Raw genomic sequence first — 72,089 nt, 5'->3', positions numbered from 1 at the left:
AAAAAGCAAACATGGTTAATTTATACTAGATTACATGTAAAACATATTCCTTTTTTTTAACTTTTTTTTTTTTTTTTTGAGACAGAGTCTCACTCTGTCGCCCAGCCTGGAGTGCACTGGTGCAATCTCAGCTCACTGCAACCTCTGCCTCCCAGGTTCAAGCTATTCTCCTACCTCAGCCTCCCCAGTAGCTGGGACTACAGGCACCCACCACCACGCCCGGCTAATTTTTGTATTTTTAGTAGAGACGGAGTTTCACTATATTGGCCAGGTTGGTCTTGAACTCCTGACCTTGAGATCTGCCAGCCTCAGCCTCCCAAATCTTCAGCTTTTAAGTTCTGGGTTACAGGTGCAGGATGTACAGCTTTGTTACATAGTACCATGTGCCATGGTGGTTTACTGCACAGATAAACCCATCACCCAGGTATCAAGCCCAGCATCCATTAGGTATTCTTCCTGATGCTCTCCCTCCTCCCACCCACCTCAACAGGCCCCAATGTGTGTTGTTCCCCCACATATGTCCATGTGTTCTCATGGTTCAGCTCCCACCTATAAGAGAACATGCAGTGTTTGGTTTTCTGTTCCTGCATTAGTTTGCTGAGGATAATGGCTTCCAGCTCCGTCCATGTCCCTGCAAAGGAGATAATCTCATTCTTTTTTATGGCTGCATAGTATTCATGGTGTATATGTACCACATTTTCTTTATCCAATCTATCATTGATAGGCATTTGGGTTGATTCCATGTCTTTGCTATTGTGATTAGTGCTGTAATGAACATACGCATGCATGTGTCTTTATAATAGAATGATTTCTATTCCTTTGGGTATATACCCAGTAATGGGATTGCTGGGTCAAATGGTATTTCTGCCTCTATGTCTCTGAGAAATTGCCACACTGTCTTTCACAATGGTTGAACTAATTTACACTCCCACCAACCATGTAAAAACTCCACAACCTTGCTAGCATCTGTTGTTTCTTGACTTTTTAATAATCACCATTCTGACTGGCATGAGATGATATCTCACTGTGGTTTTGATTTGCATTTCAGTGATGCTGTGCTTTTTTCTATATGTTTGGTGTCCACGTGAATGTCTTCTTTTGAGACATTCATGTCTTCCGCGCCCTTTTTAATGGATTTGTTAGCTTTTTTATTGTAAATTTAAGTTTCTTGTAGCCTGTGGATATTAGCCCTTTGTCACATGGATAGGTTGCAAACATTTTCTCCCATTCTGTAGGTTGTCTGTTCACTCAGATGATAGTTTCTTTTGCTGTGCAAAAGCTCTTTAGTTTAACTAGATCCCACTTGTTAATTTTTACTTTTGTTGCATTGCTTTGGGCATTTTCATTATGAATTCTTTGCCCATGCCTATGTCCTGAATGGTTTTGCCTAGATTTGCTTCTATGGTTTTTATAGTTTTGAGTTTTACATTTAAGCCTTTAATCTATCTTGAGTTAATTTTTGTATAAGGTGTAAGGAAGGGGTCCAGTTTCAGTTTTCTGCATATAGCTAGCCAGTTCTCCCAGCACCATTTATAAAATAGGGAATCCCTTCCCCATTGCTTGTTTTTGTCAGGTTTGTTGAACATCAGATGGTTGTAGGTGTGCAGGCGTATTTCTGAGTTCTCTATTCTAAAACATATTGATTAATATGACACATTACCTTCAAGGTTATGCAAGTTTCTGCTTTGGTCTAGCAGAAAGTGCAGTTCTGTACACACACACAAATTCATAATTTATTCAATATAAGTAAAATATGCATGTCTTTTGGTCTTTCAAAGAGAAGTGTTATAACAATTGTAATGATAATAACTACTGTTTCTTGAGCACATTATTGGACCTCTGTCTGATACTACCTCTCATCCTCAAAACAACCCTGAAAGTAGGTGTTACTTCCATTTCACAGAAGACTTGTCACAACTATATGTGGTTCCATATTAATAGCTGCAACCCACTCAAGGAGACAGGGTAACAGTGATCATTTAGTGAATATCTACTATGTCCTTGCACTGTGTCAGGCCCTTTATACTTATTTTTTCGTGTAATGCTCACAGCAACTTGCCAGGATAGGCAATAATGTCCCTATATTAAAGATGCAGAAACTGAGGTTCAGAGAGGCCAAGTAATGTACCCCAAATCATAGAGCCAGTGAATGGCCACATAGCTGGGTTAAAAACCTGGAACTGCCTGACGCTCACTTACCTCTTCTCTAAAATATTTCCTGTAAACCAATGGCATCCATTTCTCCAGTCTTTGTTCAAGCTGTACTCTCTTCCTAGGATGACCTGCCATGCCTAACCTCCACTCAGTCTTCACGGCCGAGCACAAATATTACTTCTTCAGTCCCAACCAGCCTAGGCAAAATTCGTAATCTCAGCACAGGTTTTTGCCACTAGTCTAACACTTATCACATAGTATTGTAATTATTTGTATGTATTTCTCTGCCATGAAAGGTTAAGAAGACCTTGAGAGCAAAAATTGTTTCTTATTCACTCTTTTTTTTTTTGAGACAGAGTCTCACTATGCTACCCAGGCTACAGTGCAGTGGTGCAATCTCAGCTCATTGCAACCTCCACCTCACGGGTTCTAGCGATTCTTCTGCTTCAGCCTCCCGAATAGCTGGGATTACAGGTGTGTGCCATCACACCTGGCTAATTTTTGTATTTTTAATAGAGATAGAGTTTTGCCATGCTGGCCAGGCTGGTCTTGAACCCCTGACCTCAAGTGATCTGCCCACCTCGGCCTCCTAAAGTGCTGGGATTACAGGCGTGAGCCACCGCGCCCAGCCTCTTACTCACTTTTCAGTTCCCAACACATAGTACATAGCTTGGCATATATGTTGGCACTTCATATGATGATTGGTGGCTGATGTAATAACCCACATCAGCATGTTATAAACTAAAAGGACCTCTAAAAAGTAACAAAACCAATTCCTCCTTCGTCTATTGGGGAATTACATTTTTTGCTTATTTTTATTTATTTTTACTTTTCTGTTTTAAAGACCCTCAGAAGACTGATTGCTACAACCTCTTCACCTTCTTTATTTCTGATTCTAGCCTCCATCCATGCATGTTTTTTCTCTCTGAGAAAATGCTCTTACATTTTCAAAAACATGAAACGTAATTTTCACAAAATCTATCTTTATTTTGGCTGTTTCCTGGTTATCTGAGCTCTACGTGGCACAAAAATTTATTTCTATCTCTGAAGTCTCACCACAGATAGAGGGCTTTTCCTTGCCATAAGAAATGTGATGACCACAAGGGTGCACATTGGTCTCATAAGGAAGGAACAGATGAAGATGATGCTTGGCTTAGTATTTCAAACAGAACAAATGCACGTGCACTGATTTGTACCTTCTAATGGATTACCAATGCTTTATTTCCCTACAAGAAGAAATGTACATAAATGCTTTGATTCTCATTTAACAGATTGGAAAACTAAGAAACAGAAAGAGTAAATGATTTGGCTCAAACTTTATTGTCCTAGAGTTTAAAATTCAATCCAAAATTTTCACCTTCTAGACTGCACTCAAATCCAAGGCCAATTTTTCAGAAAATGGGTTGCAGCTCTAATATTTTCTTTATCAAGATAATCAGGTCATCCCTTTAAATAACTCCTTTCTTCTTTAGAAGTGACATTAATATACAACTATCCTGAAAGCGTATATGCAAAACAAGCTAATAAAAAGATCTGGCTTTTTTTCTTTTTTACTTAAGAAGGATATTCACAGATAATTGGCAATACTGTCTGGACAAAGAGTTACAGCTTCGTCGTCAAAAAACATAGCCTGCTTGTGCAAAGTAGCTTAAGAAATTTCCCATTTCTAAGAGGATAGGCCAGCTGCCAGCTCTTTAAGAAAGAAAAACACACCCTCTTAGAACACAAGTCATTAAATATTACATAAAGGTACGTACACACACACAGGCATTTTAAAAAATTGCTCAAGACTTTCCAAAACATCTCTTCACCACACATACGGTACACATTTTATCATGATTAAGTTTCACATTTTGTCAAGATCAAGTTGTTTTTTTCCTTCTGCATACCACTTACCAATAGTATTGCTACATGAGAAGGCTAAAGATGTACTGTAAACAAGAGTGCCAAACAGACAGAACAGATGACTCAGAACTGATTTTAAAGTAGAGTTTACACTTGTAAGTTGAACTTAGTGCCTGCACCTGCTTACTTGTCGGCCCTGTTTTGAAAACAGATTGGCTGACCTTTACGCCTATAGTTATTTTCTAAATCTCATACCTGAAATGCAACCTTCTTAGAGAAAGAAGACCTAACCAATGTTTTTAGCACAGGTGGACTAAAATGGCCATTCTCTGGAAATGTGGATTGAAAGTGTGAAAAAGGACAGAAGTGTGCCCACCAAACCAAAACACAAGACCAGAGGCAATGTGACTTGCCAGAACTCAGTGTGGACATTTGAGTGGCTCCTGTCCAGTCCATGTCATAAATGAGTGCAGTGGGTGCCTTTATTCTTTTTATTGTGAACACTCAAAAGTATTGAGACATTACACACAGAGAGATAGTTAACAATTGAAATAAGACCAAAATAGTTCCAAAATCTAAAGGCAAAGGAATTCAGATGTCTCAACATGCTTCCCTAAAAAGCGAGTTCAAAGTACACAATAAAAAATAAGAAGATAACTGCTTTGATTTACAAGAATAGTTCATTGATTTGCTTCTTAACTGCCTTGGGACAACAGATTCCTCAGAACAGTGTCATATTTATTTTTCTATGTTAGCTAGAAAGTGAAAAAGAACTACTGAGTTGGAACAAGAATTTTTTCCCTTTACAAAATTAATGATTTCATCATAAATATTATGGTAACACTTTCCAAGAGTCTCAAAGTTTAATCCATCATATTTTTAGTAGTTAATTTAACAAAGTGGAACCTCAACTTTCAAATTCCTTTTCTTTTATATTGGAAGAATATTTGCCTATTTCATACTACTTTTTTTAAGCTTTTTTTTTTTAAAATAAAGCACTTTTGGAAGGAAAATTTGCATATGTTTTTCAGGCTAAATCTGCTTCTTTTTAAAAACAAAAACTGATCTTAAAAAAGTAAATGCAGACAAGCAATTAAAAGACTTTCCTTATTTGAAAAGCAACTTTTTCTCTCGTGGTTTATCAGTGAGCTCAAATGGACTTATATTGATAATTAAAATGATCTGTAGGCATCTTGCCCTCGTTGTTAAAAAGCCATGTTAAAATGTGAGTGTTTGATATTAACAGTTACTCTTCTGGCCGGGCGCGGTGGCTCACGCCTGTAATCCCAGCACTTCGGGAGGCCGAGGCGGGTGGATCACGAGGTCAGGAGATCGAGACCATCCTGGCAAACACGGTGAAACCCCATCTCTACTAAAAATACAAAAAATTAGCCGGGCGTGGTGTCGGGGGCCTGTAGTCCCAGCTACTCGGGAGCCTGAGGCAGGAGAATGGCTTGAACCCGGGAGGCGGAGCCGAGATCGCGCCACTGCTCTCCAGCCTGGTCGACAGAGCAAGACTCCATCTCAAAAAATAAATAAATAAATAAATAAATATAAAAACTAAAAGTTACACTTCCACCTAAGTATAATGCAGCAGCTGTGAAATGGTAGGTGATGTCCAGGACATTGTTTCCTTACATTAATTGTTTTTTTTGGGGGGGGTCGGAGTTTCCCTCTTGTTGCCCAGGCTGGAGTGCAGTGTCCCGATCTCGGCTCACGGCAACCTCCGCCTCCCGGGTTCAAGCGATTCTCCTGCCTCAGCCTCCCGAGTAGCTGGGACTACAGGCGCCCGCCACCATACCCGGCTAATTTTGTATTTTTAGTAGAGACGGGGTTTCTCCATGTTGGTCAGGCTAGTCTTGAACTCCCGACCTCAGGTGATCCGCCCGCCTCGGCCTCCCAAAGTGCTGGGATTACAGGCATGAGCCACCGCCCCTGGCTCCTTACATTAATTCTTATGAGGGACGTCATACTGAGTTTTTGTAGAAGTGTAGAGATTTCTGTTGGTTTGTTTAGTTTTGGGGAGATGACACGGGGTGGGAGTGGTTTATGAAAGCTGTTGAACATTATGTTATTTATTAATAAAAATGCCTTTAAAATGCAATGAAGTCAGGAAAGGCAACAATAAAAACTCTTCTATCACAGTTCTAAATAATTGTACAATAAGTAAGATTTTGCTACTAAAACAAAAAGATTCTTCAGTCTCTTTGGATGCTTCTCAAAGTTCTCACAAGTGATCTGAAAGTTACACAGAGAAAAGAGAGAATTTTTTACATTGAATATATAAAATTGTTTCAATAAATATTTAGGGCACTACAAAACAACTCACTAAAAAATTAAAATTCCTCAAACTAACTCAGTCAACAAATTTGTTTGTTTCTAATCTGGTTGTTCAGTCACATAGATGTTTTAAAAATATTAAAATGTTAATATAACATGATAGTTTTTCTTGATTATAAAATTAATAAGTATACATTATTTTAAGAAGGAAATTACATAACGGAGAACAACGCTTTTACAGTTGGTTTGGGTTCTTATTTCATAATATGTGTATCAATTTGGAAATTTTCTTATTAACTTCCTGTAACCACAGTGGAGAAGTTAGCTTATTACACTGGTCTACATCTCTCAATTTTTAGCAGTTACAGCACTATTTTAGTTTCTCCATTGGTTACCTTTGTTATTTAAATAACTTTCTTAAACCATTAGTTCTTTTTATTTAAATCCTCTTTTCAGCTTGTGAAATAGATCATACGCCAAAAAAATACATAAAGCATGGATGTATTCCAAAGCAAACCTCCCTGAAATGACTACTCAGGTCGAATAAAGGAGTGTCAGTCCCCAGAAGGTTCCTGCATGCCTCTCCAAGATATAACTCACTCCCTTTTCCTAAAACATGAAACTCCTGACTTCTCTAGTAATAACTTCCTTGCTTTTCTTTATATTTTTCCTATCCAAGGATGCATCACTCAACACTATAGTTTCACCTGTTTTTGAATTTTATGTAAATAGAATCATACATTATATATTCTTTTGCATCAGGCTTTTCTCAGCTCAATATTATGTTCATGAGATTCACTAATATTGTAGCATTCAGCTGCAGTCCATTAATATTCACTGCTATATAGAATTCCATGAGAGAGAGCCTTACAACTATTTATCCATACTCCCATGGATGAATATTTTGGTTGTTCCCGGGTTTAGGTTATTGCAAATAAAGCTGTTATGAATTTTCTCATACATGTCTCCTGGTACACATGGACATATATTTCTTTTGGATATATACCTAAGAGAGAAATTGCTAGGTCATGAGGTATGATATCTTTAACTTTAATCGATAAAGCCAAATTGCTTTCCAAATTGGTTAAACTAGTTTCTCTTTTCACCAGCAGTGGAGGAGAGTTCCAGGAGCAATCCTTGCTTTTTTTCAGTCTTTTTAAATTTTAGCTATTTTAACAGGTGTGTAGTGGTACCTCTTTACTGTTTTAATTTGCATTTTTCTGGTGGCTGAGATTGAATATCTTATCATATGCTTATTGATCGACTAGTTATATCCTGTTTTGAAGTAGCTGTTGAGTCTATTTGCTCATTTTTCTATTAAGTTGTATTTTCTTATGGGGGTGTATAAGCTCTTCAGATATTCTAGATATGGGTCCTTTGTTGGCTATAACAAATATCGATTAAATATGTATTCCAGATATTTTCAAGTCCGTGGCTTGCCTTTTCACGATTTTTTAAATTTTTCTTTAATTCTTGGACACATGTGCAGAACGCGCAGGTTTGTTACGCAGGTATACGTGTGCCATGGTAGTTTGCTGCACATATTGGTCTATCCTCTAAGGTCCCTCCCATCACCCCCCACCCACTATTTTATTTTTAATGTTCTTATTTCACTGTAATCAAATTCATCAATCCTTATCTTAAAGGTTGGGGCTTCTTAATGTTCAATATGTTTTAAAATCACTCTCCCATATAGAGATTATGAATCTATTTTTTCTGTATTATCTTTTAAAGCCTTACTGTTTTGCCTTTGAAAGGGTCTATAATTTACCCGGAATTAATATTTTTGTTTACAGTGTGAAGTGAATTCAGCATTTTCTGTTTTTTTCCAGATAGAACATCCTCTTCCACACTGCTCTCAGGATCATTTTTGTCATTACTATTTAATTTTTCCATCAATTTTCAACAGATTCTCTTCATGCCTCACTTTATAAAATGAGAGCATTTACATCCTTACCACGCCTTCCCTCTTCCCTATTTACTTTTCATTTTCCAAAATCTGTCAGCTAGAGCTTTACTTTAACATCATCAAAGCTGAGAGTGTTTACATTCTGTTCTTAATCAGGATTAACTCCCCCATGCTTTGTGCATTGGTTTATTTTAAAAGCTGATAATCAATAAACAAATTTTACATTATTATGACTATTCATCACATTATTCATCACAGAGCCAGAGAGTGCTAATAATTACATTCCCTTGACTACATTTCTGATCCTGTAATCATTGTGTCACTCAAAAGAAAATACACTAGCACCAAGGTTAAATAGATTATCCTATCTAATATTTTACCAATGGCTGAAGAAGATCATGTTTTAAATTATTTCATATTTGGAACATGACATTCTGGTAAATGTTTTGATTTAGCTAGAGTTTCTAGCTATTCATTTTTGCTTTATTAAGACTCATAGGTTTTTTTCCACCATATCCTAATATTTTGCAACTTTTCATTAGCAGCAGCTATTATCTGAAATATATTCCATTCATTTCCTTGAAAATAGACTTCTGTAAGTCTGCTGATTACTCTCCTAAATTAGACTAATTTTCTTCTTGGTCGCACAACTGTTATACTTGGATGCTGTTTTAATATTCCTCTAAGCTAGTACTACCATTCGTATAGCCCTGGGAAGACTTAAGACAACTGCAAAGTTAGAGGGAACACAGCCCACACAAGACCACCCTCAGGGCAAGTGCAGTGGCTCATACCTGTAATCCCAGCACTTGAGAGGCCAAGGTGGGAGGATCACTTGAGCCCAAGAGTTCAAGACCAGCTTGAGCAACATACCGAGACTCCATCTCTATGAAAGATAAAAAATTAGCTGGGCCTGGAGGCATGTGCCTGTAGTCCCAGCTACTCCAGCCTGACTGACAGAGTGAGGCTCTGTCTCAAAAGAAAAAAGACCATCCTCATTAAATTGCAAGTTTGAGGAGTTCTCCAAACCATCTCCAGTTTTGATAATTTGCTAGAAAGACTCACAGAACTTTCTGAGTTACACTCACAGTTAAGATTTACCACAGAGAAAGGATATAGATTAAAATCAGTCAAAGGATAAAGTGCATAGTGCAGAGTCTAGGGAAGAACCAAATGCAGAGCTTCCATTGTCCTCTCCCCATGGATCAGAACATAGTACTTTTCCAACATTGATGTATGACAATAAGCACAGGCTGTCATTAACCAGGGAAGCTCAGCAGAGCCTCTGTGTTCAGAGCTTTTATCGAGGCTCCATTACAAAGACATGATTGACTATTCACATGGCTAATTTTAGTTTCCAGTCTCCAGTCACTCAAGGTGTGACCCAAAGCTCTCATCTTAAATCACATTTTTGGCATGGATCAAAGCTCCACTCTAAATCACATCTGTTACTGTCTGGCTAGCCAAAGCCCTCCAGGCAAACAAAGACACACCTATCAGACACAAGGATCCAAGGGCTTAGAGATGACTCCCAAAAGCTCAAGACAAAGACCATTTCTTTTGGGACAAGGTTAAATTCATTACCACCCAATCATACGTCTTCTTCTTTCTTGGTTTTCACCCTCATTTTACAGGTTTACATCCTCAAGTAAGGGTGCATAGATGTAAATTTTCATTTAGAATCGTTGGTGTTCTGAGATTTCATCATGAGGTCTCTAAAGGTGGGCCTTCTTCCTTTTTTTTTTTTTTTTTAAGACAGGGTCTCACTCTGTCACCAGGCTAGAATACAGTGGCACGATCTCAGCTCACTGCAACCTCTGCCTCCTGGGTTCAAGCGATTCTCCTGCCTCAGCCACTCCAGTAGCTGAGATTACAGGTGTACACCACCACGCCCAGCTGATTGTTTTTTCATTTTTATTTTTTTGGAGACATAGTCTGGCTCTATTGATCAGGTTGGAGCGCAGTGGCACAATCTCGGCTCACTGCAACCTCTGCCTCCCGATTCAAGTGATTCTCCTACCTCAGCCTCTGGAGTAGCTGGGATTACCAAACCCAGCTAATTTTTATACTTTTAGTAGAGATGGGGCTTCACCATGTTGGTCAGGCTGATCTTGAATCCTGACCTCAGGTGATCTGCCCACCTCAGCCTCCCAAGTGCTGGGATTACAGGCATGAGCCACCACACCTGGCCATGGTCCTTTGATTTTGAAGATCTCCCTGTAGCTATGGAATATTCTTTCTTTGACAATTCCTTCATCTCTATCATGAGTGTTTTGTCTTTTTAGAACTCCTGCTATTTAGCTATTGGACATCTTCGACTGAGGCTCCAGCTCTGAGTCCAAAGTTTCTCCAGCATTCTTCAGGACAACTTCGTGACTTCTATCCCTGTTGTTGCCCTCCCTCATATTCTAGAGTGCAGGTGCCTTCTCTGCTTTCTTTTATTTTTATTTTTATTTTTATTTATTTATTTATTTATTTTTTGAGGCGGAGTCTCCCTCTGTCGCCCAGGCTGGAGTGCAGTGGCACGATCTCCACTCACTGCAAGCTCCACCTCCTGGGTTCACGCCATTCTCCTGCCTCAGCCTCCCGAGTAGCTGGGACTACCGGCGCCCGCCACCATGCCTGGCTAATTTTTTGTATTTTTAGTAGAGACAGGATTTCACCGTGTTAGCCAGGATGGTCTCGATCTCCTGACCTCGTGATCCATCCACCTCAGCCTCCCAAAGTGCTGGGATTACAGGCGTGAGCCACCGTGCCCAGCCTCCTCTCTGCTTTCTTATAAACCTCTTAAAGCCTCTGTTTTCCCTCTTCTCATCTGCTCATTACTACCTGCAATTCTCTTCATTTCTGTGGGCTATGTCTTTTTTATTGTCCTGATAGTATTTTAAATTAGTCATGGGAGAGAGGAATAAATGACTGTGCTCACACTGCCATCTTGAACTAGGAGTCACCCCTAGTTTGGGAGGCCAAAGTGGGTGGATCACGAGGTCAGGAGTTCAAGACCAGCCTGGCCAATGTGGGGAAACCCCGTCTCTACTAAAAATACAAAAATTCACCAGACGTGGTGGTGGGCGCCTGTAAACCCAGCTACTTGGGAGGCTGAGGCAGAGAATTGCTTGAAACAGGGAGGCAGAGGTTGCAGTGAGCCGAGATTGCACCACTGCACTCCAGCCTGGGTGACAGAGTGAGACTCCATCTCAAAAAAAAAAAAAAAGGTATTTTAAAGACAGATGGCTTTTTCTATCAGAATAGGTTTCCTGTGACTACATCAAGTGGCACAGCAATGAATACATTCCCTGAGACTCAACAACACAATGCAGGGCAAGAGCATCTTAGGAGAAATATACACATAGAGCCTTATATGAGACTTCTTTCATCACATCATCTATACACAGTATCCAATTATGACATATTGAAAAGAAAAAATAACCTAAGTGACTTAATTTTTTAAGTATATTTTCAGAGCTGTTCCTGCCTAAAGAGAAACAAAAGAAATAAGGTAAGTTTTTGCCAATTGCCAGATGGCAGCTGTGGTATAGAAGAAAGAACACTGGCTTTGGCATCCAGAGACCTGGGTTTGAGGCCTGGCTCTGCCTTTGTGGTCTCCAAAGCTTTGGTTGAGTCACTAAACTTTTTTGAGTCAGAAGTTTCTCATTTACAAACAGAATAATAATACATGTGTCTCGCCACTGCTGTGAGGTTGAAAAGAAATAACAGACAAAAACAGACTTTATAGATTGAAAAGTAAATAGAAAATAAAATACATTCTCCAAATGACTCCATTCTCCAGGGAGATTTCATGCAGAATTTAACAGAATCCTTTAGGGGAAAAAAGTTTTTATCTCTATAACCATCTTTCCCAGACAAGAAAAAAAAATTCACACAAAACCATTTGAATGTCCAATGGGTTCCACCAAATAGATTTACATGCCCATTGAAGATGACCATAAACATAGTTATAGTATCCAGTTATAGCATCTAAAAAAAAGGTATCGCTATGGTTTGAATATTTGTCCCCTCCAAAACTAAAGTTGAAATTTAATCCCCAATGTGGTAGTATTAAGATGTAGAGGCCTTTAAGAGGTGACTGGGTCATGAGGGCAGAGCCCTCCAGAATGGATTAATCTACTCAGGATTAATAAATTAATGGATTAATAGGCTAACCAATTAATGGGTTATCATGGGAGTGGGAGTGGTGGCTTTATAAGAAGAGAAAGAGAGGCCTGAGCTAGCATACCCAGCTCCCTACCATATGACTCCCTGTGTTACTTGGGGACTCAGCTTATGGAGAGTCCCCATAAGCAAAAAGGTCCTCACCAGATGCACCCTGCCTCGACCTTGGACTTTTCAGCCACTGTAACTATAAGAAATATAAATATATCTGTATATATATACAGAGTCTCACTCTGTCACCCAGGCTGGAGAGCAATGGCACAATCTCGGCTCACTGCAACCTCCGCCTCCCAAGTTCAGGTGATTGTCGTGCCTCAGCCTCCCAAGTAGCTGGGATTACAGGTGTGAGCCACCACGTCCAGCTAATTTTTTGTTTTTTTAGTAGAAACAGGGTTTTACCATGTTGGCTAGGTTGGTCTCAAACTCCTAACCTCCAATGATCCACCCCCTTTGGCCTCCCGAAGTGCTGGGATTACAGGTGTGAGCTACCACACCCAGCCTAAATTTCTTTTCTTTATAAATGACCCAGATTCAGGTATTCTCTTATAGGCAACAGAAAAAAGATTAAGACAGGCATATAAAACAAGTTTCTAATTCTGAGTTTATTCATTTATTCTATCCTTTAGCAAATATACATTGAATGCCAAGTCTATTCAAAGCACCTTAAACAATCAAAAGACATAGGCTAGGCGCGGTGGCTCACACTTGTAATCCCAGCACTTTGGGAGGCTGAGGCAGGCGGATCACCTGAGGTCAGGAGTTTGAGACCAGCCTGGCCAGCATGGTGAAACCTCGTGTCTACTAAAAATACAAAAGTCAGCTTGGCATGGTGGTGCACACCTGTAATCCCAGCTACTCGGGAGGCTGAGGCAGGAGAATGGCTTGAGCCCAGGAGGCAGAGGCTGCAGCAAGCCGAGATTGCACCACTGTGCCACTGCACTGCAGCCTGGGTAACAGAGCGAGACTTTGTCTCAAAAAAAAAAAAATCAAAAAATATCAATTAGGCACAATATTTTCACTTACTTAGAAAGTTTCCTGTTTATAGAAAGATCATGCATACACACTTTTTTTTTTTTTTTGAGACAGAGTCTCGCTCTCGTTCTGTCTCGCTGTGTCTCCCAGGCTGGAGTGCAGCGATGCGATCTCGGCTCACTGCAAACTCCGCCTCCCGGGTTTTACGCCATTCTCCTGCCTCAGCCTCCCGAGTAGCTGGGACTACAGGCATGCACCACCTACGCCCGGCTAATTTTTTTTGTATTTTTAGTAGAGATGGGGTTTCACCGTGTTAGCCAGGATGGTCTCGAACTCCTGACCTTGTGATCCGCCCACCTCAGCCTCCCAAAGTGCTGGGATTACAGGCATGAGCCACCGCGCCCGGCTCCACATTTCCACAATACAGTAATGGGTATAACGAGTGACACATGCCTGAGACAAACTAATAAGAAATGGTACTTGAATTAAACCTTTAAAAATGAGTGGAGTTTCAATTTGGAAACCTAAATGGAAGGACATTCTAAGAAGTGGGAATTGTGTTCACATAGGTTATAGATATGTAAAACTAATCCTTTCTTTAGGGAATTGTGAAAGCTTGGACTGTCTGAAGAATAGGTTTCATATAGAAGGTATGAGGGATAGGCCCTGTTGCAGAGGACTTCTAACAGGCCATTGCATGTGGACTTGACTCTGTAGATAATATTTACTGTTGAGAGGGGTGCATAATGAAATACAGCTTAATACATTTTATTTTGTATAATCTTTACTGTTTACAAATTATTTTTACATACATGATCTCACTTGGTCCCCAACACAATTCTGTGGTGGTTGTGTTATTACTACAGATGCTCCCTGACTAACAATGGTTCTACTTAGGGTTTTGGGGCTTTATGATGGTGCAAAAGCAATACGCATTCAATAGAAAGCAGTATGCTAAGTTATGCAATGCCAGGCAGTGCCAGAGAGCCACAACTCCCAGTCTGCCACATAATCACAAGAGTAAACAATCAACTCTACAGTGTACTGTGTTGCCAGATTATTCTGTCCAACCGTAGACTAATTTAAGAGTTCTGAACACACTTAAGATAGGCTAGGTTAAGCAATGGTGTTTAGTAACCATAGCTAGATAGGTCTAGTAAATGTATTTTTCTTATTTCTTTTATGTCGTTATGATTGACTTAGACAATATCAAATGCATTTTTGCTATACACTATTTTCAACTTATGATGAGTTTATCAGGACATAACCCCACTGTAAGTCCAGGAACATCTGTATTTGTTGATAGACTAAGTCTTAAGTCAGACCTAGAGTCCAGGTCTTCTTTTTTGAGTTGGAGTCTTGCTCTGTCGCGCAGGCTGGAGCACAGTGGTGTAGTCTCGGCTCACTGCAACCTCTGCCTCCCAGGTTCAAGTGATTCTCCTACCTCAGCCTCCCAAGTAGCTGGGACTACAGGCACAGGCCACCACACCCGGCTAATTTTTGTTTTTTTAGTAGAAACAGGGTTTCACCATGTTGGCCAGGCTGGTCTTGAACTCCTGACCTCGAGTGATCCACCTGCCTCGGCCTCCCAAAGTGCTGGAATTACAGGCGTGAGCCACCGCGCCCAGCCAGAGTCCAGGTCTTCTGACTCCAAATCCAATTTTCTTCAAATTTACTTCTAGTGATTTGTTGAAGGTTTGTACAGAATACACAAAAATGAGTAGATCCTGAAAACAACAGGACGGCTCCTGAAGAACATAAATACTATTGAGGCAGAGTTGGAGTTGAGGAGCCAGTGTTTAGCAAAGTAATGCAAAAAATAAACAAACTTCTCTTATAGCAAGTTTGACTGTACAAAGAAGGCAACAGGAACACATCTCATATTTCGTTAAAATCACCCCTCTCCCCAACGATGGTACTTAGCACTTAGTATGTTGAGGGATTTCAGGTAGTAGATGTCGAGGACAAGGAGTACCTCAATTCCTACAGTGCTCTGAGCTCTACTAAATGCTTCCAATTGCCTAGTTCAAACCCAGGCTCACATTATCCCAACGGAATTAAATTAGATGCCTCTCCAAACATGACAAAGATATGTTTGTTTAAATGACAACTGTAGGATTCCCCCAAGGACATGTAGGCCATGTGAAAACCGTGAGCACAGAGCTCACAGCTGTTCACTTCAACAGTCAACAGTGGACAACTGGTAAGAAGCCAAACAATGTTTTATTGTTTAAATCTTGGGTACCGTTGTTTTTCTAATAGCTTCCCTGCTAACGATGCCAATTTGATCTCTAAAAGTATTTTTCAGGAAAGATTTTTCGTATGTTAACAAGACTTGCATTTGATTCAACTCCTCTAATATTGAAATATAAAGTGATTAGAATGAAAATTTCCTAACACAGTATTACCTTTAAAGGCTATTTTCTGAAATAGTTAAAACATGAACTCCTCCTTTCTCTTATGGTCCTCCTCAGGTTCTATATTAGAGAAAGCTGAGTGTCTATGAGTTCAGGGCTGACTCACTCACTTAGTTCAGACAGGTTACTGAAATAATCATAGAAGTAAGAAAGCGAAGAATTAACTTCCTATTCCCTGACTCTACCCCAAATACTGCTTTTCTTTTTTCTGTTTTCTGGTATTTGGTTATTGTTGTTTAGCTTAAGGGACTATAGCTTTACAAGAAATCTTTTGTAGAAGCCCACTATATAAAACTGCTGCTGGGCGCACAGGCTCATGCCTGTAATCCCAGCACTTTGGGAGATAGAGGTGAACAGATCACATGAGCCTGGGAGTTCAAGACCAGCCTGGGACAACATGATGAAACCCTGTCTCTAAAAAATACAAAAAAATAGCGAGGTGCAGTGTCACATGACTGTAGTCCCAGCTACTCAGGAGACTGAGATGGGAGGATCCCTTGAGTCCAGGAGTCTGAGGCTGCAATGAGCAGTGATGGTGCCACTGTGCTCTGGCCTGGGAAACAGAGTAAGACCCTGTCAAAAAAACAAAAAACAAAAAAAAACCTGCTAAAAGCAGTTTGTAGTTGAAGGAGACAAGAGGAAGAGAAGTGGGAGGGAAATGAAAACCTGATGATCATTTGCCATCACTCATGCTATGGCCATTTGCTGGATGTAGAATAAAGTTTAACCTTGAGGTTTCTGAGGGCACTTAGAATTTGATTCGTGATCTTCAGGACTTAGGAACATGAAAATACTGAGTCAGACCAACCTTCGGTGAATAGTACAGCGCCTATTTAGCCACTTCATTTCATGCATTCTTTCTACAGTTATTCACTGAATATCTATGATATGCCAGGTACTGTTCTATTCAGCAGGGATATAGTAATAAACAATACATTTTCTGTTTTCATAGAGCTTACACGATAGCAGGGAAACACATTAAATGAAAAAAAATATTCATCTGATAAGATTAAAAAAATGGATGTGGGCGGGGGGGGCAGTGGCTCATGCCTGTAATCCCAGCACTTTGGGAGGCCAAGGCGGGTGGATCACCTGAGGTCAGGAGTTCAAGACCAGCCTGAGCAACATGGTGAAACCCCGTCTCTACAAAAATACAAAAATTAGCTGGGCATGATGGTGGGTGCCTGTAGTCCCAGCTACTCGGGAGGCTGAGGCAGGAGAATTGCTTGAACCCTGGAGGCGGAGGTTGCAGTGAGCCGAGATCACGCCATTGCACTCCAGCCTGGGCAACAGAGCAAGACTCTGTCTCACAAAAAAAAAAAAAAAAAGGAAATGAAGAAAAGTAAAATAGTATGAAAGAATAATGAAAAAGTATATATGTGTGGGTGTATGTATATATGTGTTTGTGCTCTTTTACATGGTGGGTAAAAGAAGGTTTTCCTTGTGAGGGTGACCTTTAAGCAGGGAATAAATTAAGTGAGATATCTGGGACAAGAGCTATTCTGCAGGAAGAAACACTAAGTGAAAAAGTGCTGGCCAGGCGCAGTAGCTCACGCCTGTAATCCCAGCACTTTGGGAGGCAGAGGCAGGCAGATCACAAGGTCAGGAGTTCGAGACCAGCCTGGCCAATATGGTGAAACCCCATCTGTACCAAAAATACAAAAATTAGCCAGGTGTGGTGGCGAGTGCCTGTAGTCCCAGCTACTCAGGAGGCTGAGGCAGGAGAATCGCTTGAACCCAGGAAGTGGAGGTTGCAGGAAGCTGAGTTCGCACCATTGCACTCCAGCCTGGGCAACAGAGCGAGACTCTGACTCAAAAAAAAAAAAAAAGAAAAGAAAAGAAAAAGAAAAAGAAAAAGTGCTGAAGCAAGAGAGGGCTTGGCATGTTTGAGGATGAGCAAAGAAGCCCAAATGGCAGGAATAAAGTGAGCAAGGGTGAGAGCAGTAGGGGATGAATTCAGGAAGACATAAGCTCCTCTGGAGAAGAGTCCAGATCATCTTTAACCTTGGTCTCCAGGGTGCCAGCAGCTAGTCCTGTCGTAGGTGTTCAATATGTACTGAAGAGAATCAGAAAGGCCATTGTTTTGGCAAACAGAAAGGCATCAAAGAGTACAACTAATTCCTTAGTTCTTCCATCAAAAAGTCTGAGGTGGTGAATTTTGTAATTTATTTGTCTGATTATAGTTCAGAACATCCCCATCTCTTATGGAGAATGCTGTCTCACTCCCCTATGACCCTCGCCTTGGAGACAATGTGTTTCCAGTGTTTTCAGGGCCACATCTCCCACCACATTCCCAGTCAGTTTCTGATGTTCTTATTGCTCAGATTACATAGTATGACACGTTCCAAGAAAAATGATGACTGTTAAAAGATGAACGTCATAATAGATTAGATCTCCTGGTGCATAAAAATCACTTTTTTGTTTTAAATCAGAAAAGAAACAAATTGTTGCAAAATCAATGACCTTGCACTGCAGTAGCCCTGAGCTTTGTAGGACTTCTGTCCATGTAGTTTTGGTCAATGATGTCACTTGCTCTGTCACTTTGTGCTGTGTTAAGTGTAATTTCAGAGCTAAACCGGTACTACAATGTGAACATTGGTTTACTCTTCTATTTGTATTTCAGGGAGCAAGCCATTTTTAGCATCTCTTCTTAGGTAGAGCAATTTTCAAATGAGATTTATGGCAGGCTTTATAAAATCTTACCAAATAAACCTACGTCTCGTGTTTCCTTTTGTTAAGGATGACCATGGTTCCATCCTTCCCTCTCGTGGCACCCACCATCTGCTAAGAAACGTGACTGATTCCTGGTTTTCTGATCCGTTTGCAATTTTAACTTGAGTTTTTTTTTTTAATTGTCCTATTTGCAACTCTAAATACGTCAAGATTACTCAGACAAAAATGCAATCCTTCCTTTTTAAAATGTTATCTTAAAGGGATATTTCATCTTTGGTAAAATGAGGTTAATTTCAGATCACTCACACAAAAACACACAGGCACATACCACTTTAGATCTGTGCCACATCAATAATGCAGTAGCCCAGATTATTGACCAGCTGAAACAAGGAAAGTCAGACTATTCTGTAGGTCTATAGATGTGGGACATTGCATTTAAATTGCCTGACATTAAAAGCCAAAAAAGGAAAGGTAGGAACTTTTGCCATCAGAAAATTTGTGAGATTAAAATAAACAAATAAATAAAACAAAGAGAAAAAAAAAAGAAAAAAAAACACAAAAAAGATCCAAAACAAAAGATAACCAAAAAAAAAAAAAAAGAAAATTTGTGAGATTACGTCTCTCTTCACACTTAGCACCCCTTAGCATAACAGCACCTCTGATATGTTAGATTGCAAACTAGGTGTAGGTTTCCTCTCCTTTTAATCTTTTCCTGTCTCACAGGGAGTAAGTATTCTAGTGACCCTGTGAAGGGAAGTCTGCAGTCTTGGCTTACTATTTATATGGCTAGATTTATAAAAAGATATTCACTTAATTTTTTTTTTTTTTTTTTTTTTTTGCCCAGGCTGGAGTGCAGTAGCACCATCTCAGCTCGCTGCAGACTCCGCCTCCCGGGTTCAAGCGATTCTCCTGTCTCAGCCTCCCTTTCCCTGTAGCTGGAACTACAGGCATGTGCCACCACACAGCTAATTTTATATTTCTAGTAGAGACGGGATTTCATCATGTTAGCCAGGCTGGTCTCGGACTCCTGACCTCAGGTGATCTGCCTGCCTCAGCCTCCCAAAATGCAGTGAGCCACTGCGCCTGGCCAAAAAGATATTCACTTTAGTGAATGAAGGTCCTGTCAACTGTCTTTAATGACTATTAAATAGGGATACCACCCACCTGCTCCAGATACATTCCAACCCACCTTCCCTCAAAACAAACACTACTTGGACTGGGATGACCAACCATCTTGGTTTGCCTGGGACTGAGAGGCTGACTGTGACATAGAACTTTCACTGCTAAAACTGGGAAAGTCCCAGGCAAAACAGAGGAGCTGATCACCCTAATATAGACCCTCATTAAGAATGGAACAGTTCTTGATTGAGATACGTTGACACTGTGCCTTGATAGAGCTGCCCTGTTCCTTTTTACCACACGATGAGTAAGGCCTCAAGGTCCAGGCCTTTGAGGTACACCATGTGGAGGTTCTCTCACTTTTCCACTGACAATTTCCAAATTAGCAAAATGGTGATAATAGTTGTGACTACATCCTAATTATCTTATGACAATTGAGTTTATATTAATATATATAACGGTGACAACAAAGACTGTCATATAATCAGTGCTTAGCAAATGTTACCTATTCTTATTTTATTTATCTATTTATTTATTTTTGAGATGAAGTCTTGCTCTGTTACCCAGGCAGGAGTGCAGTGATGCGATCTCGGCTCACTGCAACCTCCACCTCCTGGGTTCAAGTGATTCTCATGCCTCAGCCTCCTGAGTAGCAGGGACTACAGGTGCCTCTCACTATGCCCAGCTAATTTTTTTGTATTTTTAGTAGAGACAGGGTTTCACCATGTTGGCCAGGCTGGTATTGAACTCCTCACCTCAAGTGATCCACCCACCTCAGCCTCCCAAAGTGCTGGGATTATAGGCATGAGCCACCATGCCTGGCCACCTATTGTTACTAAAATAACTAGCTTTGGATAGGGGAGAAATGACACAGGATTTCTCTCCTCTGCTGCTGATTCTTTTCTAGTGAATCTTAAATGTCCTGTATGTATTGTATTTTCAAAGGTTAAAAAAGAGAAAGAGGGAAAAAGAAAGGAGAGGGAGAATAAGGGAAAGAGAGAAAGAAAGGAAAGACAGAGAGAGAAAGAAGAAAGAAAGAAAGAGAGAGAGAAGGAAGGAAAGAAGGAAGGAAGGGGAAAGGAAGGGAGAGAAAGAGAGAAAGAGAAAGAAGGAAAGAAAGAAAGAAAGAGAAAAGAAAGAGAGAGAAATAAAGGAAAGACAGAGAAAAAGAAGAAAGAAAGAGAGAGAGAGGGAAGGAAGGAAGGAAAGAAGGAAGGAAGGAAGGGGAAAGGAAGGGAGAGAAAGAGAGAAAGACAAAAAGAAAGAAAGAAGAAAGAAAGAAAAAGAAAGAAAGAGAAAGAAAGAAAGAAAAGAAAGAAAGAAAAAGAGAAAGGAAGGAAGGAAAAAGGGGAGAGAGAGGGAGAAGGAAGGAAGGAAGAAGAGAGAGGGAGGGAGAGAAAGAAAACACCAAAAACTTATAGTCAGTTAAGTCAGTAAGATTTATTTTCCATCTTAAAAATTATTTCTACCCACAAGGACTAACATTTGAGCACAAGCAAAGCCCATGCAAAAAATGTATATTTTTGAGTCTGGGCATGGTGGCTTATGCCTATAATTCCAGCACTTTGGGAAGCCGAGGCGGGCAGATCACCTGAGGTCATGACTTCGAGACCAGCCTGGCCAACATGGCAAAACCCCATTTCTACTAAAAACACAAAAATTAGCTGGTGAGGCAGGAGAATCGCTTGAACCAGGAGGCAGAGGTTGCAGTGAGCCAAGATGGTGCCACTGTACTCCAGCCTCAGCAACAGAGCAAGACTCTATCTCAAAAAAAACAAAAAACAAAAAAGTGCTGGGATTACAGATGTGAGCCACCAGCACCCTGCCCCAATGGTATCTTTAAAATGAAAATAATTAACATTAATGCATTCTGCATTTTGAAAACAAGTAACTGCTCTTATCAACATTGTTTATCATAGCTAAGAAATGCAAACAACCTGAATATCCATCAGTAGGATAGTGATTAAAATAATTACATTCCACCCATACTCTGCAATTTGTTAAAATGAATAAGGTAAATAATTTACATGGAAAGATCCCCAAGGCACATGTTGCAAAACAACACATATAGCAAAACCTTATGTATTTAAACAAATCACAAGGATGACTCTCCGTCTCAAAAAAAAATTATTTGTTGCTTAAAATTTTTACAAAGAGTTTGTTCATAAATTATTAATACTTTGTAATTAAAAAAACACACACAAAAAAACAGCTGGAGGAAAGAATTCTACTCAATTCTTCTGTCGTTATTTTGTTCCTCTTCCTTCTCCCTCACACCTAACATCCTTCTAAAAAAGGGAGGAAAAACAATTTGCTGTAAGTGCCAAAGTATCCGGATTGCTGTAGATGAGGTATAGGGCAAATAATTCACTAACTGATAACAAGGATTGACCACGGTAAAGTGTCCACAAAATTATACCCAAGTACAAACTGAAAGAAACTGCCACACTGGGCCAGGTTTGGTGGCTCATGCCTGTAATCCCAGCACTTTGGGAGGTCGAGGCGGGCAGATCACAAGGTCAGGAGATGGAGACCAGCCTGGCCAACATGGTGAAACCCTCGCCCCTACTAAAAATACAAAAATTAGCTGGATGTGGTGGCATGTGCCTGTAATTCCAGCTTCTCGGGAGGCTGAGGCATGAGAATTGCTCGAACCTGGGAGGCAGAGGTTGCAGTGAGCCGAAGTCGTGTCACTGCATTCCAGCCTGGTGACAGAGTGAGACTCCATCTCAAAAAAAAAAGAAGGAAAAGAAATAGCCACACTGTTGAGCACGATCTCTCAGTAAGTCTTTTTATAATAAAATTTGTTGGCTGTTTTTTGGCAATGTTTTTTTTTGTTTTTTTGGTTTTTTTTAAGACGGAGTCTCACTTTGTCTCCCAGGCTGGAATGCAGTGTCACGATCTTGGCTCACTGCAACCTCCCCGTCCCAGGTTCAAGAGATTCTCGTGCCTCAGCCTCCTGAGTAGCTGGGAGTTCAGGCACCTGCCACCATGCCAGGCTAATTTTTGTATTTTTAGTAGAGATGGGGTTTCACCATGTTGGCCAGGCTAGTCTCAAACTCCTGACTTCAGGTGATCTGCCCACCTCGGCCTCCCAAAGTGCTGGGATTACAGGTGAGAGCCACCATGACTGGCCCCAATAGTATCTTAACAGTGGTGGAATATATTTAAATGGAACACTAAAGTTCCATTTTTTTTTTTTTTTTTTTTGAGAGAGAGTCTCGCTCTGTCCCCCAGGCTGGAGTGCAGTGGCGAGATCTCTGCTCACTGCAAGCTCCACCTCCCGGGTTCATGCCATTCTCCTGCCTCAGCCTCCCAAGTAGCTGGGACTACAGGCACCCGCCACCACACCTGGCTAATTTTTTGTATTTTTAGTAGAGACGGGGTTTCGCCATGTTAGCCAGGATGGTGTCGATCTCCTGACCTCGTGATCCGCCCGCCTCGGCCTCCCAAAGTGCTGGGATTACAGGCGTAAGCCACCGCGCCTGGCCTGATTAAATCTTATCTCAGGATTCTGGGGAAGTTGGAATAGATTGCCTTGTGAGCAAATCCTTTCACAGTATTAGCAGTACCAGCGCAGAACCTGAATGCTGGAGATGTTTTGTTGTTGTTGTTGTTGTTTTTAGATGGAGTTTCGCTCTTTTGTTCAGGCTGGAGTGCAATGGCATGATCTTGGCTCACCTCCCAGGTTCAAGCAATTCTTCTGCCTTAGCCTTTCGAGTAGCTGGGATTACAGGCATGTGCCACCACGCCTGGCTGGCTAATTTTGTATTTTTAGTAGAGACAGGGTTTCTCCATGTTGGTCAGGCTGGTCTTGAACTTCCTACCTCAGGCGATCTGCCCGCCTCGGTCTCCCAAAGCTTTGGGATTACAGGCGTGAGCCACCACACCCGGTCTGGAGATGTTGTTTAGAAGACTTCTGTGCTGGGTGGGGTACTGGAGGGGACCCTCTAGTCTTCACTGCAAGTCGAAAATTCTGCAACTGTCAATAGTTTAGGAAAGGCACTTGCTATATTGGAAAGAATTCAACTTTGGAAGTCAGACTGACCTGGGTTTGACTTCATTCTCAGATAGCAACGATACGATTTTAAACATGTTACTTATCTCCTTGCGCCTCAGCTCTGCCTCTGCAGAAGATGATGATCATCACTACTTCAAAGAATTATTGTAAGAATTAGAGATAAGGCATATAAAAGCACAAAGTAAGCACAAAATAAATACTAAACATTATTTGCTCGTAACACATATAGTTCCTTTAATCTTTACGTAGTCATGTTGCTGTATTGGTTTTTATTTTCAAAATTGATTTACTGAATGGGGACAGTGGCTTACGCCTGTAATCTCAGCACTTTAGGAGGCCGAGGCGGGCGGATCACAATGTCAGGAGATTGAGAATCGATTGAACCTGGGAGGCAGAGGTTGCAGTGAGCTAAGATCAAGCCACTGCACTCCAGCCTGGCTACAGAGCGAGACTCCGTCTCAAAAAAAAAAAAAAAAATTAATTTACGTAAAACTCTGTCTTTTTAACATCTTTAAATATTCTATCTTAACCATAAGGTCAAGTGACTACAAATGAATGAAACTTTTTAAAAAACATTAAATTAACTATAAATTTACCTATTTAAATAAGCACTCAAAGAAATCAGTCTTTTTTTTTTTGAGATGGCGTCTCGCCCTGTCGCCCAGTCTGGAATGCAATGGTGCAATCTCGGCTCACTCCGCCTCCGAGATTCAAGCGATTTTTCTGCCTCAGCCTCCCAAGTAGCTGGGATTACAGGCGCATGCCACCACGCTCAGCTAATTTTTTGTATCATTAATAGAGACGTGGTTTCACCATGTTGGCCAGGCTGGTCTTGAACTCCTGACCTCGTGATCCGCCTGCCTCAGCCTCCCAAAGTACTGGAATAACAGGCGTGAGCCACCGTGCCTGGCCAGAAATCACAGTCTTATAATTGCCAGGGACTTTAGAAGCCATCTGGTTGCATCTAACTCCTATTGCAGGAATCCTTTATGTATTTATGTATTTATTTATTTATTTATTTTTATTTATTTTTTTGAGGAGTTTTGCTCTTGTTGCCCAGGCTGGAGTGCAATGGTGCAATCTTGGCTCACCACAACCTCTGCCTCCCGGGTTCAAGTGATTCTCCTGCCTCAGTCTCCCGAGTAGCTGGGATTACAGGCATGAGCCACCATGCCCAGCTAATTTTGTATTTTTAATAGAGATGGGGTTTGTGACCAGCCTGACCAACATGGAGGAATCCTTTATTTCATTCTTTCATCCTGAAGGCTGCTCGATCTCTTAGCTTCTAAACTTCTTAGCCAGAAAAGGATGGAGAAAGAGAAGTCTTTCTGAAAGGAAGGAACTGGACTAGAAGAGAAGCTGCAAGTGCACCTGGGGTGTCAGTGCCTCCTTCTATCAGACCCACTGCACAGGGTGGTCTTCAGGTCTCCACAGGAAGCAACAAAGAAATCTTCTCTGCTTCTCAGATCTTGGGGAAAGCTGGAGGAGACTGATATGGACCATCCTTCTATATCAAATGAAAAGTACAAGAGAGCATTGGATTTCAGGGAATTTGTTTCCCCAAAAAGATCAGTTTTCTTCAAAGACTATGATAATGACGGATACTGAAGTTATTCTGAAGTTCCTCTGGGCCACTGTCAAGTACCTCAATAGTCTACAGCTGCAATCTAGCCCATAACCTAAGACTAATATTCTCGAATCTGAAATCTTCTGTGATGCCCATTGAGCTCTACTCTTTAGTTCGCTGGACTCCCTCAATTGCCTTCGTGAAGGCTTCAAAGACATCACCTTCTGCTATATAATTAGGAAGTTCAAGGAAGCATTCTCTCCAGCATCGAAAGCTTCAGGAAATCCCAACAATTTAGGCTTAGCCTTAGACACAGTTCAGCGATAGTATTACTGAGACCTAACAGACCAGGCATGATGGCTCACGCCTGTAATCCCAGCACTTTGTGAGGCCGAGGCGGGCGGATCACGAGGTCAGGAGCTCGAGATCAGCCTGGCCAACATAGTGAAACCCTGTCTCTACTAAACATACAAAAATTAGCTGGGCATGGTGGTGCACACCTGTAATCCCAGCTACTTGGGAGGCTGAGGCAGGAGACTCGCTTGAACCCGGGAGGCGGAGGTTGTGGTGAGCCGAGATCTCACCACTGCATTCCAGCCTGGGTGACAAAGTGAGACTCTGTCTGGGGAAAAAAAAAAAAAATCTTGCCACTGCATTCCAGCCTGGGTGACAAAGTGAGACTCTGTCTGGAAAAAAAACAAAAACAAAAACAAAAAAAAACACAAAAACCTAATAATCTCTTATTCTTTTTCAATTTTATATTATCCAAGCACTTAACAGACCTAATTGTTTTTTAATTTTTGGGGTAACAATCAAAGCTTGTCTGAATTTGAGGGATCCCACTTATTTCTTTATTTTTAATAATAGACTTTATTTTTAAGAGCCATTTTAGGTTCACAGCAAAATTGAGAGAAAGGTACAGAGATTTCCCATATACACCTGCCTCCACACATGCATGGCCTTCCTCATTATCAACATCCCAGAGAGTGGTATGTTTGTTACAACTGATGAACCTACATTGACCCATTATTATCATTCAAAGTCCTTAGTTTAAAGTAGGGTTCACTCTTGGTGTTGTACGTTCTGTGGGTTTGGATAAATTGATCATGACATGTAGCCACCATTATAGTCTCACACAGAGTAGTTTCTCTACTATAAAAATCCTCTGTGCTCTGCATATTCCTCCCTCTTTCCCCTCTATCCCCTGGCAACCACTTGATCCTTTTACTGTTCCCATAGTTTTGCCTTTTTCAGGATGTCATATAGTTGAAATTAATAGTACTTACTTTTCAGACTGGCTTCTTTTTTGTTTTTTTGAGACAGAGTCTCACTCTGTTGCCAGGCTGGAGTACGGTGGTGTGATCTCGGCTCACTGCAACCTCTGCCTTCCTGGTTCAAGCGATTCTACTGCCTCAACCTCCTGAGTAGCTGGGACTACAGGCGTGCGCCAACCACGTCCAGCTAATTTTTGTATTTTTAGTAGAGATGAGGTTTCACCATGTTGGCCAGGATGGTCTCAATCTCTTGACCTCATGATCCGCCCACCTGGGCCTCCCAAAGTGCTGGGATTACAGGCGTGAGCCACCACGCCTGGACCTCAGACTGGCTTCTTTCACTTAGTAATATCCATTCAAGTTTTCCATGTCTTTTCATGGCTTAATAATGCGTTTATTTTAGCACTGAATAATATTCTATTATCTGGATGTACCACAGTTTATTTCTCCATTCACCTACTGAAGGGTATCTTGGTTGCTTTCAAGTTTTGGCAATTACGAATAAAGCTGCTATGAATATCTGTGTGCAGGTTTTTTTGTGGACACGTCTTCAACTCCTTTGAGTAAATACCAAGGAGTATGACTGCTGGATCATATGGTAAGAGTATGTTTAACTTCATAAAAAAATCATCAAACTGCCTTCCGAAGTGACTGTACCATTTTGCAGTCCCAACGACAACGAATAAGAGTTTCTGTTGCTTCGCATCCTCACCACCATTTGGTGTTGTTTGTTTTCTGGATTTTGGCCATTCTAATAGGTACATAGTGGTATCTCATTGTTGCTTTAATTTGCATTTCCCTGACGACATATAATGTGAAGCATTTTTTTTTTTTTTTTTTTGAGTCTTGCTCTGTCACCCAGGCTGGAGTGCAGTGGTGCAATCTCGGCTCACTGCAAGCTCCACCTCCTGGGTTCATGCCATTCTCCTGCCTCAGCCTCCGAAGTAGCTGGGACTACAGGCGCCCGCCACCATGCCCGGCTAATTTTTTTGTGTTTTTTAGTGGAGACGGGGTTTCACTGTGTCAGCCAGGATGGTCTCGATCTTCTGACCTCGTGATCTTCCCGCCTCGGCCTCCCAAAGTGCTGGGATTACAGGCGTTAGCCACCGTGCCCGGCCTATGTGAAGCATCTTTTTATATGCTTATTTGTCATCTGTATATCTTCTTTGGTGAAGCTAATGTTTTTATTTATTTGTCCTGCTTCAGTTTCTCACTTTTAATTTTTCAATAAAAAGAATTTTCCCTTACATATTTATATGCTTCACATTTAGAGTTGGTCATGATGTTGTAAGTTATAATACAAAAACAACTTAAATCAGTCATATACCAGTATCTGAAGTAATGGCTCTGAAATTCCCAGGTTCAAACTTTATCTTGTTCATTCTAGAGCCATTGATCCACATGGAATAAATATAAATTCATATCTATTTCTAGATATTTATTCACTCCTCCCACTTATTCACTACCTAACAATAGTAGTGGTTAGCTATAAATTTCTCTTCCAGTGACAGAGCATAACTTCAGTATGCAAAGACAAACAAAAAAAAAAAGAAGAGTTTTCTGGATTAAGCTGAAAAATGTTTGTAACTAAAATTTTAAAAATAGATACATCTTTGTCAGCTGGATGTGGTGGCTCATGTCTGTAATCCCAGCACTTTGGGAGACTCAGGCACGTGGACAACTTGAGGCCAGAGAGTTTGAGACTAGCCTGGCCAACATAGTGAAACCTGTCTTTATTAAAAATACAAAAGTTAGCCAAGCATGGTGGTGCATGCCTATAATCCCAGCTACTGGGGAGGCTGCGGCGTGAGAATCTCTTGAGTCCAGAATGAGGAGGCTGGTTGCAGTGAGCCGAGATCATGCCACTGCACTCCAGCCTGAGTGACAGAGTGAGACTCTGTCTCAAAATAAATAAATAAATAAATACAAATAGCTATATCTTTGTAAGTGAAAAATTCATAAATAAACCATTTATAAGCCAAGGGATGAGTACAGATACTCATTCCTTTGAGTACTTCATTTGAATCTATGAAGGTGGGTAAAGTCGCTCTGAGAGAGTACGAGCAGTGAAAAAACAAAGAGTGCCCGGGACCTAAAAAATGCCAACATTTAGGAGATGGACAGATAAGCTGGAGCTAGCAAAAGAGACAGAAGTTGCCTGTTAGAGACTGCTAGGTGAGGTGAGCGATACACAGGATAAGAATGGTATGGCCTGAGCGATACACAGGATAAGAATGGTATACACAGGCTAAGAATGGTATGGCCGGGCGTGGTGGCTCATGCCTGTAATCCCAGCACTTTGGGAGGCCAAGGCGGGCAGATCACGAGGTCAGGAGATCGAGACCATCCTGGCTAACATGGTGAAATCCCGTTTCTACTAAAAATACAAAAAAATTAGCCGGGCATGGTGGCATGCGCCTGTAGTCCCAGCTACTCGGGAAGCTGAGGCAGGAGAATCTCTTGAACCCAGGAGGCAGAGGTTGCAGTGAGCTAAGATCATGCCACTGCACTCCAGCCTGGGCAACAGAGTGAGACTCTGTCTCAGAAAAAAAAAAAAAAAAGAATGGTTAACTTTCTAGGCTTCGCGCCATGGTTCACACCTGTAATCCCTCTGCCAAAGCAGGCAGATTGCTTGAGCTCAGGAGTTTGAGACCAGCCTGGGCAACGTGGTGAAACCCATCTCTACCAAAAATACAAATAATTAGCTGGGTACGTGTCTGTGGTCCCAGCTACTCCGGAGGATAAGGTGGAGGACTGCTTGAGCCTGGGAGGCAGAAGTTGCAGGGAGCCGAGATCGCGCCACTGCACTCCAGCTTGGGTGACAAAGTGACTCTCCTTGTCAGAAAAAAAAAAAAAAGATTAACATTCTAATGGTAAATATAATTATGAAATAAATTTAAAGGGGGAAGTGATCCTGAAGAGGCAACAAACACTATGCCAAAGAACAGAAGGTTGTACTCTCACTAGATATATGACAATGGACAGGATATATAACTTTGCCCTGAGCCTCAGTCAACTCCTCCAGCAAAAGGAGAGATAAGAGTTATCTCAATAGGCTGTTGTGAGAATTTATCAAATTAATACATTTGAATATACATTGTAGGTGGAAAAACATTACACAAACTTAAGATACTTGCCTTGGCTCTCTGCCTAGAACTTAGATTGCTCCAGGACAGAGGCCCACCCTACCCACTTTTCTCATGCTAGTCTTCTCTCTGAATCCTGACCTCCCTCATGGTTTCTACCTTTTTTTCTGCTGGCTAATAGGGCCTTAGGAACAATTGCCTCCTGCCTAAGCTTTATAATAGCACAGTTGCTGGGCTCTAACTGAACCACTGACATCATTCCTGTCTTTCTGGCCAACCCCACCACCCGTGAACCCAGGTTATGATATGCTCCAAAGTATTGTTTCTTTTTCTTTTTTCTTTTTCTTTTTTTTTTTTTTTTTTTTTTTTGAGAGGGAGTCTTGCTCTGTCACCCAGACTGGAGTGCAGTGGCACAATCTCAGCTCATTGCAACCTCCGCCTCCTGGGTTCAAATGATTCTCATGCCTCAGCCTCCGGAGTAGCTGGGATTATAGCCACACACCACCACACCCACCTAATTTTTCTTTCTTTCTTTTTTTTTTTTTCTGAGAGGGAGTTTCACTCTGTCGCCCAGGCTGGAGTGCAGTGGCACGATCTCGGTTCACTGCAACCTCCATCTCCCAGGTGATTCTCCTGCCTCAGCCTCCCAAGTAGCTGGTATTACAGGCACCCGCCACCACGCCTGGCTAATTTTTGTATTTTTAGTAGAGACGGGGTTTCACCATGTTGGCCAGGCTAGTCTTGAACTCCTAACCTCAGGTGATCCACCCACCTCGGCCTCCCAAAATGTGGTGATTACAGGTGTGAGCCACCACGCCCAGCCTTAATTTTTGTATTTTTAGTAGAGATGAGGTTTCACCATGTTGGCCAGGCTGGTCTCGAACTCCTGACCTCAGGTTATCACCTGCCTCAGGTGATCCGCCATGTTGGCCAGGTTGGTCTCAAACTCCTGATCTCAGATGATCCTCCTGCCTCCCAAAGTGTGGGGATTACAGGCGTGAATCACCTCACCCAGCCCCAAAGTATTGTTTCTGAGACAATCCCAGATCTAACTACTGAGATTAACACCCCACACTTAGCTTGTTCAATAACAAAAATTTCTTAAGAGTTGAGACCAAAATATTTTGTTTCTTAAAAGGTGATGTTTACAACAAAATATATATACATAGTAAATCATTAGTTTCCTTCAACCTAAGTTCTTGATTTACATAAATGATTAGGCAGGCCCAGCTCAATGGCTCATGCCTTTAATCCCAGAACTTTGGGAGGCCGAGGTGGGCGGATTACCTGAAGTCAGGAGTTCAAGACCAGACTGCCCAACATGGTGAAACCCCATCTCTACTAAAAACACAAAAACTAGCTGGGGGTGGTGGCGGGCACCTATAATCTCAGCTACTAGGGAGGCTGAGGCAGGAGAATCGCTTGAACCTGGGAGGTGGAGGTTCTAGGCTGGGCGACGAGATAGAAACTCCATCTCAAAAAATAATAATAACAAAATTAAAAACAATAAAGGCTTTTTGTTTTTCAAATAGTCTCAAAAAGTGTTTAATGCTACGTTGATAGTATCTAGATTGTGTCAGAAAGTCTTCTCTAATCTGGTAAGATATTTATGTCTTTTATTTGAAGATTCTTTGATCAAGTTATTTTCAGAGAAAATAAGTAAGAATTTTAATTTACCAAAAGGTCTATATAATAATGAAATTGCTACTTGCTTTATCAATTTCTTATTTATTTATTTTTAATTTTTTTTGAGACAGAGTCTTGCCTGTTGCCCAGGCTGGAGTGCAGTGGCATAATCTCAGCTCACTGCAACCTCCGCCTCCCAGGTTCAAGCGATTCTCCTGCCTCAGCCTCCAGAGTAGCTGGGACTACAGGTGCCCGCCAACAAGCCCGGCTAATTTTTTGTATGTTTAGTAGAGACAGGGTTTCACCGTGTTATCCAGGATGGTCTCAATCTCCTAACCTCGTGATCCGCCCATCTCGGCCTCCCAAACTGCTGGGATTACAGACGTGAGCCACCGCGCCCAGCCTTAATTTTTAAATTAGTGGATTTGCTCTAAATACAATACTGTAATCCTTTTAGCCAATTATTTTGAAAATACTTTTATAAAACAGTCTCTTTACCTTGATCTTTGAAATCTGGGAAGGGGCTGGGAACAAAAGGGAGGAAGGGCACTATGTGAACGTCCAGTGACACATCAAAGTTTTGTGCTTTTTGTGTGTGGGGTTTTGTTTTGTTTTGTTTTGTTTTGTTTTTCAGAAGCAGTTTCGCTCTTGTTGCCCAGGCTGGAGAGCAATGGCGTGATCTCGGCTGACCGCCACCTCCACCTCCCGGGTTCAAGCAATTCTCCTGCCTCAGCCTCCGGAGTAGCTGGGATTACAGGCACCCGCCACCACACCTGACTAATTTTGTATTTTTAGTAGAGACGGGGTTTCACCATGTTGGTCAGGCTGGTCTCAAACTCCTGACCTCAGGTGATCTGCCCGCCTTAGCCTCCCAAAGTGCTGGGATTACAGGCATGAGCCACCACACCCGGCCACTCTGAAGTTTTTAAGACCCTAGAAAAGGCTTTGTGCCTCACCATGTTCTACTCAAGCACAGACAGAAAATGAATAGTTACTTATGACCGAGTATTATAATAATGTCATAGCAGCAATTCTTGTCTCCATAATAGGAAGTTATATGTCAAGATAAAATAACTTCAGGTCTTTTACATTTTACAGTGGACTAATAACTTATATTGCTATTTTTAAGGGATGTCAGTTTTCACTTTCTAAGAAACTTAATTACATTTGCTCTTCTCCCATCATCAATCCCCTTTCCAGGCCATCCCTAGTTTACAAAGAAAAGTGTAAGAGAACCTGCAATGACTTTACCTGAGTTCTTAAGCAGACCAGGTTACCTACTTTAAGGAAATAAGCCTGGCTCCTTTGGCCATGGGGATGGTTGGAACTCAGACCTGGGTGAGTTTTCAAGATCCATTATGATTGGTTATATGCTCCCATAGCATTCTGTGCTTTTCTTTCAAAATATTTACCAGTTCATAATTATATATTATATGATAATATCTTTCTCCCCAAATGACAGTAAGATCCATGAGAACAGGTTAACTTCTTTTTTTTTACATGAATGTATATCCCAGCACCAAGTTAAGTGAGTGCCTGGAAAGTTGCAAATGTGCAAAAAACTTTCTTTTTTTTTTTTTTGAGACCGAGTCTCGCTCTGTTATCCCAGGCTGGAGCGCAGTGGTGCAATCTCAGTTCCCTGCAACCTCCACCTCCCCAGCTCAAGTGATTCTCCTGCCTCAGTCTCCCGAGTAGCTGGGACTACAGGCACCCGCCACTCACCTAGCTAATTTTTGTATTTTTAGTAGAGACAGGGTTTGGCCATGTTGGCCAGGCTGGTCTCCAATTCCTGACCTCAGGTAATCCGTCTGCCTCCACCTCCCAAAGTGCTGAGATTATAGGCGTGAGCCACCACACCTAACCAACATCACATTTTGAGCACAACCAACTTTGCTCATTATCTGTTTTTTGTTTGTTTGTTTGTTTTGTTTTTGAGACGGAATCTCATTTTGTCACCAGGCTAGAGTGCAGTGGCGTGATCTCTGCTCACTGCAACCTCTGTCTCCTGGGTTCAAGTGATTCTCCTGCCTCAGTCTCCCGAGTAGCTGGGACTACAGGCACACACCAACATGCCCAGCTAATTTTTGTATATTTTTTAGTAGAGACAGGGTTTCACCATGTTGGTCAGGACGGTTTCAATCTCTTGACCTCATGATCCACCCCCCATGGCCTCCCAAAGTGCTGGGATTACAGGTGTAAGCCACCACGCCTGGCTACTCATTATCTTTTTTACAGAGGTTGGTTTCAGGCCAAAGTTGACCTTCCCTAATGACTATAGAGCAAAGCCCTTTGGCATGTTATATTAGAAGCATTCTCTTATATATTCTGTGTTTAACAGTTTGTCTTTGGAGTGCAAGTGAAAATTTAAAATATAAGAAAACAAAAATAAAACAAAAACCTTCTTAGAAGTATATCCCTTAATCTGTTACACCAGTAATATGAGACTTTTTTTTTTAAACTTTTCCCTTTCACATGGTGTGAGCCGTCTGAAAAAAAGAGGGGTCACCTGATGCCATGGTAGGGTTAAGTCAATAGTTTTCAAACTTATGTATGCATCAGAATCACCTGGAGGACTTATTAAGCCACACACGGCTGTGCTAATCCCCAGTTTGTGACTCCACAGGTTTGGTGCTGGGGCCTGAGAATCTGTATTTCTAGTAAGTTCCCAGGTGATGCTACTGCCGCTAGTCTGGAGACCACACTTTGAGAACCACTAGAAAATAGCTGCTAAAAAGGAATCTTGGTATGTTTAGGTCCAATACCTGCAACATTCTTGGTTGAAACAGTCTCAGAGAAAATTATAAATAGGTGATAGAGAAGATGAATTATCAGAAGGTGACATAATATTATGGAACACACTATTCAATAATGAGCTGGCCTCATTACCCTCAGGCTTTTTTTAAAGTATGCTTCTTCAGGAATTATCTTGTTTCACTCACTATAACTCCAATTCTAGAGAGAAAAAAAAATTCAAGTTAAAATTCAAGTTATTTTTGTTCTCAATAATAATCACCTCCATTGCCTCCCTGCCCTTCAGTGCCCTGGGCAAGCCTCTTTGGTCATTGTTCCCTTATCTGTAGAAAGGGACATGATAATAGTACCTATCTCAGTGAATTGCTGTGAAGATAAAATGAGACCCTAAATGGAAAATAGTTGGCACTGAAAATGGCCTGTAAATGGTAGCTGCTTTTTTTTTTTTTTTTTTTTTTACTAATTCATCTACTAATTTAAGGAAATAAATTGTAATGGTCGTGGGACCAGTGACCCAAACTACTTAAATCTCTAATACATTAATTGATCACAGTGATAAACCCGAATTTGTTCAAAACAAAACAAAAGGTTGTTATGCTCCAGGTACTTTGCTAACTGTGACGGAGAACTGTTTGATTTGGCAGTGTTGGCTCAAGCTATCAGTACAGCATTCCCCCAAATACAGATTATAAATAAGGACCACCTGAAGCGCAATATGGGCCCCACCCCAGAAAAACCAAAACTATATCCAGGGGAGATGCGTAGGAATCTTTAATCACCCCAGGTGATTTTTTTTCTGATTACCAACTTTGAGAAACACTGAAGGGACCTCTTCTCCATTCTGTATGTGGCTAATATAAACCCTAAACATCATTTCTATGTATTCGTTAGACAGTTGTTTACTAGAAAATTTCAGAAGTCCTTTCCGACTTAGTAATTTTGTTATTTTGAGTTGAACTGAAATTCACTTGGAGCGGTCAGTTGAAAATGTTTTTTGTTTGTGCTCTGAAAAGGTTCCCAGTGTTCCAGGTAAAGTCATCCTTACACCCATGGGGGACCTGTGCCTCGTGCCTGAACTGCCCGCCTAGTACCTCCCCCCTTGAACTTCCTCCCGCAAGCCTCCTCCTCCCGCTTCATCTGGGCCTCAGGTCTAGCTTGTTTTGTCCCTTCGCGGCTTTTGAGTAGAACATTTGGTGCTTTCCCAGTTCACGACGCTTTGCTGGAATCGTCAATTTCCAGGGATTTTACAGGCTGGCCAAAACAGTTTGTTCAGAACAGCGCCGCCGGGGCATTGGCAGCTCTGGGCGGCCGCGCGTTTCCTCACTCCGCACAACCACCCGTGACCTTGGGCGAGCGAACGCACGCCGCCAGCTGCGTCAGGGCCACGCTCGGGCTGGACTTCGGAGCTGAAAATAGGTGTGGGGAGTGAGGAGGTTTCATAAACAGAAAAGACCTCGAAGCCATAAGGCAATTCTTTTCCTTTTCTGGGGGTGAATCCTTACGATTCTTGGGGGAGGGAATGTCTGCCAAGGGCTAGAGACAAAGCGTGAGAACTAGGATGGCGAAAAACGGGTTTGAATGAGAAAATCCGAAGGAGGGAGGCTGAGGGCGGACAATTGGGTTAAAAATAGAAATGCATCCTCCACAGGACTCGCTCCTCCCAGCTCCACCCTAGGGGCCGACTGCCAGGCCAGTGGCTGGGCTACGCGAGAAGGCACAGCAACCCGTCTCGGCCCCGCCTCCCGGACCTACTGACAGGGCACCGGGGGCGTGGCCTCGGGCCCGCGACGTCACCGCGCTCCCCGCCGCCGCCGCCGTCGGGGTTTTCGCTGACGCACGGGTCCCGCCCCCTCCCCCTCTTTTCTCTCACAGCCGGGGCGCCGGGCGGCGAGCGCGTTAGTCGGCCGGGACGCGGAGCTCTGTGCGTCTCCTACGCGGGCTCGCTCGCTCCCGGGAGCCGCGCAGCTTCCCCGGCGGTGGCAGGAGCGGCGAAGAGCGCCATCAGCGGGCCCTTACGGCCCCAGGCCTCGCGGCGCGCGCTCCGCTTGCCCTCCTCGTCCGCCCAACCTGCGGCCTGTGGAGGCGTGAGGCGACGAAGGGCGAGCGCCTCGAGCAGCGTTAGCCGCTGCGGCCGCCGGTCCTCCCTCCACCTCCTCTTCGGCCCCCCCCTCGCTTCCCTCCTCCCACTTCCCGAGCTCCGGCGTGTCCCGGCCACGCTCGGCGCTGCTGCAGGAACAAAGGAAGACCCCGCGGCGGCGGCGGCGGCGGCGGCGGCGGCGCCACCTCCGCCTGCGGCTCTGACCCGCTCCCGGCCCGCGGCGGCGGCACCAGGGCGCCCGACTCAGCCTTCCCGGAGGCCTCGGCCCGGCGTCATCGTGCCGGCTTCGCGCGCGAACCCGGCTTTCGCATTTGGGACCCCGCAGGGTGAGTGATACGGGGCTGGGGGTGGGAACCGGGCTCCTTGTTGCCGGGCCGGGGGCGGGAGTGAAGGGACCGGGGCGCCGCGGGCCAATGGCGAAGCCGGAGCAGGCCGCGGATGGCGGCGTCCGGGGGAGGGGAGCCCGCCCGCCAGCCCAGGAAGCACAAAGACGGAGGCGTCATCCTGTCGTCGTGGCCCGAGACCTGGCTCCCGGCGTCCCTGGCTTGCTCCACAGCACGGTCGGGAAACAATGCACGGCGTGCCGCCTCTGCGGGGCCGGCCTCTAGGCCGCTCGCCTCCCGCCCGGCTGCCCTCGGCGGCGGCGGCGCCCGGCGTGGGCACCACGACCCAGAGAAACAAAGAGGCCGAGGCGGCGGCCGCGCCCCCTGCCCGCTGCAGCGCCCCCCTAGCTCCCCCCTCAGAGGAGCGGTTCGGGGTCGGGGGTCGGGGGTCGGGGATCGGCGTGGGGCCTGCAGGCGAAGGGCCGGCCGGGCCTGCTGAGTTGCTGTTCTGCATGACTCAGTGGTTTTCGGAGAGGGCCCTGCTAGGCTTTACTGAGTGAGGCCTTTGCTTGGAGGGGGATGGGGGATCAATGGGACCCGAACTTGTTCCAAAATCCATTGGAACATGGGGCCGGGGGTTCTCGGCGTCGTCTTTTGGGCTTCTCGACGTCGCTGCGTTTCTACCCTGAGATCCGTTTTCATGGAGGAAATGGAGCACCTTCTCCTTTGTTTGGTGCATTTAGGCTGATGAAGTGAAATTTTTTGCTCGCTTTCCACGCACTCCGTGGAGCTGTGTTTTCGGGGAAGGGTCGGGTTATCTTTATTGATTGTCTCCTAAGGGGTAGCATCTAAGGAGATACTAAGATAAAGGAACATATAGGTCACACATCCTCGTTCTTAAACCTGGGATTTAGATACAGACTTCTAAAAACATAAACGAATGTATTTTACTCCTCATTTTTAGGATTTTTTTTTAAAAAGTAGACTTTCAGAACTCAATTGGTGAAAATATTGCAATTTTATCTTTGAAGTTTTTTGTTAAAATGTTTCCCCACACCCTCCTAAAAAATTAAGGATTCGTTGTAGTTGTCTCCTGTTTTGTATCTCCCAGGCCCTGAAAAGGAGCCTTTAAAAGTCAATTCTACTCCATTTGGCAAAGAGGGAACTGAAATCTGGAAAGTAAGGACTTGCCCAAGGTCACTGACTTAGTGGCAGACTAGAGACTTGAACTCAGGTCTCCATTCCCAGGTGAGTGGGAATTCATGCCATCTCATCATATCATGTGCACCTGGAAGAACTGTATTCCATAGATGTAAAAGCTCTTTGTTCAGAATTGGAATTGGAGAATTGTTCAGTTACACTCAGGTGTTTTTTTAAGCTGTAAGTTAGAGGAAGCCATAAACTTTATACAATCTGCATTCTAGCTATACCTGATAGAGCTGACACGTGCATGCTCAAGTTGCTAATTACTTTAAAGGCAATAAATAGTAATGGTATTTTTTTCTAAAATACAAGGGGAATGCAATACCTAATGGGAACACACATCCCCCACTTCATCCCCTAAATCCTCACTAAATGAGGATTCTTTTTTACGCTGTCTCCACTGTGCTTAGTTTTTTATAAACAACCTTGACCATTTTAGCTTTGAGTGACTATGCTTTCATCTTCTAGGTTGAGATTGTTCTGTAGTTTTTCCTACATTAGGAAAAAACTAGCAGCTCTTTTTTTGTTTTCTTATGTTAGATATATGAACGCTGCATCCTTAGTTCTTGGGGTTGTGTAGGAGTTGGCAGGCTTTGAGATATAAATAGAAGCTGATTTCAGAGGCCCCTGTTGACTAGGCTTTATGTGAGAGCCTCCATCCAGCTCAGCTTGTCACATTGCAGCCTTGTGACAGGCTGAAGCGCCCTCCCATGTGATCTAAGCTTCTGAGAAATATTAAAGCAAGCTGTGCACATGTGATGGCATTTAAAAGCTGGCTTTCTAGGGGAAAAGAATCTAAAAGATGGGAACCCATGTAGAAGACTCATGTCCTGGTACCTCTTGTGTGTCTCGCAGTTGAAAGTTATTTATAATGAAATGAAGGTAGACATGTTCTCTGAAGCAAAGTTGGAATACTTTGTTATCTCTGAATGTGTGAAATCTTTAGATGGAGTATCCTCCGTTTTATCTAAAACAAAGATTTTAAGAACCATTTTAACTAAAATTACTTAGGTAGGTTGATCGCTTGGCCTTAAACTTTAAAGCCAATGTCAGATGAGACTGGGCCTCAGTGTAGAAAATGTAAGCTAGCACACTTAAACTGGTTTTAAGGAATGACCCAACTTTCATGCATAGGGCAAACATTCACACATATTTTGTGCGTGGTGGGCATGCAAATACGTACATATTTATCATTTGAAAGCATTTTTTGCTCCTATTATGCTCATTTAAAAACCCAGCTGAAAGTGTTTATTAATAAACTTCCTAAGTGATGTTGAAATGTTTACACTACCGTGCTCCAAAATGAGTCAGCTAAATTCCAGTTAATATTTAAAGAGACAGTGTCAACTAAATTAATACTGTTGTTCAAAGTAAGTTGTGGATCTTGGTCACTTCATACAAGCTAGATTTTCTTAATATTTGTATGGTGCACTTTTACCTACAAAAGGAAAGATAAAAGATTTTGGGGAATAATTACCAGGGTTCTGGCCAGGTCAAAATTGGTTAGTCCCCTTCTCCCATCTTCTAATTTTGGTAGTTAATACTTGTTAAAACATCATTTTTTAATAACTCACTAAAAAGTGTATTCTAGTATGTAGTTGGAAAAAATGACTGTGACCACAAGTTACAGCACACAAATTTTCCTGTAAGCAAATGCTCTCAAATATGCTTTTGGTACATATGCTTATACATATTTAAGATGACATGAAAACCCTCTACAGTTTTATTTTAAAATAATTTTTCTTGAATATGTATTTTCTCATCCAGAGGAAAACTTACTAATAATTTAGCACAGCGTTTTAACAAGACTTTTAGAAAAACACATCTTCCTTGCAAACAAATGCTTGCTATGTAAAGCTTTTTCTGGTAACTCAGCATTGAATATTAACCATTACTAAAGGTTATGTATATATATTGACTTTAATATATTGAATTTGAGCTTGGAACGGTTTTATTATTTTCTGGTATGAGGAAGACAAGCACTTGTTAAAATTAATAGTGCCTTTGGCTGAGAAATCTGGTTCATAATTTGTGTATTGCAGGTTCCTAGGCACTGGCTTTGACATACTCTGAAACTTCAAATGGAGAACGTAAAAGGAGTTTCGTAAACCAGCTGACCCTAAATTCTTAGAGATTTACTTGTTGGTGCCAAGGTAGCAGGAAGGGCTACCAGTTCTCTTTTCAGCCTTATATAAAGATGTTTCAGCATTAAAAAGTACAGATGCTATGCCTCAGCAGAATTGTCAAATTACTGATGAAGCCCAGATATGTACAGGTGTTTTAAGAAAACTTTATTCATCCAGTTTAAGGAACCACCTATAAATATCAAGAATCAGTGATAATAGTGATTAGCCAATTAAGTAAAAACATTTGAAATGGTCTGCCTGTAGTGCAGCAGAGTGAAAAGTTACTTAAAGATACCAATTTCCCAAATTGATTAAAACATAACCCTGAGAGCTAGCAGACCTTTTTCATAAATTGAAACCAAGAATACTGATAGGTAAAAATACCCTAATAATTGATAAAATTTCTTTTTGGGTTTTTTTTTTGGTCCTAAAACAGTTTGCTTTTATAAAGGCAACAAAATATTGATAATTATCTCTGCCCACCCTTTTTAATTATTAACAGAATTTGGGCTTTTGTTAAAACTTGTGTAGAAATTACAACGGTATACCGATGATTATATTAGACTGTAATTTGGTGATAACGCTAATTTCTGAAATTTTGTTTCATCTATAGCAGAAAAATATGGCTCAGGAGACTAACCAGACCCCGGGGCCCATGCTGTGTAGCACAGGATGTGGCTTTTATGGAAATCCTAGGACAAATGGAATGTGTTCGGTTTGCTACAAAGAACATCTTCAGAGGCAGCAGAATAGTGGCAGAATGAGCCCAATGGGTAAGTTATTTCCAAGGAAAAACACATTTGAAGAACTGGTGGACAGAAAATACAGAACCAAGAATTGGGGCTGAGAATGCTGAAAGCACATGGAGAGAACATCTGACAAGAGCTTGACATGACTGATCAGGAATGAATGACTATCTACAAGCATCTTCTAGCTTTTCAGTTTTCTTTTTTGAGGTTATTTTGTTTCACACTTGTGTTCATTGGATTGACTTTTTAATATTTTTTTGTTTGGATACTCAAGTGTAGGATTACAGCACAGTGAATGCTTATATCACTAACCTAATTAAATGCAAGTATTTATTACTACGTCTTGATACTAAGTGAGTTTTTGTAGTGTTCATTGGTTCCTTACAAATCCTTTTTTTTAAATAGGGACAGCTAGTGGTTCCAACAGTCCTACCTCAGATTCTGCATCTGTACAGAGAGCAGACACTAGCTTAAACAACTGTGAAGGTGCTGCTGGCAGCACATCTGAAAAATCAAGGTAAGATTGAACATTTCAGAGTTTTATGATATTACAAAGAGAAAACCAAGATGTCTGTACTAGTCCAATAATAAAGAAGTTGATAGATGCTCTTGGCTTTGCAATCGAGGATTTCAGTGTCTTAATACATGACTCTTAAGTCATTGAGTAAAGATGTATATTACACCTCACTCCCTAACCCCCTCAAGGATACTGTGTTGGAAATGCTGTGCCTTTTTATTTCTTTGTAATTGAGGTTTAGGGATTGTCGAGTGAGACTGTAGACTATATTGGGCCAAACAAGGTGTTTTGGCAGAGCTGCCCTTTTGCCCTTAAACAAGTTACAGGCACAGCTAAAAATCCCTAGCTGGTTGTAGAATATGGTAACCTATACAAAATGCAGCCTCGAGTTGATCAGCCATTTATCAAACTTTTTTCTCAACCATTTATGCTGGGCATCCAATTTTTTTTTAAACTTTAGGTTATCTAGCTCCATTTGCTCATTTTGGAAATATTATATAATTTAAAGTTGAACTGACAACTTATTCATTGTCTCAAGAAGTACCCTTAACACCTTTAAAAATTGTTTGCTTGAACTCAAATAGAAATGTGCCTGTGGCTGCCTTGCCTGTAACTCAGCAAATGACAGAAATGAGCATTTCAAGAGAGGACAAAATAACTACCCCGAAAACAGAGGTGTCAGAGCCAGGTATGTTTTTTATTTAATACTTGTTCAGTTCTGAATTCGGTAGTGCAAGAAATGGCTGGTGGGGGGATTCTTTCCTTCCCATTGAAGGGCCAAAGAGGAGGGAGAGCCATAAAATAGAGGCCAAGGAAAGAACTACTTACTATCTTTAAAAGTATCTTGAACAGTATGAGTATGTTGAAGTGTAAAATAGTCATATTTATTATCAGTTTCTTCTCTGCTCATCTCCTGCACTACACTTGTGCATAATGGGGAAAGTCTGTAATCTGGAGATTGGATGTGTTAAAAACTTGATGAAGTTAAATTTCAAGGTTATAAAGAATATAACCAAAAGCAGTAACTTTAGTTTTGATATTGTCAATGTTGTAGAAAACTTTTAAGTAGAACAACATATTTGAACACTAAAACTTATTTGAAGTACAATATTCCTATCATATTTTGTGGGAGTTTAAAACTCAGTGTGGAAAAGGCATTTTGGTTTTCATGAGATATGGTGACTTTGGAAACCTTGCTTATATAGCACAACCAGAAGTGCCCTGATGGTGCAAGAAGACTGACTTGAATTACCTGTACTAGGCCCTAGAACAAAAAGATTTCTGTGTTTTATATAGTGCATGTAGCTTATTTGATCAATTTGTTCTTTTTTGGCAGAGTGCTGATTAAATGCAATATAAAACTTCTGTTGTGAAAAAATACTGTCGGTGATTATACAGTCTGCTTTGGAGGCTGGCTTTTGCTAACAGCAGTCAAGTTTGTTTATTGTATTAATCTTACAAAGTTAAGGCCAAATTCTCAAGTTTGGCAGGTGAATCTATTTGGCATTTTGAAATGAGCTCCATCGTTAAACTGACCACATTAGTTTGCCCGTGATGCCTTTGTTTGGGTTTTTTTTGGTTTTGGTTTTGGTTTTTAAATACAAAATTACTCTGACCTTGGAAGAATAGTCTTGGGTTAGAGCTAGTCTGCATTTATTATTACTTAGTAGGCATTCCATGGTTCACTGCTATTTGCCTTTTCTGTGTCATTTTCTTATTCCCCCTTCTTCCCTTGTCTCAGGAGCCATAGTTCATTTTTCAGATGTGGCCAAAGAAATGGCTGACACCCTCCCTCTACCCCATACAACTATTCCCCTAGACTATTCTTTATCCTCATGACATCAGGATAAACATTAATGTTGTCACAGTAGCAGTAGGTGGAATATTGTTCGTTTAGTCTAATATTAGGCTATTTCTCCCAGTAGATTCATTGCTAATGCAATTGAATTATAAATTTGGGCAGAGTTTTAGAGAAAATTGCCATTACATCAATCAGCTTGCTGTAGAAGCTTGTCTATATGCTAATAGCATTGGTGCTGGCATATTTGGGCAGTAATTTCAGCATTGCATACATAAATTTGCTATTGTTACATTTGGATTAGTATTAAAACCTGAGTTTATAGTGTTTCAGGTGTAGTTGAATTATATGTAAGTAGATGTAAATTTTGTTATTTTGTTTTAAAGAACTAGCGGCAGTGTGGGCTTTAGTACAGTAATGTATTTTTTGTTCATTGTGAGAAATTTTATTGATGCCATGTGTACACTGAAACTTAAAGCCTTTTTAGGTGGAGAAACGGTGGGACTGTTTGTAGATGCTAACTGTGTCGATAGTGGATGCCCATTTTAGATAAGATTCTTATTCTGCCTGTGGAATCCTTAATAGTTTAAAATCAATACTTCTCGAGTAGTTTCTAAAGACTGTTTGCCGATCTTTTTTTAAAACCAAGCTTTAAAAAAATCTTTCAAGTCTTCCTATAATGTTTAGTGCACCTGTGAAAATGGTAAAATGATTGTTTTGGAATTTTTGGATCTGACGTTGATTTAGGGATGAATGGTTTGGGTTTTATTTGTCAAAATTTGCTGTTTTTACATCTACAGGATTTTTTTTCCTGTAAGCATAAAATCAAAGTTGGCTAATTTCATTTACTGAGATGTAATGAATTTGAACTGCCCTGATTGAAAAGTTTACATTTAGGAAATTATAACTTGGAAAAAACTGAGCATATGATTAACATCTCCCAGCTCTTCAAAACAGAATTAGGATTTTGTTCTTAGTACTGGCTGTTACCAGTGTTTTAAAGGAATTTCTGGAGTGAAGGGATCATTTTACAAAATTAGAGAAGCAGGTAGTGTGGTGATTGGCAGGAATTTCTCAGATTTGAATTAAGTTCTGATGTTAAAATGGAAGATTCTGTTTAAAGTTTGTATTTTCAAGGAATACTTCTAAACATTTTTATCAGGCATCTTCTTCCTGTTTCTCTTAAATACTTCCTTTTTTGACTTAAATGTTAGCCAGTGAATGCTTGACAAATTTGTGTTTTTGTCCTTTTCAGTTGTCACTCAGCCCAGTCCATCAGTTTCTCAGCCCAGTACTTCTCAGAGTGAAGAAAAAGCTCCTGAATTGCCCAAACCAAAGAAAAACAGATGTTTCATGTGCAGAAAGAAAGTTGGTCTTACAGGTATTACAAAACACAAGACAATGTATGTTTTACTTCCTGCAGTTAACAAGGAGCTTTTGGTCACTCCTAAGAGACTAGTTGGTCTTACACATTAAAAAAAAAAAAAAAGCCTGACTAGCTGTAGTCTAGGAAAGGTGGGGAAAGTGGTATTGGGGTGGAAAGAAGTTGGGTTTTACTTCATTTGTCTCCTAATCATATAAAACTATTAACTCAGGCCCTCTTATTTTATTAGATTGATAAAAAGTTTTTGTATACCTAGGGAAAATGTTACTGAACTAACAGTAAGCGCCACCTACTTTGAGCTATGCAGGGAATGTTCTTGGTGCTTTTTTTCTTGTCTCCTTTAAATCTCAGACCTTGATGGTTGTTTTCACTTGAGGAAACATTACGTAAGATACGGTAGGACTGTGTTTTGAATCCAGGTTAGCCTAACTCCAGAGCCTGTGTAAATTTTATCCTACTTTGCATCTACAGGAGTCGATAGAGGGAGAGCACCTGGTAGAAAGTAGCTGGCAGATAGCCCATTTTGTTTTCTCCACGTGGTTTGGCTTACCAAACACATCCCTATTGCCCTTGCAAGGAAAGACTGAACATAGTTATTTGAATTTCTCACTATGTCAAAGGAAGTTAAAAGTTCCTTTTCCAGGTTAACGTGATAGACTCTGTAAGAGTTGACTGTGTCTTATCACCAGGAAGTGGAAGAAAAGAGTTCACTGTCTTTTATGTTACAAAGCAATGAAAATCTGGTTCCTTTTCTATAGTGACTAAGGCTTTTTTTTCTTTTAATTGCCTCAAGTTCTCAAATGAGTCTACTTCTTCGTTTGTACAGGGTTTGACTGCCGATGTGGAAATTTGTTTTGTGGACTTCACCGTTACTCTGACAAGCACAACTGTCCATATGATTACAAAGCAGAAGCTGCAGCAAAAATCAGAAAAGAGAATCCAGTTGTTGTGGCTGAAAAAATTCAGAGAATATAAATTACTTCTTGTGAAGAGACTGAAACTTTGTTTTTATTTTAATATATCGTAGGAAAACATTAAAGAGCAGATGCATGGCCATTTTTCTTTGATGTTCTCCAGAGTTTTACTTTACACTTGTCTGTCTTATAATTGATATTTTAGGATGTTTGGGTGTTTGTTACAGGCAGAATTGGATAGATACAGCCCTACAAATGTATATGCCCTCCCCTGAAAAAAATTGGATGAAAATCTGCACAGCAAAGTGAAACACACAGATAATAGGAACAAAATATAGTTCCCATGTGCCAAACAAAATAAATGAAATCTCTGCATGTTTGCAGCATATCTGCCTTTTGGGAATGTAATCAAGGTATAATCTTTGGCTAGTGTTATGTGCCTGTATTTTTTTAAAATGGTACACCAGAAAAGGACTGGCAGTCTACTTCTACCATAGTTAAACTTCACCCTCTTTAATTTCACAACATATTCTTTGGAAGCAGGAAGAAATGCTCATAAAGAGGATCAGACCTTCTTTCCTGTGAAACCAGTATTTGGCGCCATATATAAGCCTGGTTAAATTGGTCATCTAAAGCTGTCAAATAAGACATTCTGTGAAAGGTAAACATCGAAACTGGTTATAAATAAAACCATCAAGCCAACAACAGGGTCTTGAGATAATCTTTGAAGCTTATTGTACTGGCCTGCACCAGAAGATGTCTGCATTATTCATTGCTAAAAATGTGTAGCACAGAACTGCACTAGGATTAATTTGTTTACAAGAAGAAATTTAAACTCTACGTTTGGTTTTCACATACAGCAGCTCTATTGAATAACATGCATCTGAATTTTAAGTTGCAAAGGTATCTGAATAGTTAATTTTTCATGTGCATCTTTTGTCGAATGTTTTGGTTCAAGAAAGAATGTTTAAAGCTTTTTAAAAGACTTCAGTTCTTAATGTAACTGTACCCTTCTGCATGGAAAATCATAACCAACATGGCTGCAGTAGACTTCTTAGTGGTATCCAGCACCACTTGCAGAGGGCTGCTTTATCATATTGTACTTGGGTGTAGGACTCTAGTGTTCTTGGGTGTATTGCATGGGCTGCATTATCTACAGCATTGTACAATAACAACTAGAAAAGGCAGTATACTTCACTGATGCTTGTCTGGTAATAATCACTTCTGTGTTATAATGGAAGGTTTTTTGTGATGTATGAAACTTGTGTTTTTTATATATAAATGAGTATAGTTAGTGTTGTGGTAATGCCTGTTTTCATCTGTAAATAGTTAAGTATGTACACGAGGCACTACTTCTGATTTATTGCAGTGTTCAGTCCTAGTTTTTACTTTTATTCTTAAAGCATTCAGTTTTGCTTTCAATTTTATGTACCTTAGTTCTGAGTTAGACCTGCAGATGTGTACAGATAGTTCATATTTATGTATTGCACATAATCATGCTATTCAGCATTGATGCTATATTGTATTATGTAAATAATAAAAGCCATGTACAGAGGGAAACTTCACTTGTTCATTGGGTTTTTAAGCCATAGTTGGAGTCCTAAAGGGGGAAAATTAGAAAATGTTACTTTGCATGGCTATGTAATTTTTTTTCATTTGCCATCCCTGAACTTGTTCAAGTGATAATCAAGAGATATTAGAAGCATTTGCAGGTATGATACCTGATAGGCAGTTTATTTTTGAAGAATTCAGTAGGCACCTTTGGGATTAAAACAATTTTAAAATTTGAGGAGAAAGATGAAATTTGAACAATTATGGCCTACCCCGCTTCTCCATGTTTTAAAAGATGATGTTTTATGATAATTCTGAAGAAGAAAGTAGGTATGACTTAGTTTACAAAAACAGTTCTGTTTTATTTCTGTTTTGGGTTTGGCTCTAATACAGAGATGCGCCCATGGACTTGGTCTTTGCAGAGTTTATGCCAGATCATAAAGAACAAGGGGTGACAGGTACATGTTGACTTTACCTGGGGTAAATGAATACCAGAGTGCAACTGTTGCTTCTCTGTGATGGAGTTTGGGATGGAAGTACCCTAGTTTTATCTGTCAATTCTTTGCATGCTGCTACTTTTGCTTCAAGTTGGGGAGGTACATATGTATGTCAAAGTTCCTATACTGACATAGGGTAGTATTTCCCTGAATATGAAAAGTCACAATTGAGTTGAAAATTTAGAAGTTGAAGATTTAGAAGGGCAACTTAATTTTTCAAGTTAAAAATGAAGTCAGAGTGGTATAGAGAAGTTAAGATGAGCCCTCGGACTCCATCACTCTGAAGGTCTGAGTAGTAGCAAGAGATAGGTAGGTTTTTGTTTGGTCAGGCTGCAGTTTAATGGCGTAATCTTGGCTCACTGCAACCTCTGCCTCCTGGGTTCAAGCGATTCTCCTGCCTCAGCCTCCTAAGTAGCTGGGATCACAGGCACCCGCCACCATGCCCAGCTAATTTTTGTATTTTTAGTAGAGACAGTTTCTCCATGTTGGTCAGGCTGGTCTTGAACTCCTGACCTCAGGTGATCTGCCCGCCTCGGCCTCCCAAAGTGCTGGGATTATGGGCGGGCGTGAGGCACCGCGCCCAGCCAATCAGTAGTTTTTTGTTGTTGTTTTACAAGAAACATTAAACCAGATCAGAACAAAGATTTGTCAGGGTTGTCCATTGACTGGGGAGAAAGGGAATCAGTGTGTAAGGGACCTGAGAGGGCTCAGTTCTACCCAAATTCTTGCATTCAAACCTGAATGCAAGGCCATGAAGTCCTTTGAAATGTACAGATATTAAGCACTTCAATAATATACCATGTTTCCCTTACATAAGCAGACAAATATTTACACCCCCACGACCTGAAGTTTTGTTAGGCTGTGACCACATGAATTCGCAGTATAAATGGGTGAGTCCTTTTTGAAAACCATCTTCAGTGTGCCTGATATGTAAAACTAGAGCCTCAGGTTTGATCCTAGGTAGGCTTCCCACAACGTGGGGAAAATTAGTTTGCAAGGGAAAGCTGTTTCTGAGCATTATGGCATAGTGATTAAGATGAGGGGACCCTGGAACCAGCCAGTGATTTTGGGCAAGTTATTTTAGGTCCACTTTGGACTGCTTTATCTCAAATGAGGACAGCAACCACCTTCAGGAGTGTGAAGGTGACAGCACTTAAAACTGCCTGGCACATTGTATTTGCTATTGTCTTAATGTCCTGGAATAATGGTTTTCATAACTTGGGAAGAAAACGATTTGAGAACAAGATTGGTTACATCAAGTTGTATAGTGAAAAGATAAAGATCTGTTATTTAAACTTGCAGTTTAAAGTCATTAGAATCATTCTTTTCCATAAGGCTTTCTTTGCAAGAGATCTGCATTAAATAAAGTTGCTAGCAAATAACTAAAATTGGGGAAATAATCTAATAATAGCAAGATGTTAAGCATACTATTATTGTATTTTGGGGGTTGGTAATAACATTCACATGGATTTATCAATACACACTGAGAAGCAAAGCCTCTCTCAAGCTGTCCCATATCCTCCATTTCAAAGGCACACATACATTTTAGGTAACTCATAATTTAGAAAGGTTATTTAATCTTTTCCACATCATGTAAATATTTGAATATGTACAAACACTTAATTTGACTCTTGTTTTTGTTTTGTTTGTTTGTTTGTGACAGAGGCTCTGTCGCCCAGGCTGGAGTAAAATGGCATGGTCTCAGCTCACTGCAAGCTCCGCCTCCCGGGTTCACGCCATTCTCCTGGCTCAGCCTCCGGAGTAGTTGGGACTACAGGCGCCCGCCACCACACCTGGCTAATTTTTTTTTTTTTTTTTTTTTTTGTATTTTTAGTAGAGATAGGGTTTCACTGTGTTAGCCAGGGTGGTCTCGATCTCCTGACCTCATGATCCGCCCACCCCGGCCTCCCAAAATGCTGGGATTACAGGTGTGAGCCACTGCGCCTGGCCAACTCTTGTCTGTTTGAATGCAAAGTTCTCAATAGTGGTTTTTGTCCATAAGTATTAACTTATAATTTTGGAGAGTGATAGGTATGGTTGCTGGTTGATTAGCAATAAGATTATGTAGTGTTAAACTAGCTAGAAGAGTTTCCATGGGTGAGGCAACAGGTTGTTAACAAAAAGAAACTGGAAATACAGTTTCCCCTGTTTGTTTCTCCTGTTTGTGCAATCTGCTTTAAAAACAAGTGTACATGCACCATGTCAGTTATGGTGAATCGGCCAACAGCCAGCCCTTGCCAGTTGACATCGCAGTCTAAGATGGGAAACTGTGGTACAGATAGATGTGAAGAGAGCTTAGCAGTGATTGAGGTGGTGACTACATATACAGTCATTGAATAAATACCGTGTAGCAAATGTAAAAAAAAAAAAAAGGGGGGGTAACGTACAACAGAATACAAAAGTGCCGTTTAATATTTTATAGCTATTTCTATGCACAAGTGCTGGTTTAAAATTTATATAAAAGCGAAGACTGTTTCTGTGTTTTCTTCCAGAGTATTTCTGTTACAGCCATAGAAGGAAAGTTAATAAATGTAAGACTTTTTTTGTTTTGTTTTGTGCCATAGATGTAAGACTCCATTTTGTCTTCAACTGCTAAGTGCCACTTTCCTTTTGTTATGGGTAGGGATGTTGCTAAGGATACTTAAGTAGTTAAGAGCAAGATGAAAGAAGTTACAGATTATTTTCTAGTTGGCTAATCTGTGTTGAATATATTTTTTATGATGATTTTTATTGACACCACAGAACCTCAGACTGTATATATTGATAATGTAACCAAAGCTGCTCAGGAATTGGGGTAATTTTTCAGTCAACTCAGAAGTTAACAGGAAATCCTTATTACACGTTCTTAAATTTTAGATAAGTGCAAGAACTATTAACAAAATAACATTAAGCACTTACCTTGTAGAGCTCAGGCATCAGCCAGGAAAAAAAATACAAATAAATTAGCCTAATGACCTCATCTTAAATACTTGTGTCTGGGTAAATTTTTCAGGCTGATCTTGTGAATATAATCCAGGATAAATTAAAAATGTTGGCTGGTCCTTGCTATGTAATATGCTTCTGCCCTCTTGTCCCTTCCCATCACTAAAAATGTATTCATACGTCCAACTACCATACCAGTTGACAAATACGATTTAGATTTTCTGCTGTGTGGTATTCGTCTACTATTATAGAACCTCAAGCATTTCTCTAAAGAAAACTCTTACACATCTTGGTGTTGTGGTTTCATGTCCACCCTAATGAGAAAAGTTCTTCCTTAGTAGGGTCATGTTTCCTGAGGAACCCCTACCCTAGATTTATCCCATAGTAGGTCTTATAAATAATATCCACATACTAAAATTATTTGGCTTCTAATGTTAAGTTTTACACTAATTGATATTGTAAAAGTAACTTTACAGTCAAAAATTGTAATCTTTAAATAAGAATAATCTGCCATCCGAGCCATTAGCCTTTAACATCTGTGTTATATTTTAAAATGCCTGCTAAAATTGTCTATGCATAAACAAGTTGTTTTTAGTTATACTGTGGCTTATTTGGTTGTCATGAAAATTAGATTGCTTTGCATATCTGGGGTAGCATAACCAGTTTTATCAGTGGCTAGATTATATTAGATGACAAAAATAACATGAGACTTCAGAGGTTTGATAAATAAAGTGATGATACCTATTAGAAGTGGGTGGAATCTATAGCCGTCAAAATGTGATGCATTCATATTCAGGCATGGTCCTTTAGCATTCGAGTGATAGGCACTTTTATTTGAGTTTTTGAATGAAAGATAGGCTTTTAAAGTGGATTAAAGGATAGCAGTTTTTACTTGATAAGTTGGGACCCATGGTAACAGCAAGCATCCCACTTATAACTGGTGTCCATTCAGGAAAAAACAGATGTAACCATTATGTGACTCAATACAAAGAAGAAGATTACACTGGTAAAAAATACTAAGTAAAAAAAAAAGAAAAACTAGTAAAAAATACTAAGAGGATTACATTAGTGAAGATTCAGGGTGTGAAGGTGTGAAGTAAAAGGAGAGAAGATTAACAGAATAGGTTTACCTTTATTTGATATTACAGGGGTCTATCTTCCATGGTGACTAATTCTCCTATTTTGGTGAAACTTTTCAGGTTGATGGATTTAAAAGAATAGTATAAACCCAAAATTTTCCATTTTAAGGTCATGATTTTATTTTTTACTCTGTGGTTCTTAAACACTATTTACTTCATTTTATATAACACCTGCCAAGAACAACCTAATAAAATTAAACAAGATCTGGTTTAGGTTTAACAAAATTAAAATGTGTTTAACAAAACCTAGAAATGATGTGAATTTGCTCCTAGGAAACACTGAAAGCATGTGAAAGGAATAGCACTCCAATCCAGCAGTTTATTTTATTTGTGCTTTTTAATAATTGCTATTTTAAATTCTCTAAGGAGTTGGTAATACATAGTCATTTCTATTTGGCTTTGAAGCGATCCAAGTATATATATGTGGTTTGTTTTATAAAACAACCACAAAATACAGTCTCCCTATGAACATATGCAGAGTGGTCGGAAAGTCTTCCCACTCTCTAGGCCAGAAACATCACGAATGCTCTCATATCTGACTAAATACTGACTAAGACATCTCAAACTCTACGTTTTGTCCAAACTAGAGGAGTTTTTGACAATTTTTCTGGACTGGGGAGGTATTTTTCAAAGATCCCTCTTAAATTTTAGGAATCAGAAGGGAATCTAAGAAAATTGCTTATTTAATCTACAAACTGATAAACTGAGAACCTAAAGTATTGAAAATGATTAAATATTCTATAAAATCAATAATTTACCAAAAATAGAAAATGTTTAAATCTTTATTTTTATTTATTTATTTATTTATTTATTTATTTATTTATTTATTTGTTTAGAGACAGAGTCTCACTCTGCCATCCAGGCTGGAGTGCAGTGGCACGATCTCAGGTCATTGCAACCTCCACCTCCTGGGTTCAAGTGATTTTCTTGCCTACTCGGCCTCCTGAGTAGCTGGGATTACAGGCATGGACCACCGTGCCCAGCTAATTTTTCTATTTTTAGTAGAGACGAGGTTTCACTATGTTGGCCAGGCTGGTCTCAAACTCTTGACCTCTGGAGATCCGCCCGCCTTGGCCTCCCAAAGTGCTGGGATTTCAGATGTGAGCCACTTCACCTGGCCTTAATTAATTCTTTAGAATGCTGTCTACCAATGGTTCTTATGCCAACAGCCGTGCTTTAAATTCCCTACCAGTGCCTTCCTATATATATATATATATATATATATATATATATATTTTTTTTTTTTTTTTTTTTTTTTTTTTTTTTTTTTGAGTTGGAGTTTCACCTTTGTTGCCCAGGCTGTAGTGCAATGGCACGATCTCAGCTCACCGCAACCTCCGCCTCCCGGTTTCAAGCAATTCTCCTGCCTCAGCCTCCCAAGTAGCTGGAATTACAGGCATGTGCCACCACACCTGGCAAATTTTGTATTTATAGTAGAGACGAGGTTTCTCCATGTTGGCCAGGCTGGTCTCAAACTCCTGACCTCAAGTGATCCGCCTGCCTAGGCCTCCCAAAGTGCTGGGGTTACAGGCGTGAGCCACTGCGCCCGGCTTCCAACACAATTTAATGTAGGCCAACATGTAATTTAAAAATTTCTAATAGCCACGTTTTAAAATGTGCTATATGTACTATCTTCAATTTCTTAGAGCATATCTCAATTAAGACTAGCCACCTTTCAAGTGCTCACTACTCATGTGGCTATTATTATGTAGTATATTATGCCATTCTTGTGTTGCTGTAAAGAAATACCTGAGATTGAGTAATTTATAAAGAAAAGAGGTTTAATTGGCTCACAGTTCCACAGACTTTACAGGAAGCATGGCAGCATCTGCTTCTGGGGAGGCCTCAGGGAGCTTTTACTCACGGTGGAAGGCAAAGTGGGAGCAGGAGGAAGAGAGAGAAGGTTGAGGTGCCACACACTTATAAATGACCAGATCTCACAAGAACTCATTATCACAATGACAGCAGCAAGAGTATGTGGTGTTAAGCCATAAGAAATCACCCCCATGATCAATTCACCTCCCACCAGGCCCACCTCAGCACTGGGGATTACAATTCAACATGAGATTTGGGCGGGGACAAATATCCCGACTGTATCACATAGTACACTCCTAGACTGTGCTTAAAGCTTTCTTTAAGGACTCTGAACAATTGTCACAGCTAATCAAATCTGCCCAATGATGTGTAGCCCCTTATACAGAAGCCCCCACATTGGTTTGAACATAATACTTGGTACTGAATAATAGAATTTCAAACTTTAGTTTTTCAGTGGTACACTTTTTTTCTTTTTCTTTCTTTCTTTCTTTCTTTTTTTTTTTTTTTTTTTGAGAGGAGTCTCACTCTGTTGCCCAGGCTGGAGTGCAATGGCATGATCTTGGCTCACTGCAACCTCCACCTCCAGGGTTCAAGTGATTCTCCTGCCTCAGCCTCCCAACTAGCTGAGATTACAGGCATGCACCATGATGCCCCACTAATTTTTGTATTTTTAGTAGAGACCTGGTTTCCCCATGTTGACCAGGCTGGTCTCGAACTCCTGACCTCATATGATCCACCTACCTCTGGGATTACAGGCGTGAGCCACCATGCCTGGCCAGTGTTACACAATTTTTTTTTTTTTTTTTTTTTTGAGACGGAGTTTCACTCTTGTTGCCCAGGTTGGAGTGCAATGGCACAATCTCAGCTCACCACAACCTCCACCTCCTGGGTTCAAGCAATTCTCCTGTCTCAGCCTCCTGAGTAGCTGGGACTACAGGCATATGCCACCACGTCTGGCTAATTTTGTATTTTTGGTAGACACGGGGTTTCTCCATGTTGGTTAGGCTGGTTTCGAACTCCCAGCCTCTGGTGATCTGCCCGCCTCTGCCTCCCAAAGTGCTGGAATTACAGGCGTGAGCCACCATGCCCAGCCAGTGGTACACATTTTTAAAGCTAAAGATCAAGAGCTGGATTTTAAAGTGAGCTAGATGTATGCTACTTAGTAGAAATAAAATGAAACAGGCCTGTTAAAGCTGTTACAAGAGGATTCTCCTGGTTTACATCTGTGGGAAGCTATGATATCTTCTGGGAAGCCATTGAGAACTGAGAGGAGCAAACACATTCCTGTATTTGACACTGGGCATCTTCCTAAGGCCTAGGCGTGCCACATGTGAGCAGGATAAGTGAGGCATTCATAGTTTCAGCTTTCAAGGAGATCATAAGCTAGTACAATGGACAAAAATAATCTGAATTACTAAATTGGTCATGTTAATTTTAGAACCGAAAAAGTAAATTCCTTTTGAACTTCATGAAGATCAGTGGTCAGAATTTCAAAATTAATGTTGGATATTATTAAGTATAGATCATTACTTGAAGCCTCTTCTACCAGGGAAAACACATCTTACAAAATTTGTAACCATCGTAGGTGGACAGTAAAGTTTTCCTTCTAGGGTGGGAAAGCAAAGGAGTAGATGGTGGTTAGATACTGGCTTTGAAGTTTGTGACTCAAAAACTGTGTGACTCTGGAAAAGTTACTTACTCTTGAGTATTTTAGTGCATTCATCTATGCAGACTTTAAGAATTAAAATGATATATATAAATACATTTAGTCGTGGTAAGCACATTGTGAGGGCTTGATAGAGATTCAGTGTTTTAAAATTGGTTTCGGGGCTGGGTATGGTGGCTCACGCCTGTAGTCCTAGCACTTTGGGAGGCCGTGGTGGGTGAATCACGAGTTCAGGAGATCGAGACCATCCTGGCTAACACGGTAAAACCCCGTCTCTACTAAAAGTACAAAAAAAAAAAAAAAAAAAAAAAAAAAAAAATTAGCCGGGCGTGGTGGCTGGTGCCTGTAGTCCTAGCTACTCAGGAGGCTGAGGCAGGAGAATGGTGTGAACCTGGGAGATGGAGCTTGCAGTGAGCCGAGATTAAGCCACTGCACTCCAGCCTGGGTGACAAAGAGAGATTCCATCTAAAAAAAAAAAAAATTAGTTTCAACAGGGCTAATAATCTCTGCAAAAGGTTATATTCACAGATGTATAAGAGGCTAGATTCTGATCTATGGAGTGTAACAATTGGTCATTTTTTAATCAACTGAAATTCATTTGGTAGAATGGAAATGAAATCCCACCACTAGTTTTCCTGCAAGGCTGACAGGTCAAGCTGGGGTACATAAGTCCCTGAAATTGCATGCAAAATTTGGTGTCTGTGTTTCTTGGTAGAATTTTTAAAGAGAGGTCCATGACTCAAAGATCCACCATCTAAATGGCCTTTCTGTGAAGATACTTGAGCACTTTAAGAGAGAAATACATGTTACACAAGCCAAGAATACCAAATCTGCCTTGCTTCTCTAAGACAATATAAGGAAAAAATGAAATACCTTTTCTCTTCTTTTTAGAGTCAACAACAATGTTTCCATGAACTGATGGAGAAAACAAATGCCTCTTATTAGAGGCAACAACAATGGTTCCATGAACTGATGGAGAAAATGAATTGGTGGGTCACAAATGTAGTCCTCTGGTTGGTCCTTTTAAAAATAACCTTGCCTTGACACTTAGTTTGCTTTTTCCTGATATTTCTCTCCCACTCCTCTCAAACTCAGATCAGGGTCTTAAGACATCATGCTTTACACGATGCATGTGTTTGCAAGCCAAGAAATATGAGTTTCAAGTGTGTCATCTTACATAGTAATTGTCTCAATCATGTAAGTCCAGATATTTTCTTATAGTCCTGGCTGATTCGTCAAGGTACTGTTCTGTGTAATGGAGAGAAACTAAATCATCTAAAACCTACTATTTCCAAGGCTAAAATAATAGAGAAGTTCAAATTTAGTCTGAGTCTGTTCAGGACAACAGCACTTGTTTATTACTAAGTGTTCCCTCTTCTGCTGTATACTTTCTCCCTGAACCTGTACCCTGGTTTGCTATTGCTGGAGGGATGCCTTAGAATCAGTCTTTGAAACTCTTCTAATGTTTATAATCCCTCCTAATCCATTGGATCCAAATATTGAAAATGGATGAGATTTTCCTAAATCATGCTTAGAAAGGTAGCCTAAATCGTTTGGCATTCTCCGAAATCAACTGGAGAGTTAAAAACAAACAAACGGCCGGGCACGGTGGCTCACGCATGTAATCCCAGCACTCTGGGAAGGCGAGGCGGGCGGATCGTGAGGTCAGGAGATCGAGACCATCCTGGCTAACACAGTGAAACTCCGTCTCTACTAAAAATGCAAAAAAAATTAGCCGGGCGTGGTGGTGGGCGGCCTGTAGTCCCAGCTACTCGGGAGGCTGACGCAGGAGAATGGTGTGAACCCGGGAGGTGGAGCTTGCAGTGAGCCGAGATAGCGCCACTGCACTCCAGCCTGGGCGATAGAGCCAGACTCCGTCTCAAAACAACAACAACAACAACAACAAAACACACACACACACATACACATATTTGGATCTCAATTCATTCCCATTGAATCAGAATGTGTGGGAGAATCTTTATTTTTGACAGCTCTTCCTAAGTGACTCTGCTAATTAGAATATACTTCTCCTAGGCCGCGCATGGTGGCCCATGTCTGTAAATCCCAGCACTTTGGGAGGCTGAGGCGGCCAGATTACCTGAGATCGGGAGTTTGAGACTAGCCTGACCAACATGGAGGAACCCCGTCTCTACTAAAAAATACAAAATTAGCCAGAGGTGGTGTCCTATGCCTGTAATCCTAGCTACTCGGGAGGCTGAGGTAGGAGAATCGCTTGAACCCAGGAGGCGGAGGTTGCGGTAAGCCGAGATTGCGCCATTGCACTAAAGTCTGGGCAACAAGAGCAAAACTCTGTCTCAAAAAAAACAAAACAAACAACAAAAAAAGGATATACTTCTCCTAGCTGGGCATGGTGGCTCATGCCTGTAATCCCAGCACTTTGGGAGGCCAAGGCAGGCAGATCATTTGAGGAGTTTGAGACAAGCCTGGCCAACATGGCGAAACCCCATCTCTACTAAAAATACAAAAATTAGCCGGATCTGGTGTCTGGTGCCTGTTATCCCAGCTATTCGGGAGGTTGAGGCGGGAGAATCACTTGAACATGGGAGGCGGAGGTTGCAGTGAGCCAAGATCGCACCACTGCACTCACTAGGCCCATACAATAAAAAGAGGTAAATTTGGACAGTCCAGTGTCTCATTTATACAAACTGTCATAAGTATAGTTTTCTGTATCTACGAATTAGCCCCATTTTAAACAAGCATATATAGTCTCATTAAAACTTAATTTGTTGTTTTCTATCCATGGGTCACATCAGAGGTGGGTTTTTTTATGTGTGTTTTTTTATTTGCTTTGTTTGTCTGTTTTGAGACAGGGTCTCACTCTGTCACCCAGGCTGGAGCGCAGTGGCGCAATCTCGGCTCACTGCAACCTCTGCCTGCCAGGCTCAAGCGATTCTCATGCCTCAGCCTCCTGAGTAGCTGGGATTACAGGCATGCGCCACTGGATCTGGCTAAGTTTTATATTTTTAGTAGAGATGAGGTTTTGCCATGTTAGCCAGGCTGGTCTTGAATTCCTGGCCTCAAGTGATCTACTCGTCTTGACCACGGTGCTGGGATGACAGGCATGAGCAATGGTACCTGGTCACGTTATTTTGCAAAATGCTGTCATAGAAGCAAACCCATCTCTATTTTAATCCTATGGTTCCTCAATATATAGCTCAGATCTTTCACCTGGAAAATCCTTGCAAAAAGAAACCACTTAACCACATTATTCTTTGGAGTTCTGTGAAACTGAATGATAAAACTGAAACTCAAATGAGTAATCCACTCATTTTATCTTCTTTTTCATTTATACTGTTTTATTTGCCATATTTGAAGGAGTATTTAAACTATTTAAAGCTATAGTCACACTTCCCCTGCTCTGAAGAAGGGCTAAGGAAAGGCAGTGGGAATAAAGAATTCTTTTTCTACTGCATTGTATGAGTTGTCTAGAAAAGCTGAGTAAGAACCTAGGACAAGGAAATCAGACAGCTCCCAGCATACCCATTGTCAGAGTTCCCTGGCACAACTTCAGAATTGTATTCAAAAGTATTTTCACAACAGTAGGCACCCACTTAATTAAATATAAGCACATAATCAAAAAATAGATATAAATATTTAGTTATCACCAAGGTCTTAGCTTCATTTCTCTAAATGCAAACCAGGGCCACCTGAGCATACATTAAGAAATGCAGAAGAATTATTGGAATGGCCTTTTGATCCCAAGAGGTATGGCACAGAGACATTTAGAGAAGTGTGCCACATGATCTTCTCAGGAACATGGGAAAGGCACCAGGACCAGAGTGAGGCAGAGGTTGACATTAACTGAAGTTTGGACACCTTTGAGTAACTGTATCTCAAAGAGAAATGTAGTAGAAAAAAACAAGGACCTTGAAATTAGATAGATCCTGGGCTCAAGTCTTTGTTTCAATTCTAATAGCTTTGTATTTGGGGGCAAGTTATTTAATGCTTTTATTTCCTCAATAGGAAAGTGTGCCTCACAAGACAACTTTACACTGTTCTTTCCATTTCAATGAAATAACATCCAAAGAGCTGAGCACAGTATTTAGCACAGAGTCAATGCTGCTGATCAAAACTGTTCACACATTTTTTTTGCCATCTCATCTTCACTCTGCCCTCCCTGGCCCAAGCTATCTCCGTCAAGTTAAGAAAGACCTGAACTAGAAAGGAGTGGAAGAGACATTAAAGCCACGCTTTCACTGATTATTGAATAAACAGGATGGTTCATCTCCCTCCTATGGAAGAGAAAGGGCTACTGATATTAAACTCTAGAAATGAGTTGAAAACCATTGAAATGAACTCTGGAAATGAAGCCCCTCTGATTAATACCTATCTAAGTGAGATTACCTGTTTTGCAATAACAGGTCATTGGTTGCAACCCAAGATGGTGGAGTTAGGGGATCTAGGGGAGCTGCAAAGTTAGGTCAATAATAAACTGTTAGAAAGCCATGAATTACACAGTCATGGAGTCAGGACCCCATTATAATATCATAGTGGTTCTTCTGCAATCAGCTGACAATGATGTAGTCTCATGTTCAGCAGTTGCCACAAAAAAGGACAATTCCAAAAGCAGTCAGGTAATTATCAGCATTATTTATCTGACTTTGTTTCCCAGCATTTACATAGCGGTTTCCTAACAGTTTCAGTTCCTCATGAATGATTTCTAATAAGGGGTTGCTATAGTCTCAATGCTGGTGACTCCCACAAATTCATATGTTGAAATCTGATTGTCAAAGCGATGGTGTTACGAGGTAGAGAATTTAGGAGGTGATGAGGTCATAAGGGCTGGGTTCTCATGAACGGGATTAGTGCCCTTATAAAAGAGGTTCCAGAGAGCTGCCTTACCTCTTCCACCATGTAAGGCTACAGTGAGAAGATGGCCCTTACCAAACCCCAAATCTTCTGAGGCCTGGATCTTGAACTTTCCAGCCCCTAGAACAGTGAGAAATAAATTTTTGTTGTGAATGAGCAACCCAGCTTATGGTGTTTTGTTAAGACAGCCTGAACAGACTAAGGCAGAGATATTCTAAGCTGGACATCCCATCTCAAACACAAAACAACTGTTTTGTTTGACCTCAAAAGCCAACCTGCATCATGAATAATTGTTTTTTATTTGCCCTTGTTTTCCTGATATGAATTGATTTCCAAAAATTATCAACTGTTCCACACTTTTTAGCTTGTAGCAACATTCTAAATCATAAAAGTGTTAATAAACACATCAATAATTTTCCCTTAAGACTGAGGATAAACAAACAGGATATTTCTTGTATCATAGTTTGTACGATATCAGTAATATACTTAATGTCTCAAAAGATTATAGTTAGGCAATAGATAATTATTGAATCGAAGTGGGTAGTTTGACTATTAGAGGAAGAATATGAAGTAGTAACACATAACACAATCTTTTATATTCTTTTTTGGGGTTGGGGATTCTAAAAGACAAAAATGCTTTTCCACAGTTGAATTCAAATATATCTAATTACATGTCTTTCACTTTCAATAGTTTATAAGCTCCTTGCACCTTCTTTGAATCACCAATGTCTAACAGTGCCTTGCACAAAGTAAGACCCTAAAGATGACATCTCTCTCACTTAAAGACCAGATTCTTTGTAAGTGGAGCACAAATTTCCTAGGACTACTGTAACAAATTGCCACAGGATGGGTTCCTTAAAACAACTGAAATTTATTCTCTCACAGTTCTTGAGGCTAGAAGTTTGAAATCAAGATGTTGGCCGGGTGTGGTGGCTCACACCTGTAATCCCAGCACTTTGGAAGAGAGAAGTGGGAGGATCACTTGAGCCCAGGAGTTTGAGACCAGCCTGGGCAAAAGAGCAAGACCCCCCTCTATAAAATAAAATAAAATAAAACAAAATAAAAAGAAAATCAAGGTGTCAGCAATGTAGGTTCCTTCTGGAGGCTCTAAGAAAAAATTCATTTCGTGCCTCTCTCCTAATTTCTTATGGTTGTCAGCAAATCTTAAAGTTCTTTGGTTTGCAGCTACATATATATCTTCAATCTCTGCCTCTGTCTTCACGGCCTTCCTTCCTGTGAGTCTGTGTGTCTCTGTATCCAAATCTCCATCTTCTTTCTCTCAGTAAGATAATAGTCATTAGATTGAAAGCACACCTTATTCTAGTGTACCCTCACCTTAATTTGATTATCTCTGCCATCCTATTTCCAAATAAAGTCACATTCACAGGTACGGGCGATAAGGACTCCAGCATATCTTTTTGGGAGGCACAATTTAACCAACTACATTGACACAACAAGAACTAGAAAGTGTGGGCTAGGCGTGGTGGCTCACACCTGTAATCCCAGCATTTGGGAGGCTGAGGCGGGCAGATCACCCGAGGTCAGGAGTTCGAGACCAGCCTAAACATGGAGAAACCCCGTCTCTACTAAAAATACAAAATTAGCCGGGCGTAATGGTGCATGCCTGTAATCTCAGCCACACGGGAGGCAGAGGCAGGAGAATTTCTTGAACCTGGAAGGCGGAGGCTGCGGTGAGCCGAGATCGTGCCAAAGCACTCCAGCCTGGGCAACAAGAGCGAAACTCTGTCTCAAAAATAAATAAATAAATAAAAGAAGAACTAGAAAGTGTGGCCAAAGAATCTTGCTTTAACTATTAAAATATGATGCAGAAAGAACAATTATGTTGACTATAATTCAGGTATGCTTTTACATGAATATTAGTTACAAAGATTTTAGCCACAGATAAAAAATTTATCAATGTGCACCATTTCTTTGATGTGACAGATTCAATAAAGGAATAAATAGCTCTCTTTGAGAAGTACCATTATGACCACAAAAACATTTAGTTTACCATGGTTGTGGGAAATATTGACACTGATTTTACATGTTGATACATACTGTGAAACATTCAGAGGAAATGATCTCTGGTTATGCAACAGAAACAATGCTAAGTGCTTGCTACTGACAAAGACTCTCTTCTTGACAAAATTCTAGCAAGCCCCTTTGAGCTCTTTTTCAACAGGGCCCACGCTTGGGCCTGTCCTCAAGAGCCTGATTTTAGCAAGAATTCTGCTAAGCTAATTTAGCCATGATCCCTCATCCTTGATATCTGATCACTCTTAATTTCTGATCAAATTCATCTCTCACCATCCCCCAGGTGATTTCTGATCACCCTAGCAAGAACCCTTCTTCTTGCTGAAGATCTCCCTTCAGCAAGAACCCTATTAGGTCGGTTAGCTAGAATCCCCTCTTACCTCTGATGTTTCCTCTTAGTAACCATTCCTTGTATTTCTTTTTCCATCCACTGTGCTTCTTGACTATACGTTCCCACTTTTCCTTGCTGTACACAGAGTTGAGTCCAATCTCCCTCCACTGCTGTGCAACTCCATTTCGGTAGTTGCTATACCTATCATGATGGTCCTGAATAAAGTCCACCTTACCATTTTCACAAATGTCGCAAATCATTTTTTCTTTAATATCACCCCAGTTCCTCTACTTCCGCACATAGTAAGATAACAATCCTCAGGTTTCCTTGCAGTTAGCTGTGTGTCAGAGTCTGAGCCACCTGAGAGGAATGGTGGATAGAATGAACGTAAGTCACTTCTAAGTTTGACCCTTGAAAACATTCCGCTTGAACCTCCTTCCTCTCATTTCTCTGCTAGAGTGACTCTGGGACCACATTTTCCAGTGGCATAGTCATCAGAGGAAGGAGAGCCTACCCAGTGTGATGTGAATAAATGGATGAGGTTCTACTGCATTACTACTTCATGGACCAGTTCCCTAATGCAGGCTACAGATCATGCAAGTTTACAACATCATCTAACTGTAAGAAAACTAACTGTGTATTTAAAGCCCTTGGAATCAAAGACTGATTGTGATGTGCTCATCTTTGTATTCCCCAGCACATTTCACAGTGCCTGGCTCATCACCATCCTTGTTTTTCTCTCTCTCTTTTTTTTCTTTTTTTTTTTTTTTTTAAGACAGAGTCTTGTTTTGTTGCCCAGGCTGGAGTGCAGTAGCACAATCACAGTCACTATAACTTTGAACTCCTGGGCTCAAGCAATCTCCCACCTCAGCCTTCGGAGTAGCTGGGACTACAGGAACACACTATCATGCCCAGTTAAATTTTAATTTTTTGTGTGGAGATGGGGGTCTTCCTGTGTGGCCCAGGCTGGTCTCCAACTCCTGACCTTAAGTGATACTCCCACCGCGGCCTGCCAAAGTGCTGGGATTATAGGCGTTAGCCACTGCACCCAGCACTGTTTTTCTTTACATCGGAAAGTCATCTTCTTCAAAAATAATTTTTTTGGCCCATTATACTACTTGTAATGAAAACTCATTATTTGACATCTTATTTTCTTCTTCTTCTTCTTCTTTTTTTGTTTTTATTGAGACGGAGTCTCACTCTGTCTCCCAGGCTGGAGTGTGGTGAGGCGATCTCGGCTCACGGCAACCTCTGCCTCAGGGGTTCCAGCAATTCTCCTGCCTCAGCCACCTGAGTAGCTGGGATTACAGGTGCACACACCATGCCTGGCTAATTTTTTGTATTTTTAGTAGAGACGGAGTTTCACCATGTAAGCCAGGCTGGTCTCGAATTCCTGACCTCAAGCAATCCGCCCGCCTAGGCCTCCCAGAGTGCTGGGATTACAGGTGTGAGCTACCACGCCCAGCCCAGCATCTTATTTTCTTAAATACTTAAAAGAAAGAGAAAAATCAGTGACAACAACAACAAAAAGCAGCGAGTGACTCCCATATGCCAAGCCCTCTGGTGTTAAACAGGCAGAACATATTTACTTTATTTATTTATTTATTTATTTTTGAAACAGAGTTTTGCTCTTGTTGCCCAGGCTGCAGTGCAATGGCATGATCTTCGCTCACTGCAACCTCCACCTCCTGGGTTCAAGCGATTCTCCTGCTTCACTCTCCTGACTAACCGGTATTACAGGTGCATGCCACCACACCCAGCTAGTTTTTGTATTTTTAGTAGAGACGGCGTTTCCCCACGTTGGTCAGGCTGGTCTCGAACTCCTGACCTCAGGTGATCTGCCTACCTCGGCCTCCCAAAGTGCTGGGATTACAGGCGTGAGCCAATGTGCCTGACCTACTTTAGAGGAAAAAATAGTAACTATGTACTCCAGAGTTGGGAAACTAGCTAATAAAGTTGGCAAAACATCCTGCATTGTCCACCAGGAATTATTGGTTATTTTATTCACAAAAAATGTAACAATATATGGGGAAAATCATCTAGAAGAAACCTCATCAGTTCATATAAAATTCTTAAAAAAGGAAAAAGGTTTCAGTGGCACCAATCTGGTGAATCTAGAGCAGTGGCCAGTTTGTGATGGGCCACATCCAGAATGAAGTGGGGGAGCTCAAAACTGGACATCTTAGCAAATACCAAATCCAGGTATGTCAGTTGGGACAACTGGGGGAGGAGGTGTGGTGGGCTGTGCAGCCGGGGGAAACTTCACCAAAATGACTAGAGAAATGAGAAGAACAATTATAACTGACAGATAGGAACAGCCTGCTCAGATACGCTAAAAATGAGTCAGGCCTTCAGGATGATGACAACTTTGACAAGGATTTTGGAGGTAACAACAAATGGAAAACTTTATGTATCCAGTTCAACACAACTGCTCATTAGAGCCCCCGAGGGTTTGATGCATTTAGCAAATGACTATTTTATGTGCTTTTTAATTTTCAGATGCTTCATAAATTCATAGTCTTGAAAGGAAGACATTTCTTCAGAGCTCTGTAAATCTTACAAAGTCTGAGTCCTAGGGGAGTTGGTGGAGGTGGGAATATTTTGTATTTGCTAAGCATGACACTAATGTGGCAAAGATTTTAAGACTGTGCTCCAGCTGCAAACAAACTTTGCCAATTTCTTCCTTCGGAAAAATGAAAATAATTTTTTTTTGAGATGGAGTCTTGTTCTGTCACCCAAGCTGGAGTACAGTGGCACCATCTTGGCTCACTGCAACCTCTGCCCTCCAGGTTCAAGCGATTCTCATGCCTCAGCCTCCCGAGTAGCTGGGACTACAGGCACACACCATCACACCTGGCTAATTTTTGTGTTTTTAGTAGAGATGGGGTTTTACCATGTTGCCCAGGCTGGTCTCGAACTCCTGACCTCAAGTGATCTGCCCGCCTTGGCCTCCCAAAATGCTGAGATTACAGATATGAGGCACAGTGTCAGCCTAGAAAAATGAAAATAATTCTTATGGTGATTACAGCTCATTCGTATCCAGCCACCCACTCCCAACATCTCTTTTTTTAAATCTTGTAAACTTATTTGTTGCAATTAAGTCAATTAAATCTCTTTCAAAAAGTTCTATAATTCAGACTTGCCTGTACTTACCTGTTTTCTATTTAGAAATAAGATTGATGAAGTATTGAAATTTTAGCTTTAGCTATAATTTGCTAAGTGGATACAGGAATTTTAAAAATGAATTTGCATTCTCCTAACATTTAGAGGGAATATTACCAGAATTGGGAAATTTCAGAGGGTAACTGGAAATGGACATGAGGATAACATGATTTATTGGATAGGAGGAGAGATGGACATGCCAGAACACTTTTGAAGGTTTATGTACCATGTCTGGCCATACTCTAGAAATAATAGAGAATTTTATTAAAAAGAAAGTAACAGACTGGGCTTGGTGGCTCACGCCTATAATCCCAGCACTTTGGGCTAAGGCGGGCAGATCACGAGGTCAGGAGATCGAGACCATCCTGGCTAACACGGTGAAAACCCATCTCTACTAAAAAAAATACAAAAAATTAGCCGGGCATGGTGGTGGGCGCCTGTAGTCCCAGCTACTCGGGAGGCTGAGGCAGGAGAACGGCATGAACTTGGGAGGTGGAGCTTGCAGTGAGCCAAGACTGTGCCACGGCACTCCAGCCTGGGCGACAGAGCCAGACTCCATCTCAAAAAAAAAGTAACATTGCAGTCAATAATCAAGATAATTTTTCTTAGAAATCTAAATTTCTATTTATTTATTTATTTTTAGAAACAGCATCTTGCTCTGTTGCCCAGGATGGAGTGCAGTGGTGCGATCACAGCACACTATGGCCTTGAACTCCTCTGCTCAAGTGATTCTCCTCCCACCTCAGCCTCCCTAGTAGCTGGAACTACATGTGCAAGGCCAGAAATCTAAACTTTTTACTTCATTTTTAGTTAAGGGTTTTAGTCCTCTTTTCTTACTCCTTAATAAGTTACTTGGACGTACTTACATGAACAGAGAATAAATAATTATTTTTCTTCTCTTCATGATGATTAGGAAATAAATTGTTCACTGGGCACGGTGGCTCACGCCTGTAATCGCAGCACTTTGGGAGGCTGAGAGGCAGGCGGATCACCTGAGGTCAGGAGTTTGAGACCATCCCGGCCAACATGGAGAAACCCCATCTCTACTAAAAATACAAAAATCAGCCAGGCGTGGTGGTGGGCGCCTGGAGCAGCTACTTGGGAGGCTGAGGCAGGAGAATCTCTTGAACTCGGGAGGTGGAGGTTGCAGTGAGGCGAGATCGCGCCATTGCACTCCAGCCTGGGTGACAGAGCAAAACTCCATCTCAAAAAAAAAAGAAAGGAAGAAAAATAAATTGTTCTTCCTTAATTAGCTTGATTTAATTATCCCATAATGAATACATATATATGAAAATATCACATTTTACCTCATAAATATATGCAATTATTAATTATCCATTAAAAATAATATGCATTTTTTAAAAGAATTAAAATAAAATAAATGGCTCCTCAGAGCAGAAAGATGTGAACTGAGCCTCAGGAAAATCGCAGGCTACTTCTGGGTCTGTCGTGAAGCAGCTGTGTGACCACAGACTAGTGCCTTGACCTCTAAGACCCTCAGTTTTCTTCACCTGTAAAATGAAGGCTTTGCTTTAGACAGTATATTCAGGTTCTTTCCAGCTTTAACATTTTAGGATTCTGGACGAGGAGAAAGACTCTTATTCAGAGACTCATTTCCTCTTCAATAGGACAGGATGAGAACTCAGAGGGTGTGGCCACTAACCTCTCTTTCCTGAGGCTCTCCTTGTCTTGTCTGGGCATTGGCTGGCCTCCTTACATGTCACCATGAGGCATTCTTTCTGGCCACCAATGTTTTGTTTAGACTTTCCCATACTATCTACCCAGAGTCTTTCAATTTGCTTCAAGCTTAACTGTGGTCAGTTCGGAGTTGAAATTCAAGTGCACAACCTGACAATGACATCTGTGCCTTTGTTTCTGGAATAAATAGGTAAACTCTGAGGCGGAGAGGAAAGAGGGAGTGGTTCTTGCACTAGAGTGGCACTAACAGCCCATCTACCTAAGGCATCGATGAATTGAAAAAACAAAACTCTTTGCAGACCCCATTTCTTTCTTTTCTTTTCTTTCTTTTTTTGAGACAGACTCTCACTCTGTCACCCAGGCTGGAGTGCAATGGCACGATATTGGCTCACTGCAACCTCCGCTTCCCAGGTTCAAGTGATTCTCCTGCCTCAGCCTCCCAAGTAGATAGGATTACAGGCGTGAGCCACAATGCCTGGCTAATTTTCATATTTTTAATAGAGACAGGGATTCACCATGTTGGTCAGGCTGGTCTCGAACTCCTGAACTCAGGTGATTAGCCCACCTCGGCCCCCCAAAATGCTGGGATTACAGGCGTGAGCCACCACACCAGGCCTTCAGATCCCATTTCTCAAGTGAAATTCTGTGGGAGACCATTGAGATTCACTGAGGCGCAACACACCCGTCAGATGAACTTCTGGTAAACGATTATGATGGAGCTGGAGGAATCAAGCTTTGAGAAGGTCGTTTCATCATAAAGGCTGTGATTTCCTCACAGTTTGTTTCATTGACAAATGTTCTTTCTCCTCAGAACTGAACCCCTACAATGTGAGAAGACTCTCACAATTGCCCTTCTCAAGAACACCACCTTGGCCACTTCACCTTTCTCTGTAGAGCGCCACCCGTCTTTCCCTGGATGGATGCAGGATGCTGCCTCCACAGGGCCACAGAAGCCATTGTTCCAAGAAGCACCGGCTTCTTGGGCTTTTAGCTTAATCAGTCTCCATGTTAGGACCTAGAGTTCTATCTCCTCCTTATTTTCCCATCAATCCCCACAGCAGAATGCATTCCTCTTCCAAGTATCTCCAACAGTTGACTGCTCATCTTCCCATCAGATGTCACTGAGAGTCTATTAAATGGCCCAATCTTGAAATCTTTCTGATGAAGACAAATGAGAAATCAACTTATGAAACAGCTCCTAGTTACACTGAAGTCTCTCTATTTCCTTTAGTTTCTCTTTTCTCCAAGGCTTGAATATAAAATGGAGACAGGGTTTCAGCGACAGATGGCAGGGGATAATCTTTCATTTTGTCATAAAGTTAACCCTTGGAGGGGCCTGAAAAGACCTTTCTCTTGGACAATCTGTGGCTTCATATTTGCTTGCTTTTAACTGGGTGGAAAAGGCTCTTTTCTGATTTTCAGAGAGCATGCCTTTCCTCTAGGCTAACCCACATCGCAAGACACTCAGATGAGGCTGGCCTCTCCGTTCTGATTTATTTATGCTGCTTGTAGGTGCCTTGCACATTTTAATTAATGATGATTTGACTGTGCTTGAGCCCTGGCGATAAATACAAAAACAGGGCTATTAAAGATAATCCAATAAACAAACCCAAGAAAAGCTGTCTTCCAGTATTATTTGTTGCCATTTTTAAAGGGGACAGATGACTAAATGAAATACAATACTGAAATTAATTTTTAAGGTTGATGAACAGCAACTATAACCGTGACTAAAAAATGCCCATTAAATCTTATACTGGCGAAGAAATCACAATTCTATGTGATGAAGCATTTGTTTTATTCCTTGAACAAGTTCAGCCAAAGGGGGTTATGATTTAATGAGTGGAGAATTCTTGTATTAGATGTTGTAGCAAAGCCGAGAGACTGTCACTAAGACCAAATAGCTTCCAACCTTAATCAATAGATGACAAAGAAGCCAAATGACAAGTTTCCTTTAAGGCAAAATCTTGAGCATTTTTGATCATTTAAGTGAAAGGAGAATCTAGATGATTCCAAGTATGTGAGGAAACAGAACGTTCACTCAGAGTGAAGGAAATGTTAAATAAAGAAAAAACTTAAGCTGGGCGTGATGTCTATGCTAAGTCACAACACATGAAGGTCAAAGCCCTCATGTTTGTATTTGGGGGCACAGCACATCAAGGCGGATGGGTCTTTATGTGGCTTTGCATAATGGTAAGGATGGAGAATGTATACAGCATAGCAACGCAGGGAGACCTGGATTGCATTAGAATCCTGAACAGAGACAAGTCATTCCTGCTCATGTTAGCAGTCTCTCCCGAGCTGCTCTCCTACACCCAAAGGCTGACTCCAGAGATACTAAGGAGCAAGAACAATCCCTTTGTAAGGAATGAGGGGGTGGAGAATTGAGAGAAGACTGATGTTGTAATCTGGTTCTCTCACATCACACACCATTTCTGTGATGGAGTAATTGCTTTTTCTGTTCCAAAAAAACCAGACCTATATCCCAGATCTGGGGAATATTGGAATCATTGTTTAAGAGGACAGACAATTGAGGTAGCAAAGAATAACAGGAAAGGATTAGGAGGAAAATAGAGGGGCTTTAAAACCTAAACATGGGATTTTCTCCTGTCGAATGCCTAAAGGCTTTCTAGCATGCTCTCTTTTTCTGGGTAGTGACCCAAGACTGGGGACACCCAAACCTCCCACATAAGTTTTCAATATGTAGTTCCCTTTAAAGAAGGGAATTTTTCCTTGGAAAAGGATTTTTTTATTTTATTTTATTTTTTTTTTCTGGCCTCTAGCAAAATGCAAGAGCCACAATGAAGGACAACACCTTCACATGTAAAAACCTTTAACACTCATCCATACATTGCTCAGATCCTATAACTGAGTTTTCAGAAAAACTGTTTGGGATCTATGGTATCATGAATTAATTTTGTTATGAGGGAAGCTATCTTTTGTGTGCCCCTGTAAAGACCGGGCTACCATGTCCCACATTTTTCCTCCCAAAGTCAAAAAAATCTCCAAATCTCTGATTTACACATTTTGGAACCCATCAAAGTGGTAACTATCTGTATTCAGATTTCACAATCTTTAGGGGCTGGTGACAGAGATGAAGCAAGCAGCAGTGCAGATAAACATGGGAGTGGAATGTGACACACACCCAGCTCCCAAAAAATAATTAGGGAAAGATGATTCTTGCACGATAGAAAGGCTGACCCTTAAATTACTCAGGTAAAGTGTTTAACATGATGTCTGTTCTACAGTAATGCTCAATAAATTTTTACTAACAAAAAGGAGTTTTCAGAAGAACAGTCACAGGGCAAAGATCAGAACAGGTGAGCAAGGCTAAATAGTGGGAGAAAAGAATTTTGAGGTGTCCATGCTCTATCATCTCAGATAATATGGAATCAATTAAGGACTGAGAAGGGGCCTCATGGAGATCTGGCAAGGAGTTCATTGCTGACTTTGACGATAACAATAGTTAGTAGAGAGGCTGAAGATGGAATCAGATGCCACTAGGGTAAGGGAAAGAATGAAGGTATGAAGGGAAACTTTGCAAGGAAGACAGAGTGACAGGACAGATCAAGATAAAGTTCTTTAGGATGGGATAGAATTAAACAGACTAAGGAAAAGGAGGTACTATAGTAACTATGTCAAAGCCCAGTGATACTCTTTGTTGCTTGGAAGGGCTAAGGCCTATAGTTCTACCATAAGCTCAAGAGTGCAGAGTCAAAATCTAGATTCTGGATTCAAGGTTTCACAATGAATTCACTGCACTAGCTGCGGCAGTTACTTAATGCTCCCTGGGTCTCAATCCATCAACAAATAATACCAAATATGAAGAGTATATAATACTATATTCCATAAGCATTACTATAAAAAAATCCATATGTATGTAATCTGTATCAAGCAGACAGAAAATGCTTTGAAAGTAATGGTGATGGAAAACAGTGATAAGAAAGCATGATGTGTTATCAGCAAAATGGCTGTTGCAATGACTGCTACATATGCTATTTTCTACTAATGATATTATACATTCTGGTTTTTCAAATTTCAGATGCTGGGGCTATGGGACCTGGTTAATACAAGAGTAGGGGAAAATTAGTATCCTTACCAGTGTGTCATCTTTGAAGCAAAGGAGTGATTTCAGAAATGAAGAGGTCACACAGTAGAAGCGACAGAATAACGATGCCTCAATAATCAGTGAAATTATCTTGAGATAATGAATGCTTCTAGGAGGCAGCAGGAGTGGGGGATGAGAGGAATTAAGTGATGAAAATGGCCTTACCTAAATTTCCACATAATGGGGTTATGAAATAACCTGTATCTGTTGGGTTAGAATAGAGTAAAATAATCTTAATTTTGGCAATGTAAAATTTCTTTTTTCCGAAAACATTTTTTATTTTTGTAATTATTTTTCAAGGAAAGTTTGTGTAAGCTTTATGCATTCTTCTTTTTATTCTTGCTGACTTACTTTTGGTCTCCATAGAGGTACTCAAAAGTTAATGAAGTGACAAATTTTTTTTTCTTTTTTTTTTCCTGAGATGGAGTTTCACTCTTGTCGCCCAGGCTGGAGTGCAATGGTGCGATCTCAGCTCACTGCAACCTCCACTTCTAGAGTTCAAGTGATTCTCCTGCCTCAGCCCCCCAGTAGTTGGGATTACAAGCATGCGCCACTACGCCCGGCTAATTTTTTGTATTTTTAGTAGAGACGAGGCTTCAGGAAGTCTCAAAACTCCTGACCTCAAGTGATCTGCCTGCCTCGGCCTCCCAAAGTGCTGGGATTACAGGCGTGAGCCACCGCGCCCAGCCGAAGTGGCAAAATTATATTTAGTAAAAGGGAAAGGAGTAAGGGTGGTGGTGAGAGAAAAGGCAGTGAGTGAAAACCTTCATTCAAGACTTTCATACACAATTTAACAGCTAACACTTTGATAATATTGAGGGCTTACATGTGCAAGTGTTCTACATAAATATTACCTATGAAGTAGATAATATTTTTATTCCCCACTTTGAAGATGAGAAAACTGAGACTCAAGGTTATTTGCTCAGGTCACAGAGCTAGTAAGTGATAATGCCAGGATATTCAAACCTAGACCCAAGTGCACTCATGCTCTTAACCACTGTGCTATCTTGCTTCCCTGAAGACTCTAACAACATTTGGTCCTCAGAACCTATTCCTATGAAAGGATTTCAATGGCTCTTGAGCACTTTGCTCTCCATGACTTTTCCAGGAACCATGCTGATATTTCCATTGTTGACATCATCCCAGTGCTGCCTGCAGTTGTGTTTCCTCTTATTTATTTTCCTTATTGGAAACTAGAAGCTACAGTTATTAAATCCATTCAAATAGAGCTGCTCAGGGAAACAGACTTTCATGAAGGCCATACTCTTTAAAGGCTAACATAAAGCTTCCAAGCTCCCCCACCTTAGGAATCAGAGAAGGATGAAGGGCAGGAGACCCAGAGAGAGATTCTGTTGTCCTG

General features: G+C 41.0%; 1 protein-coding gene across 4 annotated transcripts; it reads left to right on the top strand.

Annotated features, from left to right (window-relative positions):
* Window positions 1-36,349: 36,349 nt before the first annotated feature.
* ZFAND5 (zinc finger AN1-type containing 5) lies at window positions 36,350-46,539 on the top strand. 4 transcript variants are annotated; one of them, XM_024252009.3, is made up of 7 exons: window positions 36,509-36,525; window positions 37,400-37,536; window positions 40,231-40,390; window positions 40,772-40,883; window positions 41,468-41,571; window positions 43,937-44,062; window positions 44,892-46,539. In XM_024252009.3, exons 3-7 carry the CDS (start codon window positions 40,240-40,242, stop codon window positions 45,038-45,040), a joined length of 642 nt encoding a protein of 213 aa, XP_024107777.1. In that variant the 5' UTR covers window positions 36,509-36,525; window positions 37,400-37,536; window positions 40,231-40,239; the 3' UTR covers window positions 45,041-46,539. The 4 variants fall into 4 exon arrangements, with proteins under 4 accessions (XP_063570316.1, XP_024107777.1, XP_054376024.1 ...); XM_063714246.1 differs by lacking the exon at window positions 37,400-37,536 and having other exon boundaries at window positions 36,350-36,525; XM_054520049.2 differs by lacking the exon at window positions 36,509-36,525 and having other exon boundaries at window positions 37,390-37,536; window positions 40,234-40,390.
* Window positions 46,540-72,089: the final 25,550 nt, after the last annotated feature.

The sequence above is a fragment of the Pongo abelii genome, chromosome 13, assembly GCF_028885655.2.
Source record: "Pongo abelii isolate AG06213 chromosome 13, NHGRI_mPonAbe1-v2.0_pri, whole genome shotgun sequence".
NCBI lineage: Eukaryota > Metazoa > Chordata > Mammalia > Primates > Hominidae > Pongo > Pongo abelii.
Note: the sequence above shows the minus strand (reverse complement) of the source record. Positions and strands in the feature narration are given on the sequence as shown.

Excerpts from the sequence above, each read along its gene's own strand:
- ZFAND5 (XM_063714246.1), top strand. The coding sequence starts at position 36,379 with ATGGCGAAGCCGGAGCAGGCCGCGGATGGCGGCGTCCGGGGGAGGGGA. Across the intron at positions 36,526-40,230 it reads CTGGCTTGCTCCACAGCACG|CAGAAAAATATGGCTCAGGA; the intron begins GTCGGGAAACAA and ends TTTCATCTATAG. Across the intron at positions 41,572-43,936 it reads AACAGAGGTGTCAGAGCCAG|TTGTCACTCAGCCCAGTCCA; the intron begins GTATGTTTTTTA and ends TGTCCTTTTCAG.